This window comes from Rhinopithecus bieti, unplaced genomic scaffold (assembly GCF_001698545.2).
Source record: "Rhinopithecus bieti isolate Rb0 unplaced genomic scaffold, ASM169854v2 scaffold_69822, whole genome shotgun sequence".
Classification (NCBI taxonomy): domain Eukaryota; kingdom Metazoa; phylum Chordata; class Mammalia; order Primates; family Cercopithecidae; genus Rhinopithecus; species Rhinopithecus bieti.
The window spans coordinates 141,433-209,054 of record NW_016826966.1 but is presented as its reverse complement, the minus strand read 5'-3'; the positions used below and the strand labels follow the sequence as shown (position 1 = coordinate 209,054).

Below are 67,622 nucleotides of genomic sequence, written 5' to 3'. Positions count from 1 at the left end.
TTTTTTTTTTTTTTTTTTTTTGAGACTGGGTCTTGCTCCCCTGCCCAGGTTGGAATGCAATGGTGAGATACTGAAGCTTTGAGCTGCCTGGGCTCAGGTGATCCTCCTGCCTCAGCCTCCTGAGTAGCTGGTACCACAAGCTTGCACCACCACACCCAGCTAAATTTTATTTTTTGTAGAGACAGGGTCTCACCATGTTGCCCAGGCTGGTCTCGAACTGCTAGACTTAAACAATCCACCTGCCTCAGCCTCCCCAAGTGCTGGAATTACAGGCGTGAGCCACCACACCTGACCCAAATATGTTTTTTGATGGAACAAGACACAGATTACAAAATTCATGTAGAAAATTAAAGAATATCAACTAAATAAAGAAGTGGTGAAGAAATAGCCCTATCAGATATTTAAATCTGCTATAAAAGTATAGTAATTAAAGCAATGTGACATTAGCAGTGGAAAGATCAGTAGAATAGAGGAGTTCAGAGAGAGACCCAAAGAAGAGAGGACTTCGTATATGATAAGGCAGCATTTTACAATAGTGAAAAATTATAAAGTATTCAAGAGATAATACTGGATAACTGTTTACCTATTTGGAAAAGTGAAAACCAAGTTGTATTCCTACCTAATTCCCTAGACCATGATATATTCCAAATGTATGAAGTGTTTAATGTAAATAAATGAAAAAGTTAAAGTTTCAGATGAAAGCATGAGTGGATTTTGGTAAGGAGGCCTTTCTTGATATTCAAAACATAGAAGCCATTAAAGAGTCTAATAAATGCATTAAAATAAAACACTCCTAAACAATGACAATTATGTATATGTAAATACATATACATAATAAATGTATAAGTATAGAAATAAATAACTACATATATATGTGCATCTATTTTGTGTGTGGAGAGAGAGAGAGAAAGGAAAAAAAGCAGTAATCACTTCAGAAAGGAAACACATTGAAAACGGAGTCTGGCAAGAGCTTACTCTGAGAAAGCTTGAGCGGCTCAGGTGGCTAAATCCTGGGAAAGATAGAAAGGAAGATGGTGAAGCTCAGTCTCTCTCATTCTCTTCTGCAGAGGGGCATGTTCCACCAGGGAGCTGGAACCATCACACTGTCTGTGAGAAGCAGGTACTGGAAGAGCTCTAGTAGAGCTGAGACCCATTGAAAAGTCTCAGGCTCCAGTCCTGAATGTATAACGGCCATGCCCTTGCTGAGTGCAAATAGGAAGTGTCTTAACTTAGGATTATCAGGAAATAGCTTCTGAGATGGAGCCTTTCACAATGGATGCTTATCAAAGAAGGAATGATCTGGGAAACAACAGCCGCAGTGGTGAAGGAAATAGTATTGCACAGAAAGAGGTCATGAACTGCAGGAAACTCGTAGCAGCCAACCCTCTCAGCAGTTAAGAAATGAGTTATTTAGTCTCGAAGGGCGATCAGGGCAGTTCTCTACAGCATCTACCACAAACAGCAAGAGTGCCCCAAACAAGCCTTGGCTAAGAGCAGAGATGAACAAATGCATAAAAATTCTTTTCTAAATGCATGCATGCATGCGTGCATGTGTGTGTGTGTGTGTGTGGTTTGTCATTCACGTCTGTTTAGTGTTTGGTCTTAGACTTGTATTTTGTTTACTGCTATATTCTTGTAGATACTTACACAGAACAAACCTTTAGACTCAGTATATGACCAATTAATAGATGTTGAATGAATAAATGCATAAATAAATGACAATTAAATTTTAACTTTCTTAAAATATAAAGAATTATTTCAACTATTTGGTCAATATCTGTCAATATTTTTAATGTATAAATCCTTTGGCTTTATAATTGCATATCTAGAAATTTTGCTATAGTTGTATTCACATAGATGAGCAAAAAAGTGTGATAAAATATTGCTTGCTGCATTACTTATGATATTAAGACTATAAACAATATAAAGTCTATAAATATGGAACTAACTAAAGATTAATCCCAGATTGATACAATGGATTATCATGCAGTTGTTCAAAAGGAGGTAGTAGAATGTGCTTATAAGGAACTATCTCAAGCATATATTTTACAGTGATAAAAGGATGATACAAAACAGTGGATATAGTGTCCCCACATTTGATACAAACAAAAAGTATACATGGATAAAAATAAAAATCAAGTAAGAACATGATAAAAAACAAAGTGAGGATTTCCTGCTAAATTTTTTTGGGTTTATCAAGGATATTGTCATGTTTTTTACCTCACCTATTAAAAGGGTTTCTGACTTTTCACCCTCCCAAAAATCATAGAGCTACATCATATTTACTTCGAGTAAGCACTTGCAATAATCCTTACTGGTTTTAGGCACTCTTTTAGATATGAGGAAACTTAGGCACATAGAAATTACAGACATTGTCCAAGACATAGCTGTAGTTATACCAGAAACGTGCTAGAATGACACATATCTGACAGCAATCAGGTATTCCTTCTGGTACAAAATGATCATTTCAGATTTCATCTAGCATGAGTTTTTTGGTTAGGTGAGACAGCTGAAAATAAATTTTGACTTGTGAGAAGACAACTATTAATAACCTAGTATGAATTTATTTTCAGACACAAAGCAGCTGAAATAATCATCCACTAGGTAAAAGTTCGTTCCTTGGCTAAGTAGGGTGATTTTTTCAGTGTGAATCTGTATAGTACAAACCTCCTGAGAAAATTAAGAAAACTTTTCTAATGGAATTCTATTACATAAATCCTTATTTAAATATTTTGAACTTTTTTTCTTAAAATAGCTTATATTTCTGTTTAAAGAGGGTGTTTGAAAGTATATATCTATAAAGCTTTCTCTAAAATTTGATTGCAATCCAAAGCTTATTTTGTAGCAACAAGCTTTTGCCCTTTGCTTTTAGCACGATGATGAAGCACACAGACTGGTGTTAGACTTCCCTTGCTCAAATCTCAGTTCTTCCACTTAATATATGTGTGACCTTAGTCAATTGCATGATATTTCTGTGCCTCAGTGTCCTTATCTGTTTATTATCTCTATTAGTTGTTTTAGAAATTAAACTAGTGAATTGTAGAATATTATAATAGAACCAGTTAGATACCAAGCCTGTGTAAGAGTTATTATGCAGAGATATGGCCAAGCTCTTAAAGTTTTGCAATAATAGGAGAAATAAATGGTGGTCCAGATCCTTCCCTCCTTCTTTAGTAAAGATTTACTAACTAGTCATTTGGCCGGGCGTGGTGGCTCATGCCTGTAATCCTAGCACTTTGGGAGGCCAAGGTGGGAGGATCACCTGCAGTCAGGAGTTCAAGACCAACCTGGTCAACATGGTAAAACCCTGTCTCTACTAAAAAAGTACAAAATTAGCTGGGTGTGGTGGCGGGCACCTGTAATCCCAGCTACTGGGGAGGCTAAGGCAAGGAGAATTGCTTGAACCTGGAGGCAGAGGTTGCCATGAGTAGAGATCGTACCACTGCACTCCAGTTGGCGACTGAGAGAGACTCCATCTCAAAAAAAAAAAAAAAAGATTTACTGACACCTAGTTGGTTCAATATACTTATCACCCTTGAGACAAATGTATTTCTATGGGAAAGGACAACCCACCTTGTAATCTTTCTCATTTTCAATATATTTGTACTCTTTACCTGTACTGAGTGCCCTTAGTAGGGCATGAACTGAATTAATTTTCTAGCATCCATGATAAAATTGTTCAGGGCCACCTTGATTCCCTTTCTCAACACAACTGCGTATTTGTGAAATTGCAAACTTGAAATGGGAATGTAGTTCCCAAATAAGGAACAAAATAGTCTATGACATCTACATTTTCACCCCACCATCATAAATCTCTTTGATCCTATTACCCAAACTAAAGCCTAAAACACTGAAATTAAAATGCCACTTTAAAAGAAATCACAAAATTCGTGTGCACTGCTTTTGTTTAGTTTTAATGTGGCTTTATACTGAGGTTGACATACGATGGAGACAACAGAGTTTTACCATCAGTGTCCCCTGTGAAGACAAGAATTTAAGCTCCAGTGCCCCTTGCTTGCACTGGCTCCTTTGAAGGCATTGGGAGAAGCCCTAGCCTTGTAGAACCTGGATGTTGTCTACTCAAAAAATATTTGATGAGTCCTAGCACAAGAAAATTTGACATGGTCCAAAACCTCATCACTCATTATGAAAGAAACTTGATATTACCAAGTTTCTCTTGAGAAAATAATCTTGATTTTCTCATATTTCATAACAATTCAATCACTTCTCAGTCTTTTGACTAAAATCAATGGTAAAAAATTAGCATGATGTTGTCAATAATGAGCTGTGATGCTGAATGAAATCTTTTTAAACTATGAATTTAAAAGTAAAATAAACTGTGATAGAAAAAAAACTGGACGGTCTTTTTATTTTCTCTATAGCAAATGATATTCCAAAATCAGTGTAAGAGAAAGAAGTGGTCAAGAAGTATACAATATGCAACCAAAAACTATAGGGAAAAAAATATATATACCATGTAATTAATGAAATGTGTTCCTTTTTTCTAAGTCTTATGGTGTTGTCATCAGTGGAGGGTGTCCGGGTTCTTGGCATCTTGAACAAAGAATTGGACAAAACGCACAAACAAAGCTAGGAAGGAATAAAGGGATTTTTTGAAAATGATAGTACACTCCACAGTGTGGAATGGGCCCAAGCATAGGGGCTCAAGGGCCCCGTTACAGAATTTGGGAGAGTTTAAATACCCTCTAGAGGATTCCATTGGTTACTTGAGCACGCCCTATGTAAATGGAGAGGATGAAGTAAAGTTGCAAAGTTATTTACACGGTATGCCCTATGGAGTTTGCTGTCATAGCTGAAGTGTGAATCGACTTTATGTTCCCTGCCTCCAGACCCTATTTTCCTGCTTCAGTGTGTGTGACATTTTTTGGTATTTTTGTGTGACTCCTTTTCAAATTCTAAGTAAACCTTCTCTTTCTGTCTAATTTGATATTTTGTATTATATTTACTTAAAAGAACCATTTTCATTATATAAGCTTTAGGCACCAAAAACTTTATTGTTCAACTTTGTACAGGAGATAAACATTATACACAGTTGAGTATTTAATATATAGAGAGGAGATTTCCTATAAGAAAGTGATATGGCTTGGCTGTGAACACACCCAAATCTCATCTTGAATTGTAGCTCTCATAATCTCCACATGTTGTGGGAGGGACCCAGTAGGAGATAATTTAATTATTTGATCTGTTTTCCTATGCTGTTCTTGTGATAGCGACTAAGTCTCATGAGATCTGAGGGTTTGTAAAGGGCAGTTCCCCTGCATACACTCTCTTGCCTACTGCCATGTAACATGTGCTTCACCTTCCACTATGATTATGAGGCCTCTCCAGCCATGTAGAACTATGAGTCCGTTAAACCTCTTTCTCTTTATAAATTACCCAGTCTCAGGGATTTCTTTATAGCTGTATGAAAATGGACTAACACAGAAAGCATAATTGAGATCCTCAAACCAATCAACAAAAGGACATTAGAACACATGGGCAGAGTGTCTCATCTAGGGCTTGCATACAGAAAAGAGTAAAATAGATTTCATCTGTGCAAGGATATTGTCATGTTTTTTACCTCACCTATTAAAAGGGTTTCTGACTTTTCACCCTCCCAAAAATCATAGAGCTACATCATATTTACTTCGAGTAAGCACTTGCAATAATCCTTACTGGTTTTAGGCACTCTTTTAGATATGAGGAAACTTAGGCACATAGAAATTACAGACATTGTCCAAGACATAGCTGTAGTTATACCAGAAACGTGCTAGAATGACACATATCTGACAGCAATCAGGTATTCCTTCTGGTACAAAATGATCATTTCAGATTTCATCTAGCATGAGTTTTTTGGTTAGGTGAGACAGCTGAAAAATAAATTTTGACTTGTGAGAAGACAACTATTAATAACCTAGTATGAATTTATTTTCAGACACAAAGCAGCTGAAATAATCATCCACTAGGTAAAAGTTCGTTCCTTGGCTAAGTAGGGTGATTTTTTCAGTGTGAATCTGTATAGTACAAACCTCCTGAGAAAAATTAAGAAAACTTTTCTAATGGAATTCTATTACATAAATCCTTATTTAAATATTTTTGAACTTTTTTTCTTAAAATAGCTTATATTTCTGTTTAAAGAGGGTGTTTGAAAGTATATATCTATAAAGCTTTCTCTAAAATTTGATTGCAATCCAAAGCTTATTTTGTAGCAACAAGCTTTTGCCCTTTGCTTTTAGCACGATGATGAAGCACACAGACTGGTGTTAGACTTCCCTTGCTCAAATCTCAGTTCTTCCACTTAATATATGTGTGACCTTAGTCAATTGCATGATATTTCTGTGCCTCAGTGTCCTTATCTGTTTATTATCTCTATTAGTTGTTTTAGAAATTAAACTAGTGAATTGTAGAATATTATAATAGAACCAGTTAGATACCAAGCCTGTGTAAGAGTTATTATGCAGAGATATGGCCAAGCTCTTAAAGTTTTGCAATAATAGGAGAAATAAATGGTGGTCCAGATCCTTCCCTCCTTCTTTAGTAAAGATTTACTAACTAGTCATTTGGCCGGGCGTGGTGGCTCATGCCTGTAATCCTAGCACTTTGGGAGGCCAAGGTGGGAGGATCACCTGCAGTCAGGAGTTCAAGACCAACCTGGTCAACATGGTAAAACCCTGTCTCTACTAAAAAAGTACAAAAATTAGCTGGGTGTGGTGGCGGGCACCTGTAATCCCAGCTACTGGGGAGGCTAAGGCAAGGAGAATTGCTTGAACCTGGAGGCAGAGGTTGCCATGAGTAGAGATCGTACCACTGCACTCCAGTTGGCGACTGAGAGAGACTCCATCTCAAAAAAAAAAAAAAAAGATTTACTGACACCTAGTTGGTTCAATATACTTATCACCCTTGAGACAAATGTATTTCTATGGGAAAGGACAACCCACCTTGTAATCTTTCTCATTTTCAATATATTTGTACTCTTTACCTGTACTGAGTGCCCTTAGTAGGGCATGAACTGAATTAATTTTTCTAGCATCCATGATAAAATTGTTCAGGGCCACCTTGATTCCCTTTCTCAACACAACTGCGTATTTGTGAAATTGCAAACTTGAAATGGGAATGTAGTTCCCAAATAAGGAACAAAATAGTCTATGACATCTACATTTTTCACCCCACCATCATAAATCTCTTTGATCCTATTACCCAAACTAAAGCCTAAAACACTGAAATTAAAATGCCACTTTAAAAGAAATCACAAAAATTCGTGTGCACTGCTTTTGTTTAGTTTTAATGTGGCTTTATACTGAGGTTGACATACGATGGAGACAACAGAGTTTTACCATCAGTGTCCCCTGTGAAGACAAGAATTTAAGCTCCAGTGCCCCTTGCTTGCACTGGCTCCTTTGAAGGCATTGGGAGAAGCCCTAGCCTTGTAGAACCTGGATGTTGTCTACTCAAAAAATATTTGATGAGTCCTAGCACAAGAAAATTTGACATGGTCCAAAAACCTCATCACTCATTATGAAAGAAACTTGATATTACCAAGTTTCTCTTGAGAAAATAATCTTGATTTTCTCATATTTCATAACAATTCAATCACTTCTCAGTCTTTTGACTAAAATCAATGGTAAAAAATTAGCATGATGTTGTCAATAATGAGCTGTGATGCTGAATGAAATCTTTTAAACTATGAATTTAAAAGTAAAATAAACTGTGATAGAAAAAAAACTGGACGGTCTTTTATTTTCTCTATAGCAAATGATATTCCAAAATCAGTGTAAGAGAAAGAAGTGGTCAAGAAGTATACAATATGCAACCAAAACTATAGGGAAAAAAATATATATACCATGTAATTAATGAAATGTGTTCCTTTTTTCTAAGTCTTATGGTGTTGTCATCAGTGGAGGGTGTCCGGGTTCTTGGCATCTTGAACAAAGAATTGGACAAAACGCACAAACAAAGCTAGGAAGGAATAAAGGGATTTTTTGAAAATGATAGTACACTCCACAGTGTGGAATGGGCCCAAGCATAGGGGCTCAAGGGCCCCGTTACAGAATTTGGGAGAGTTTAAATACCCTCTAGAGGATTCCATTGGTTACTTGAGCACGCCCTATGTAAATGGAGAGGATGAAGTAAAGTTGCAAAGTTATTTACACGGTATGCCCTATGGAGTTTGCTGTCATAGCTGAAGTGTGAATCGACTTTATGTTCCCTGCCTCCAGACCCTATTTTCCTGCTTCAGTGTGTGTGACATTTTTTGGTATTTTGTGTGACTCCTTTTCAAATTCTAAGTAAACCTTCTCTTTCTGTCTAATTTGATATTTTGTATTATATTTACTTAAAAGAACCATTTTCATTATATAAGCTTTAGGCACCAAAACTTTATTGTTCAACTTTGTACAGGAGATAAACATTATACACAGTTGAGTATTTAATATATAGAGAGGAGATTTCCTATAAGAAAGTGATATGGCTTGGCTGTGAACACACCCAAATCTCATCTTGAATTGTAGCTCTCATAATCTCCACATGTTGTGGGAGGGACCCAGTAGGAGATAATTTAATTATTTGATCTGTTTTCCTATGCTGTTCTTGTGATAGCGACTAAGTCTCATGAGATCTGAGGGTTTGTAAAGGGCAGTTCCCCTGCATACACTCTCTTGCCTACTGCCATGTAACATGTGCTTCACCTTCCACTATGATTATGAGGCCTCTCCAGCCATGTAGAACTATGAGTCCGTTAAACCTCTTTCTCTTTATAAATTACCCAGTCTCAGGGATTTCTTTATAGCTGTATGAAAATGGACTAACACAGAAAGCATAATTGAGATCCTCAAACCAATCAACAAAAGGACATTAGAACACATGGGCAGAGTGTCTCATCTAGGGCTTGCATACAGAAAAGAGTAAAATAGATTTCATCTGTGATGAACATTAATAACACCTAAATATATATAAATATCAAATCACCTAAGATTCACAGAGTGTTGACTATGTACTAGGCACTATTCTAGGTGTTTCACAGGTATTATATTTTTATCCCAACTAAAGATCAGTGTAATTTAAAATGTCTTATCAACTCTGTGATCAGAAAACTAAGGGACATTGAATTAATCTTTCAATGACTAGGCAACAAGAAATCAGCAGAACCTAATCCAGAGTCCACACTCTTAACCATGCAGGGTCCCACTTCTAGGTAGCTTATTTTGTACAGTTGGGAAACAAACAAACAAACAAACAAAAGCCATGTAAATAATTAAATCTCAAATTTGTAATTAACTTGCTGTGTGGCCTTGTTCCTCTCTGAGACCCAGTGTTGTTAGTCATAGAAAAGATACTAATACGTATATCAGACCTAGCTTTATGAAGGTTAAATTACACTCTATACTATGGGTCACCTGAAATAGATATTCAATGAATGCTGTAATAGAGTAAAGGCGGTGGTTCATGCCTGTAATTCCAGCACTTTGGGAGGCCGAGGTGGACGGGTCACCTGAGGTCAGGAGTTTGAGACCAGCCTGGCCAACATGGTGAAACCCCGTCTCTGCTAAAACCTGCAATAATTAGACACGTGTGGTGGTGGGTGACTGTAATCCCAACTACTTGGGAGGCTGAGGCAGGAGAATCGCTTAAACCAGGAGGCAGAGGTTGCAGTGAGCCCAGATCATGCCATTGCACTCCAGCCTGGGCAACAGAGGGAAACTCCATCTCAAAAATAAATAAATAAATAAATAAATAAATAAAATGGCACAGTGTTCATGAAAGTATTGCAATCCTGACTTATTCCATCTAAATTATTTTAAATTTATGGAATAACAATAAATCATTTGACACTGTATAAATTGTTTCCTCTGTTAATTGATTGCGCTGTTAAGACGAAGTAACAACTCTGAAAATAATGAGTAAAGCATGGTTTTCTTTAACCAAACAATACAAAAGACAAAAAGGAATGTTGTTTTATGATATAATCTTGGCATCTTAGCTTTCTTTATCTTTTCTGTGGAACTTTTACTACAAAGCTCAAAATATTTGTATTGAAACTGCCACACGCAGTACATTTCCTTTATTTTTTTTAAACGGGGTTTTCTTTTTTTTTTTTTTTTTTTTGAGATGGAGTTTCGCTTTTGTCGCCCAGGCTGGAATGGCGCCATCTCGGCTCACTGCAACTTTCACCTCCTGGGTTCAAGTGATTCTCCTGCCTCAACCTCTCAAGTAGCTGGGATTACAGGCACCTGCCACCACGCCCAGCTAATTTTTTTTTTTTTTTTTGTATTTTTAGTAGAAACGAGGTTTCACCATGTTGGTCAGGCTGGTCTCAAACTCCTGACCTCAAGTGATGGTCCATTTATTCACAAAACACCTCATCAGAGAATGAAGGTGTGCTATCATTTTTATAAACAAATCCTCCCTGACCAACCTGTAGTTCATAATCACTGAACCTTAGTCAATGCTTTCATATAACTTACCTCAAATTTTAAATATATCCATTTTGTTCTTACTAGCTTATATTCTGCCTTCCCTTCCATAATAAAACACAGCTCTTATTTTTGATAATCAGTGATAATTGCTAGTCCTGTAATGAAAATATATGACTAAGTGAAAGTGGTTCTAAGAATACAGAAGAACAAAAACCAAACACAATCGGTCATTTCTTGAACATCTATTGAGTAATAACTAGAAGCCATGGATTTACAGCTACCCCAGTGGCAGGTTGACTTACAAAATTAGGTCTTCATTGCTTGATTGCTGTTCTGCCTCAAAGCCAAGCTCTGTATTTTGACTCAGACATAAGCTTCTATCCATAGAATACACTTAGTAAATACTTTGAGAAAATAGAGAATGAACATGTAATTAAGAATCACAAAGAATGAACATTGCATACAATGAAAAAAATATAGATTAGATATAAGATTTAGCTTAATGTATAAGGATTACTTAAATTTTGAAAGTGAGCAATAGTCTAGTAAATATTAAATGTACTCATTACATCATTTTATCATTTTTTGTTTGTTTTCCAAGTTTTTTTTTTTGAAAAAAATTGGCGAGAAACTTAAAAGAGGGGGTAGTCATCTTTAAATAAAATTTTCCCCATTTGCTTCTAAAATAAATCACATGCAGCACTTACAAGTGAAAACAGCTGATTTACAGTGTAAGGTTTTACTTAAATGTCAAATGAAAAACCTAAATTTAAAAGCAGTATTTGCAGCTCTTCAAATATCACCAGAATGGAATCAAGTTGAACCACAAAAAGAAGACATGTTCTGGACCATTGAATGTTCTATAGGCCCTATGTTCATCTCTGTAGAAGAGAAAATTTTGTGTGATAGCCAACAGCCCAAGAGTTGATTTGAAAACAGCTGAAAGTATAACATTTTAAATATATAATATAAAATTTAAAATGGAAAAGTGGAAATGAAAAGACAGGTTAAATCTCAACAGCAGAGCACAATAATGACCACGTTGCATTTGAAGTAATGGGTTTCAGGAAGCCTGAATGTATTAGGTTTAGAACTCTTCTGATAACTCAGAGGAGTCCATATATTTTATTTATCTTCATGACAAGCATGAGTAGATGAAGAAACTGAAGGATAATAAATGTATGTATTTGCCCAAGGTCGTGTGGTCAGTGCCTCAAATTACGTGCTTCTTTCATTGAACTATGTTGGCAATAATGATAGGGTCTTTGATATAAAGAGATTTACATTCTTTTTATAACAAAGAGATATAAAAAATATTTGATAAAAAGAGAGTTAATCTTTGATTAACTCTTTGATATAAAGATAATTCAAATCTCTTTATATCAAATTACATAAAATCAAGTTAGGCGATGTAAGTAAGAAATACCTGATGAAAGAAGAAAGGAAGAAAAGAATTTCATTTTATCTATGGGGAAAATGATTAATTTTTAGTAGCTAACAGAACACAATCTATTACCTCTTTTTGTTTGCTTTTTTTAGAGACAGGGTCTCACTCTATCACTTAGACTGATCATAGCTCACTGGAACTCTTGGGTTCAGGTGACACTTTTACCTCAGCCTCCTGAGTATCTGGGACTATAGGTGCATGCCACCATCGTATATTTTATGGTATTTCATTTGTAAATAAAATTTTATTAAAATATTTATTTTATATTATAAAAGTAACAAGCATTTATTTAGAAAATATAGAAATACGAATAAGCAAAAGATGAAAATAAAATTGGCTTTTGGCCCCACCAATTAGAGATAGCCGGTCCTAAAAAACATATTAAGAACCTGCTAACTGCCAGTCTGCGTCAGACTTCATCTCTCAGCATCCCCTTGATTCTCTTTCCACCAGGCATACTGGCCTTCTTGCTGTTTCTTGAACATTTCTAACAGTGACCATTTTCCCTCTGTTACGTTTATGTACTTAAAGATGTAAAAAGATGAACAGTTCTTGGCATACAGTTATAATGCAATACATACACACTCTATATAGCATTTATTTTATTATTACATTACTAATTTGTAAAACTTAATGTTCACTTGATTTTATTTGTATTCCCTTGCTTCTTAGTGAAATCTATTTTTTCATAAGAGTACTAAGCAAGTTTTTATTGAATTAGTTGATCATTGCTTTTGCCTGTTTATTTGTGTGCTTGTCATTTTCATGTGTTTTTCTTTAACTTTTATTTTAGGTTTGGGGGTATATGTGAAGGTTTCTTACATAGGCAACATATGTCATATGGGTTTGTTGTACATGTTATTTCATCATCTAGGTTTTAAGCCCAGTACCCAATAGTGATCTTTTTTGCTTCTCTCCCTCTTCCCACCTCAAGTAGACCCCAGTGTCTATTGTTTCCTTCTTTGTGTTCATAAGCTTTCATCATTTAGCTCCAACTTTTAAGTGAGAACATGCAGTATTTGGTTTTATGTTCCTGCATTACTTTGCTAAGGATAAAAGCCTCTGTCTCCATCAATGTCCCTGCAAAAGACACAATCACATTCTTTTTTATGGCTACATAGTATTCCATGGTGTATATATGCCACATTTTCTCTATCCAATCTGTCATTGATGGGCATTTAGGTTGATTCCTTATCTTTGCTATTGTGAATAGTACTGCAATGAACATTCACCTGAATGTGTCTTTCTGGTAGAATGATTTATTTTCCTCTGGGTGTATACCCAGTAATGAGATTGCTGGGTCAATTGGTAATTCTGCTTTTAGCTCTTTGAGGAATTGACATGCTACTTTCCACAATGGTTGAACTAATTTATACTCCAACCAACAGTGTATAGGTGTTCCCTTTACTCCACAACTTTACCAGCATTTGTTATTTTTTGACGTTTTAATAACAGCCATTCAAACAGGTGTGAGATGGAATCTCATTGTGATTTTGATTTGCATTTCTCTAATGATCAGTGATGATGAACTTTTCTTCATAAGCTGTTGACTGCATGTATATCTTCTTTTGAGAAGTGTCTGTTCATGTCTTTTGCCCACTTTTTAATGGGGCTTGTTTCTCTCTTGTAAATTTTTGTAAGTTTCTTAGAGATGCTGAATATTAAACTTTTGTCAGAGACATAATTTCTCAAATATTTTCTCCCATTCTGTAGGTTGTCTGTTTCCACTGTTGTTAGATTCTTTTGTGCAGAAGTTCTTAAGCTTGATCAAATCCCATTTGTCAATTTTTGCATTTGCTGCAATTGCTTTTGGTGCTTTTGTCATGAAATATTTGCCCTTTCCTATGTCCAGGATAGTATCGCCTATGTTGTCTTCCAGGGTTTTTATAGTTTGGGGTTTTGCATTTAAGTCTTTAATCCATCTTGAGTTCATTTTTGTGTATGGTGTAAGGAAGGGGTCCAGCTTCAATCTTTTGCAAATGGCTAGCCAGTTATCCCAGAACCATTTATTGAATAGGAAGTCTTTTCTCCATTGCTTTGTCAGCTTTGTCAAAAATCAAATGGTTGTAGATATGTGGCCTTATTTCTGGGCTCTGTATTCTGTTCCATTGGTCTATGTGCCTGTTTTCATACCAGTACCATGCTGTTTTGGTTACTGTAGCCTTGTAATATAATTTGAAGTCAGATAATGTGATGCCTCCAGGTTTCTTCTTTTTTGCTTAGAATTGTCTAGGTTATTCAGACTCTTTTTTGGTACCATATGAATTTTTAAATAGCTTTTTCTAGTTATTTAAAGAATGGCATTGGTAGTTTGATAGGAATAGAATTGAATCTGTAAATTGCCTGGGGCAGTATAGCCATTTTAATTATATTGATTCTTCCTATCCATGAGCCTGGGATGTTTTTCTATTTGTTTGTGTCTTCTCTGATTTCTTTGAACAGTGTTTTGTAATTCTCATTGTAGAGATGTTTCACCTCCTACATCAGCTGTATTTGTTTGCCTTTTTTATTCATTTGGATGTGTTCCTTATTTAGTAAATATTATTATTTGCCAAATTAATTTCCCTAGCATAATTTTTCTTTTAATTTTTTTATTATAAGCATTTTAAGAACACAGAAATACTGTAAGTTTTATCTAATCAATCTTTTTCGGATAACCTTTGTCTTAATCATCGCATACTCTTATTCATTTGTTCAAAAAATACTTTTGAGCACAAACCACGATTTAAGTACACATAAGAGGTATTGTTCTGGGTGTTAGAGATACACAGGTAAACTGGAGAGACAGGATCATACATCCATGATCCGTATATTTGAAAGAGGGAGCAATAAACAAGTAAGTCAATTTTTAAAATTAGATTTTAAAAAGTAAAATAAAAAAACTAAAAAAGAAAATGTAATGGAGAAAGCACCTGGGAGATATGATATTTGAACTGATATCTGAGAATAAGACAATTTCAACCATCTAGAGGAAAATGACTCTGGTTGGAGATAACAGTAAGTGGAAGTGCTTTTGGGGAAAAAAAAGAGAGAGAGAGAGAGAGAGAGATTAAGAAACATAAAAAGCCCAATATGACTAGACCATAATAAAGGAGGAAGACAATTGGGTGAGGAAAAGTTAGAGAAGTAGGTATGGCCTTGTAGGCCATAGAAAAGAGTTTAAATTTTATTTAAAGAGCAATGGGAAGCTGTTAGATTTGACCATTGAAATATGATGGGTAACATCAACTTTTAATAGTACAGTTGACCTTTGAACAATGTTAGGGGCACCAACACCCAACCCCCGCACAGCTGTAATTTTGACTCCCCCAAAACTTGACTATTAATAACCTACTATTGACCAGAAGCCTTAACAGTAACATAAACAGTAGACTAACAGTAAATAGGCTTTGTATGTGATATGTGTTATACTATATTCTTACAATGAAGTAAGCTAGAGAAAAGAAAGTTATTAAGAAAATCATAAAGAAGAGAAAATATATTTACTATTTATTAAGTGGCAATGGATCATCATGAAGGTCTTCATCCTTGTCATCTTTAACACTGAGTAGGCTGAGGAGGAGGAGGAAGAAGAGGTATTGGATCTTACTGTCTTGAGGGTGGCAGAGGCAGAAAAGGAAAAGGAGGTAAAAGGGGAGGCAGGAGAGGCAGGCACACTCAGTGTGACTCTGTGGAAATACACCACAATTTCTGTCTAACATTTTTGCTTTTTCATTTAGGTGGGAACTGAACAATGAGATCACTTGGACTCAGGAAGGGGAACATCACACACTGGGGCCTATCATGGGGAGGGGGGAGGAGGGAGGGATTGCATTGGGGAGTTATACACGATATAAATGATGAATTGATGGGTGCTGACGAGTTGATGGGTGCAGCACACCAACATGGCATAAGTATACATGTGTAACAAACCTGCACGTTATGCACATGTACCCTAGAACTTAAAGTATAATTTAAAAAAAAAATGTTTCTACATGACACCAATCTTCTCCCACAATTTGCTTTAGTTTTAGTCCCCATATCATAGAAGACTCTGTGTTGCAAAATAAGTCAAAAGCAGTCTTAAATAATCAGAACCCTTCTGCCAGATTGTCTAATGTCAATTTGTTTTCTGGCACTGATGCTTCTACATCTTCCTCTTCATCATCTGGCACTGGTTTGGAAGCACTCATCTTCATCCAGTTGTTCTGTTAATTCTTCTGGTGTAGTGTCTATTAGCTCTTGAATTTCTCCGAGATCCGTATCTTGAAACCCTTCACTTCCCACCATTTTTGCCAGACTCATGAACTTTTTTGTGATTTCTTTGATTGGCTCTATCATAAATCCTGGGAAATCATGCAAAACATCTGGACACAGTTTTCTCCAGTCAGAATTCATTGTTTTGGCCTTGATGGCTTTTATGGCTTTTTCTATAACAATGATGATAACTTCAACGGTATAATCCTTCCAGACTTTCATGTTGTTCTCTCTGTCGAGATTACCTTCCATAGCATTGACAGTCTTTTCCCTAAAGTACTATGGGTAACGAATGTTAAAAATCCTTATGACCTGCTAATCTATTAGGCTGTTAGACTGTGTTTGGAGACAAGTAGACCACTTCAACACCACAGGACCACTTCAACACCTGTGGTGTTGAACTCATGGAGTTCTGGGTGGCCAGGGGCATGATCCAATATCCAAAGAACTTTAAAAGGCAGCCCCTTACTAGCTAGGTACTTCCTGACTTCACGAACAAAGCATTGATGGAACCAATTCAGCAAAAGGGTTCTTGTATAACCGAAAGACCATAAGCTAGTGTTTTTCTTTTCCTTTCAAGAGTTAGGGGTTAACAAATTTGTAGATTAAGGTAGTTCTGATCACAAATGGAACTGCATTTGTGCAAAACAGTAGAGTTAGCCTATTCCTTCCTGTCCCAAATTCTAGAGTTTGATTTTTTTTTTTTTTTTTTTTTTAGACGGAGTCTTGCTCTGTCACCCAGGCTGGAGTGCAGTGGCATGATCTCAGCTCACTGCAACCTCTGCCTTCCAGGTTCAAGCAATTCTGCTGTCTTAGCCTCCTGAGTAGCTGGGACTACAGGCACATGCCACCACACCTGGCTAATTTTTGTATTTTTAGTAGAGACGGGGTTTCACCATGTTGACCAGGCTAGTCTCAAACTCCTGACCTCGTGGTCTGCCTACCTCAGCCTCCCAAATTGCTGGGAGATAAGTGTGAGCCACTGAACCTGGCCTGCTCCTCTTTCTTACTAATAAAAGTCCTCTGTGGCATTTTTTTTTTTTTCTAAAATAGAGCACTTTTATCTACACTAAAACCTGTTCAGGCAGATGTCTTTTCTCCTCAGTGATTTTTTAAATCGTGTCTGCTACCTCTTGGTCCACAGAAGCTGTTTCTCTCGCTGTCTCAACATTTTTTTAAGCCAGCCTTTCCAAATTTACCAAAGCATTCTATGCTGGCATTTAATTCTTCAGCTTTAGATTCTTCACTGTCGTTTTGCTTTACATTGTCATATAAGGACTTCATTTTTTACTCAAATAATACTAGAGTCTAACCATAGATATGAATTTTTATAGTAATCCTGCAAAAGCTGAATTTTCCATAAAAGATAAAATGATATTTTGCAAAAAGTGCAAGTTTCTCACACCTGCTGGCATGGCTACAGCTATGGCTTCCTGAATTTCCTTTTCTATTTTTTTTTTTTTACAGTGGTCCTTATGTTGGATTCATATATCTGGAAACCATGGACAACTGAAGCTGCAGAACTGAATCTACAGTACATATCAAGCAATTCAACTTCTTCTTGTAATGTCATGACTTTTCTCTGCTTTTTGAGACGACTTCCAGCATCATTAATGGCACTTTGTGTGGGTCCCATGGTGTTAGTCAGGGTTTACAGTATTGCACTAAACACAATGAAAAAGACACAAGAGCCATCAGAGATTACTTTTTACTGGGATATACAATTTACTGGAGAGATGAACTACTCAAGTGGAGGTGATTAGCATCACAGGGAGGTGTTTGAAGCAGGTAACCACCACACATGAGGGCACTACAATAGCAACAGGAGCTGGCTCTGAAATTATTACAATAGTACAGTATGTACTACAGTTAATTTCATGCAGCTATAGTCTAATGCTACATCTTTACATTTGTTTATATTTACTCTTCATTGCAAATGGCACCATGTATGGTCTCTGTTTTTGTCTCTAGGTTTTGATAAATCTTAATTTTTATTACAGATTTGTATACATTTTATGGTAGTAAATAATAAACTAGTATCTATGTATATTTCATGAATTGTGACATACCTAACCTTTTCTCTTTTTTTCAGTATTTCTTGGCTACATAGTTTGTGAGATTTTTCAAATTGCCAAACATGTCTTTAAAATTTTCCAATATATTTATTGCAAAACTGCGTATAAGTGGATCCATGTAGTTCAAACTGTGTTTTTCAAGGGCCATCTGTATATGTTTAAAAACTAGGAGACCTTAAAATTGACATATATTCAGCCCAACTGCTTATGTGTAGCTGTTGGGACTTATTAAACAATAAATGTATAGGTTGGGCAAGGTCTATGGGAAATTGATCAGGACTCCTTCTCAATAATATCATCAAAAACTAGGGTTCTTTTTAGCATTTTTTTTCTTATATCATGGTAAGTTGACTTGTTCCTCAGGTGCAAGATGGCTGCAACAGCTCCAGTCATCACATCAAGATGACTCCAGCAGTGTCTGCAACAACAATTGCATTTTAAAAAGAGCTTTTTTAGTCTTACTCCTTTACATCTGAAAAAAAAAAAAATTAAGGGCTTCAAAAATGCTGATGACTTTGATTTTAAAATTATATTCTTAGGAAATAGCTACATGATAAAATGAAGGTCATCTAATTTTTGAAGTTGATTTCAAAGAAGATAGAGTCACCCATTTATTCAGTAAGTAGTGAGCACTAGTGTATGCTAGTCATTCTTCTAGGTGCTTGGAATACAGCAGAAAACAAAGGAGACAAAAACTTGACCTTCATGGAATTTACATATTTGGAAGGGGAAGACAGGTAGTAAACAAAACATGAAAGTAAAATGTGTAGCACATTAGATGTTGACGAATACTAATAATAAATCTTGGTGAATTGTGAACCTGTTCATTCCTATGGAAAATATTAAAGGAAAATTACTTTTGTTAAGAGAATAAGTTGAGTTTTTAGTATGGTCATATGAAAAGATCCGGGGGACAATTTCACAAATGGTTTTGAACTTCAGGCAAGAGTAAGGGTTAGAGGTAAAGCTTTGGAAGCAAGAAAACATGAAGTGCTTGTGGAAGCTATTGGGAAAGATGTGAACCTCTGAAACAAGAGAGTAGTGATTCAAGAGAGGAAGAAAGAGGCTTCACATAAATTCCATCTTTGGAAATGAAGGGGGTGAGAGAATGAATAAAGTTTTCAGATGTTGGGAAAGCAATCCTTGTCCTTAGGGTAGAGTGAGGTTTTAGTTAAGAAAGGAAGTAAACTTTCCATGAGTACCTCAATGAGCATCTGACACTATTCAATCCACAGCATTTAACCTTGAAGCTTTTTCCCAATGATTATCAAGAATCAGCAAACAAATATGCATCGCCTTCAGCAAAACAGTCCTGTGGCTCGTGTGGTGGATGTCGTTTCCTTACGCCACTAATAATAAAATGTAATATCTATAAGAGGTAAAATTAACATGCGAAATGAGTTCATTTGAAGCCCAATTCAGATACACAGCAAAATTGAGCAGAAAGTACAGAGAGTTCCCACAGAACCCCTGTACCTTTCTTTATAAGGCAAGCTCATGTACTATCAGCATTCCTCACCAGAGTGGTACAATTATTATAATCAATGAATCTACATTGACACATCAGTATCACCCAAAGTCCCTAGTTTACATTAGGGATCATTCTTGGTGTCGTGCAAGCTATGGTTTTGAAAATCTATAATGACATGTATCCACCTTTTTTTTTTTTTTTTTTTTTTTTTGAGTAGCTGGGACTACCAGCACCCATTACCACGTCTGGTTAATTTTTTTGCATTTTTTTAGTAGAGACGGGTCTCACCGTGTTAACCAGGATGATCTTGATCTCCTGACCTCGTGATCCGCCGACCTCAGCCACCCAAAGTGCTGGGATTGCAGGTATGAGCCACCACGCCTGGCCTTATATCCACCATTACAGTATCATATAGAATAGTTTCACTGCCCTAAAAATCCTTTGTGTTCTGCCTTTTCATCCTCACCCCCAACCCCAACTTCTGGCAACCACTACTCCTTTTACTGTCTCCATAGCTTTGCCTTTTCCAGAATGTCATATTGTTAGAATCCTACAGTAGGTATCCTTTTTGGATAGGTTTCTTTCACTTAGTAGTAAATATTTAAGATTCCTCCATGTCTTTTCATGGATGGTACCTCATTTTCTTTTAGTGCTGAGTAATGCTCTACTGACTGAATATATCACAATTAATTCATTCCCCTTCTGAAGTACATCTGGATTGTTTCCAAGTTTTTGAAATTAAGAATAAAGTTGCCAAAAACATCTGCATGCAGCTTTTGTGTGGACATACTTTTCAGCTCATTTTGGTAAACACCAAGATGTGTGACTGCTGGATCATATAGTAAGAGTATATTTATTTTTGTAAGAATCTGCCAAGCCATCCTCCAAAGTGGCTATACTATTTTGCATTTCCATCAGCAATGAATGAACGTTTAGCTTGTTTCATTTCCTCACCAGTATACTGTGTGGACAATGTTCTGGATTTTGGCCATTCCAATAGATGTGTATTATCTCATTTTTGTTTAAATTTGCATTTCCCTGAAGACATGTGTCGTGGTAAATATTTTCGTATGCTTGTTTGCCATGTATTACATGTGTATTCTTTGGCACTGTGTCTATTCAGGTTTTTGACTTATTTTTTAACTGGATTGTTTGTTTTACTATTTTTGAGTTTTAAGCATCTTTGTATATTCTGGATAACAGTCTTTTATCTGAAATGTTTTTCACAAATATTTTCTCCCTGTCTGGGACTTGTCTTCCCATTCTTTTTTGACAGTGTCTTTTGTGAAGCAGATGTTTTTAATTTTACCAAAGTCCAAATTGTAAATTACTTTTTTTCATGAATTATGCCCTTGTGTATCTAAAAAAAATCATTGCCATACCCAAAGCCATCTAGATTTCCTTATATGTTATCATCTAAGACTTTTATAATTTTACATTTAGGTCTATAACCTATTTTGAGTTAACTTTTATTAAAAATGTAAGGTCTGTATCAAGAGTTTTTTTTTTTTTTTTTTTTTTTTTGCCTGTTGATGTTCAGTTTTTCTAGCACCATTTGTTGAAAACGCTATCTTTGTTTCATTGTATTGCCATGTATCCTTTGTCAAAAATTAGTTGACTATATTTATGTGGGTCTATTTCTGGACTCTATCTATTCTATTGATCTAGTTGTCGATTCTTTTGCAAATAGCATGCTGTCTTGATTATTGTAGCTTTACAGTAAGTCTTGAAGTAAGATAGTGTCACTCCTGCAACTTTGTTCTTCTCCTTCAGTATTGAGTTGGCTATTCTGGGTCTTTTGCCTCCCCACATAAATTTCCTTTTTTTGAGACAGGGTTCTCACTCTATTACCCAGGCTGAAGAGCAGTGGTGTTGATCACAGCTCATCTCAGCATCAACCTCCTGGGCTCAGGGAATCTTCCCCTCCCAGCCTCCTGAGTAGCTGGGACTATAGGCATGTATCACTAAGCCCAGCTAATTTTTTTGTAAACACAGAATTTCACTATGTTGCCCAGGCTGATCTTGAACTCTTAGGCTCAAGCAATCCTCCTGCCTCAGCCTCCCAAAGTGCTAGGATAATAGGCATAAGCCACTGTGCCCAGCCTCCATATAAACTTTAGAATAAGTTTGTCAACATCCACAACACAATGTGCTGGAATTTTTATTGAAATTATGTTGTATCTATAGATTAATTTAAGAAGAACTGAAATCTTGACAATCACGAGTCTTTCTAGCTCTGAACATGTAGTATCTCTCCATTTATTTAGTTCTTCTGATATTTTCATCAGAGTTTTGTCATTTTTCTCATACAGATCTCATACATATTTAGTTAGATTTATACCTAAATATTTAATGTTGGAGGGTGCTAATGTAAATGGTAATGTGTTTTTAATTTCAAATTCCACTTGTTGATTTCTGGTATACAGGAAAGTGATTGACTTTTGTATGTTAACCTTGTATTGCTACAATGTCGCTATAATCACTTCTTGGCTCCAGGAGTTTTTTGGTCAGGTTTTATAAATTTTCTACATAGATGGCCATATCATTTGCAAACAAAACCTGTTTTATTTCTTCCTTCATAATCTGTTTGTTTATTTATTTATTTATTTATTTATTTATTTTTGTCTTATTGCATTGGCTAGGGCGTCCAGTATGACGATGAAAGGGGGTGATGAGTCAGGCACAGTGGATCATGCCTGTCTATAATGTCAGCACTTTGGAAGGCCAAGGTGGGCAGATGGCTAGAGGTCAGGAGTTCAAGACCAGCATGGCCAACATGGTGAAATCCTACCTCTACTAAAAATACAAAAACTAGCCAGGCATGGTGGCACATGCCTGTAATCCCAGCTACTCAGTAAAATTGTTTGAACGTGGGAGAAAGAGGTTGCAGTGAGCATCACACCACTGCATTCCAGCCTGTGTGACAGAGTGAGACTCCATCTCAAAAAACAAAAAATAAATAAATAAAAAAGAAAAAGAATGGTGAGAAAGAACAAAATTTTGTCACTTCTGGTATTAGTAAGAAAGCTTGTAGTCCCCCATCATTAATTACAGTGTTAGCTATAAGTTTTTGGTAGATGTTCATCATCAACTTGAGGAAACTTCCCTCTATTTCTACTTTGTTGTTTGTTTTTATTATGATGGGTATTGGACTTTGTCAAATGCTTTTTTCTGCACTATTGATATAATTGTGTGATTTTTCTTTAGTCTGTTCATGTGATAGATTGTCAATTAAATGTTCAATGTTAAACCAGCCTTGCATACTGGGACAAATCTGACTTGGTCATGGTGCATAATTATTTGTGTATATTGTTTGATTGGATTACCAGTATTTCATTGAGTGGTTTTGCATATATGTTCATGAGAGATATTATTATGTTTTTGTATGTTCTTGTAATGCCTTTACAATCTATGAGGTAATGCTGACCTCATAGAATGAGTTAGAAAATATTCTTTCTGCTTCTATCCTCTGAAAGTGATTACAAAGAATTAGTATAATGTTTTCTTAAATGTCTAGTAGTACTCACCAGTGAACTTATATGAGCTTGATTCTTTCTGTTTTGGAAGGTTTTCAATTATTATTTCAAATTTGTAATAGAGATAGGCCAATTCAGACCGTCAATTTTTTATTGTGAGAATTTTGGCAGATCGTACCTTCTAGAAATTCATCTAGGTCATCAAATCCGTGGTCAAAAGTTGTTCATAGCATTTCTTTATTATCCTCTCAATGTCTATGGAATCTGTAGTGATGTCTCCTCTATTATTTCTAGTTTAAAAAAAAAATTAGATACAAGGTCTCCTCTGGTACCCAGGCTGGAGTGCAGTGGTGTAATCATAGTTCACCAACTTCGAACTCCGGGGTTCAGGCAATCCTCTTGCCTTGGCCTCCAAAAGTGCCAGGATTATAGGCATGAGCCATCACAGTGGAGCTCTCATTTCTGATATTAATAATTAGTGTCTTCTCTTTTTTTTCTTAGCCTGACTAGAGCAATCTACTTTATGTCTTTTAAAGAACCAGTTTTTTGGTTTTACCCATTTTCTTTTTTGATTTTCTGTTTCTGATTTGATTGATATCTATTTTATTTTTTTATTATTTCTTTTCCTCTGCTTACTTTGAATTTAATTACTTTTCTTTTTGTAGTCTCCTAAAATGGAAGCTTATATTATTGATTTTAGATCTTTCTTGTTTTCTAATACCTCTCAATGCTATACATTTCCCTCTAAGCATTGCTTTCACTGCATCCTACAATATTTCAACTCTATTGTTATTTAGCTCAAAAGAGGTTCTTAATTTCTATTGTGATTTCTCTTTGTGTTATTCAGAAGTGTTCCGTGTGATCTCCAAATATTTGGGAGTTTTTCAGCTATCTTTCTATTATTCATTTCTAGTTTAATTAAATTATGGCCTGAGAGCATATATTGTATGATTTATATTCTTGTAAACGTGTTAAGGTATGTTTTATGGCCCAGAATGTGGTTTATCTTGATGTATGTTCCTTAGAAAATAACGTATGTTCTGCTGTTATTGGATAAAGTAGCCTAAAGATGTCAGTTACATCCAGTTGATTAATGATGCTGTTGAGTTCAGCTATGTCCTAAATGATTTTCTGTCTGCTGTATCTGTCTATTTCTGACACAGGGCTGTTGAAGTCTCCAACCATAATAATGAATTAATCTATTTTTCTTTGCAGTTTTATCAGTTTTGTCTCATATATATTGATGCTCCATTGTTTGGCACATACACATTATGAATTGTTGTATCTTCTTGGAGAATCTACCTTTCCATCACATGTAACATTTCCCTTTATTCCTGATAATATTTCTTGCTCATAAATTTGCCCTGTTGGAAATTAGCAGAACTACTCTGGCTTTATTTGATTAGTGTTAGCATGCTCTCTCTTTCTCTGTTCTCACTATTTTAATCTATACTTGACTTTGTATTTAAAGCAGGGTTTTTATAGAAAACATATACTTGGTAGGGATGGCCAGGTGGGAAATAAAATAAAAAGAAATACTTGGGTATTGGTTTGATCCACTCTGACAATCTCTATCTTTTAATTGATGTATTTAGACCATTGATACTTTTTTTTTTATTCTCATCCCTGTGATTGATTTTTTTATTCTCATCCCTGGAGAGCTGCTTAAATTGATTACTGATATAGTCAAATTAATAATTAATATCTACCGTGTTTGTTACTGTTTTCTATTTTTCATTGCCCTTACTTTCAGCTCCTATTTGTTTGCTCCTTTTTCTGTTATTTTAGGTTTTATTTGAGTATTTTTTATCATTCTATTTTCTCTCCCTTCTTAGCATATGAATTATCTTTCTTTTTGACTTTTTTAGTGACTGCTCTGAAGGTTGCAATGTACATTTACAACCAGTCCAATTCTCCTTTCAAAAAACACAACACTGTTTCATGGGTAGTGCAAGCACCTAATAATAATAAGTCATTCCTAATGTTTTTCTCTCATTCTTTGTGTCTTTGCTATTATTCATTTCACTTGCATGTAAGCTGTAATCTTTCAATACATTATTGCTATTATTATTTCAAAAAATGTTATCTATTATATCAATTTAAAATAAGAAAAATAGGCCAGGTGTGGTGGCTCACTCATGTAATCCCAGCACTTTGGGAGGCTGATGAATTGCTCAAGCTCAGGAATTCGAGACCAGTCTGGGCAACATAGTGAAATCCTGTCTCAACCAAAAATACAAAAAAAAAAAAAATAGCTGGACATAGTGGCATGGACCTGTGGTCACAGCTACTCGGGAGGCTGAGGTGGGAGGATTGTTTGAGCCTGGGAGGCACAGGTTGCAGTGAACTGAAATCAAGCTACTGCACTCCAGCCGAGGTGACAGAGTGAGACCCTGTCTCAAAAAAATGAAAAGAAATATTTTATTTATCTTCACTTATTTCTTCTCTAATGCTTTTTTTTATTTAATATGTAGATCCAATTTTCTAACTCATATCATTTTTCTTATCTCAATAACTTCTTTTAACATTTCTCACAAAACAGATCAACTGGCCACAGATTGCCTCAGTTTTCTTTTGTCTGAGGAAACCTTATTTCTCCTTCACTTTTGAAAGATAATTTTGTAGGGTACAGAATTCTAGGATGGTGGGTTGTTTCCTCTCAACGTGAATTAATTCATTCCACTCTTTTCTTCTTTGTATGGTATCTGAGAAGAAGTCAGATGTAATTCTTATCATTATTACTTAAAAGATTGCTTCTGTTCCTTTCTCTCTTCTCCTTCTATTCTTTCCTTCTATGTATATTACACCTTTTATAGTTGCTCAATGTTTCTTAGAGATTATGTTTTGGTTTTGTTCAGTGTTTTTTTCTTTGATTCTCAGTTTTAGAAGTCTCTAGTTATATATCTGCAGTTGCAGGGATTCTTTCTTTCACCATGTCTGGTCTACTAATGAGCCCTTACAGGCATTCTTGACTTCTGTTCTAGTGTTTTTGATTCTAGCATTTCTCTGATTATTTCTTAGAATTGCCATCTGTCTATTTACATTACCAACCTATTCTTGTGTGTTGTCTTAGCATAGTAATTGCAGTTGTTTTAAATTCATAGGTATTGTAATTTCAACATCTCTGCCATATTTGACATTGATTCTGATGCTTGGTCTGTCTTTTCAAGCTGTGTTTTTGTCTTTTAGTGTGCCTTCTAATTTTTTGTTGAAAGCCAGCATGATGCACTGAGTGAAAGAAACTCAATAAACAGTAATGTGATGATAAGAGGTCAGGGGAAGTGAAGGATTCTATAGTCTTATATCAGTTCTCAGTCTTTTAGTGAGCCTGTGCCTTTGAACAGTGACTTCACAAGTGTTTTTCATTCCACTCCTTTCCTCTCCTTAAGTGGGACAAGATCACTGGAGGGGGCTGGAATTGGATATTTCACTTCTCTAATGCAGAAGCTAAAGAGAGGGCTGGAGTTAGGTATTTTTCTTCCCCCCGTATGGAAGCCTAGGGCCAGTTAAATTTGGGTATTTTCCTTCTTCTAGTTCAGTTAGGCTCTGACAAAATCCCAATAGTTTAGGCTCTAATATTATAAAATAGTTTCTTTTGAGTATAGGCCTTGTTCAGAACACTGTACTCTGATGGAGCTGAGGGGGAGTTTTCTCTGATATTCACGGTGAGAACCTAGTAGAGCTCCAGGAAGCAAAACTCACAAAAATGTGGGAGTCTTCCAGAGTTTTTCCTTTGCAGACTTATCTGCGCTGAACCTCCAGCAATTCATCAATTACAGTTCAGGTTTTCCTACCCAGGTACTGGTTTTCACGGAGATTTCTGCCTGTGCATTTCTGCTCCGGTAAATTGTTCTTCTTGTATGGCCTGTCTTTCAAAATTTTTAAATAGGATTTTGACCTCCTCACCTCACTTCTGTGACACTTCTAAGAGTGTTGATTTTTCAGTTTGCTCAGATTTTTACTTGTTTGTAGGAAGAAGTGACAATTTCCAAGCTCCTTCCTGACATGCCAGATCAGAAAGTGAAAGTCCTAAGCCTCATATTCTGTGGGTGAGTATGTTCACATCCTGCCTGCTCCAGTGCACCCACCTCACACTCTCTTTCCCTTCCTTGTCCCTTTGTGAGATTTCTAGGTCCAATACAAAGACTGCGTTCAACTACTTTGGCTCATTTGAGTATTACAATAAACAATCACAAAAAAAAAAAAAAAAGAAGAAGTAAAAGAAAATCCATCAAAGAATTGAGATATTTGAGAAAAAGACAGGAGATCAGTGTTCTATAAAACTTAGAAATAGATTTTTTAAGTGTTTCTTCATTGACTTCTGTGAAAGGACTTTTATTAATTTAGCAATTATATGCTTTTGTTTATAGCCTCAAAACTATCTTGTGTAGCTAAGAATGGGTAAATAATCAGGCTTTACTAAAGCACTAAAGTAGAATCCTCTATAAGTAGCATTTCTGCTACTCAAGGAAGAGATATACTTCACGGCATAACCTTGCCACAATATGTTAAGAATAACCCTGACACCAGACAACAAAGCTCTTTTTTCAGCCAACATGCCATGAAAGAAAAAAGACAAGGGGAGATCTCCACTCTCTAAGTGAACCACTAAACCTACCAAAGAAGAAGTGAGGGAAACAGAAAGAAGACCCTTGCCGGAGATAATGGATCTATCTGTCTGAGTAGTAGAACTCTGCTCAAAGTACAAGAAAGGGGAAAAAAAAGTTAGTTTGTTTGGAATTTTGGACATTAAGAGTCTTTATTGTTCATTTTCTTTTAACTCACATGAATGGCTTATTGCTTCAATTAATAAATATTTCATTTTTTTCAACGTATTCATGAAACAAATCTGAAATGAACAGTGCAATATGTGAATGTTTAGAACGTTATAAAATTAAACACAAAATCTGTCTGGCGATCTTCCCAGCATCTTAGGAAAAAAGTTGATAAAATTCAAGCAGCAGAAGGGGCAGTAAAACTCAACAGAATGCTCTGGAAGATTTTTAAGATTCTTCCTTATTTTCTCTTCATGTAGAGTATTTCCCAACAAATTTCAGAGGCTAATAGAAATTTTGTACAACAGATCCATATATTTGCCTAAAATAGACACAGAAACACTGAATATATACAAACATGAGAACTATAAGTTTCACATAATCAAACCTTTTTTTCTTTATGGTACACAATAGTCACAGTACTTTTCCATATAAAACAGGTTTAGTTGTCTTAATTTAGTTTGTCACACTTAATATACTCCCATGACCAGCATCGCAAATGTACCTATCCATTTTATTTTATTGTCTCAGAATTGTCAAAGTTACTTAATGGATTATGTCATTTTTTCCCTTATGCTCAGATTTGCACTTCTTACTAAAACTCTGCCCATCCTTAAAGTCTCAGATTCTCCTTGAATCTTTTTTTGACTTTCCAGGTACACTGAACTGTCTTCACTCTATCCTGCTATGTAAGCGACAGAATTTCCACTATGAGATAAATGGAGTTCAATTCTTTTGAGTTTAAAGTAATCTAAATATGATTATTCTTTATGCCCTGTTTTTCCCTCAGTTTTGTATTCAAAATCTCTTTTCAGACAACAGAACACACTTCTATACATACTAGGTATACAATTAATGTCTGATAAGGAAGACAGTGACAATGATCACTTCAAAATGAATTCAGGATTGTAATGTAAAATTTTAGTACACTCTCACAGTATGGATTCTAACACGACTTCTAACCCAAACTAACATTAGTAGCTCTAACTATAAACTTCAAATTTCAGTAGATGCAACCTACTCCTTTAAAATGAAACAGAAAGTTGAAATTATTAAATTATCAAAAAGAAAATGATCTATGCTCTTAGTTGAAATTTCATGTAAGATTCCATGTAATAAATGGGAGTGCCATAAACGCAATGATTAAATATGATGAGAGGAGGAGAAAGGCTTCCTAGATGAGATGGCATTTTAGTCATTTGTGTCTCATGTGGAATCAGATGTGTACATTAAGCAAAATGGTTAAAAAAAAAAAAACCCAAGTGAGTCTCTTCTTTATTTTTTTCTTATAAGACTTCTATGAATTGAGGTATCTGGTGTAGTTTTATTTCAGGTTTTATGCTGTCCTTTTCCTGAAATGCTAAGGATTTAGGACATAACTGAATTTTCCATTTTCCACTTCTTTTCTGGTATATATATTAGTATATCACCCTCACATACTCCTCCCTGAGCACTACCCATGATAGATGTTAAACAAAAGCAAAGATGAAATTCCAACTGTCAAAATCTCCCATCCCTCTAATTAATTCCTCATCCAACTATGTTCCAAAATGAGAATAGAAAATTAGCCCAGGCAACTGAAAAGTAAATGCTATGTTGTACTTTGATCCATGGTCACAACTCATAATCTTGGAAAAGTGGACAGAAAAGACAAAAGAGTGAACTTTAAAACTCAAATTTATTTTACCGGTATCTCCTATGAAGGGCTAGTAACCAAAATAATCCACGCATCAGTGAGAGAAATGCTTTAAGGCAGACGTTTTGGACATTTAGCGCCCCTGCAAATTCTGGCCATTGCCTCTTCCTTTGTCCATCAGAAGGCAGGAAATTTTATATCGGTGACCCATGGAGCTCACATTTTACAGGGTAACTGCTTAGGAGCCAGCTATTATGAAGAGTATTTAGCGGCCCGCCCCGCCCCCCCGCGCGCCTTCCAAGAAACAAGGAGGGGGGTGAAGGTGCGGAGAACAATATTTCTTCTGTTAAAAGCAACTTAGCTACAAAGATAAATTACAGCTATGTACACTGAGGGTAGCTATTTCATTCCACAAAATAAGAGTTTTTTAAAAAGCTATGTATGTATGTGCTGCATATACAGCAGATATACAGCCGATTAAGCGTCGCCACTAAAACGTAAAACACTTCAGCCTTTCTTAACCTTATTCGCTCCAGTCTCTGCCGACATGACTTCCTCGACCCCCTAAAGACGTACAGACCAGACACAGCGGCGGCTGCGGGCGAGGGGATTCCCTGCGCCTCCGGACCTCAGGGCCGCTCGGATTCCTGGAGAGGAAGCCAAGTGTCCTTCTGCCCTCCCCCGATATCCCATCCAAGGCGATCAGTCCAGCACTGGCTCTCAGAGGCGCTCGGGCAAAGACTGGGAGGAAGAAAAGACATCTGGCGGAAACCTGTGCGCCTGGGGCGGTGGAACTCGGGGAGGAGAGGGAGGGATCAGAGAGGAGATGGGGACTACCCTCTCTGCTCCCAAATTGGGGCAGCTTCCTGGGTTTCCGATTTTCTCATTTGCGTGGGTAAAAAACCCTGCCCCCACCCGGGCTTACGCAATTGTTTTAAGGGGAGAGGAGGGAAAATTTTGTGGGGGGGTACGAAAAGGCGGAAAGAAACAGTCATTTCGTCACATGGGCTTGGTTTTCAGCTTAATAAAAGGAAGGTTCTCTCTGTTGGCGACCAGTTGTCAAACGACTTGCAGTGAGCGTCAGGAGCACGCCCAGGAACTCCTCAGCAGCGCCTCCTTCAGCTCCACAGCCAGACGCCCTCAGACAGCAAAGCCCACGCCCGCGCCGTGCCCTGCCCACCGCCGCAATGCTCGCCCGCGCCGTGCTGCTGTGCGCAGTCCTGGCGCTCGGCCACGCAGGTGAGTACCTGGCGCCGCGCACCGGGACTCAGGGTTCCACGCACCCGGGCAGAGTTTCCGCTCTGACCTCCTGGGTCTATCCCAGTACTTCAACTTCTCTCCGAATAGAGAAGCTACGTGACTTGGGAAAGAGCTTGGACCGCTAGAGTCCGAAAGAACTCGGTGGATATTCCAGCTTTCCCGAAAGCCCTGATCATTATAAGCCAGCTACTTAACCGATCTGAGACACTCTCACCTCCTAAATAGGGATAGACGATGCTAATTTGCAGGTTGTCATTGTAAGATAGGATCTGAACAATATATGTGAATTGTTTTTATTTGGACCTCTTTTTATTGAGTGTAAGAAGTTGTTTCAAATACTCTAGTCAGTTCTTTCCTGCCCCCAGGAAAGCCCGGATTCTGTTTTAGGATAAGCAAAAGTAAGTAAGCTGTTTTACTTTGAATTTTTCTCTAAATGTTGATTAGTGTACTAGATCCATTTTAATTTGGAAAGCGAAGTGTTACTTGAACTTCCTAAAAATGCTAATTTTAATATCTAAAGAGTTAACTAAGAAAAGCTTAGTAACATGATGTACCAAGTTGAATATGCTGTTATCCTTATTTAGAATAGAAAATTGGTATTTCTACGTTTTATCCATCTAAGTCAGGTTAAAAAATTGTATTTTCATGACTACCTATATATTTCTTGAATTTATTATTGTAAAGTTGATTCATAGTAAAACAATTAAATGTTTAAATTAAGATTAAGACACTAGAGAATTATTTATTTGCTGTTCTTTAATTATAGCAAATCCTTGCTGTTCCTACCCATGTCAAAACCGAGGTGTATGTATGAGTGTGGGATTTGACCAATATAAGTGCGATTGTACCCGGACAGGATTCTATGGTGAAAACTGCTCAACACGTAAGTTTGTCCTTTGGTTGCCTCATTAGTAGTGGGACTGGATACAGTTATCATTGTATAGATTTGCGTCTTATAATGAGTCCCATTAATTTCTCCCTCCCTTTCTTCCTCTTCTTAAAGCGGAATTTCTGACAAGAATAAAATTATTTCTGAAACCCACTCCAAACACAGTGCACTACATACTTACCCACTTCAAGGGATTTTGGAACATTGTGAATAACATTCCCTTCCTTCGAAATGCAATTATGAGTTATGTGTTGACATGTAAGTACAAGTGTCTTTCTAAGGTTTTAGTTTTCTCAAAGAAAAATATGCTTTATAATACTGTAAACCTAATCTAAAAACATATTTCCTAGTTTATCAAAATGAGTTTTAAGATGACTTTTAAGTTTGCCTTCCATCTTAATGGCCAAAACTATTGACATTTAGTCCCATCCAGTTTATACAGTCTACTCACAGCTTTGTATACGTCTTCCAACTTTTACTATTTGGTCAGTTTGTGGAGGTAGCACAGTCCAGCTGTTTACTGAATGCCCATGGGTCACAGAATTGTTCTGAACACGTAGCACCCATTAAAATAAATTTGGATTTGGATCAGCAAGAAAATAACTTTCCATGATTCTAAAGCTGGTGCCATGCTCAGCCATTCCCCTTCATAGGCCTCTTGGATAGGGAGCAGATGGCTACCTGAAAAATCAATATTGCCAGATTATAATGTGCAGAGTATATGTATTTTATTAAAGATGCATTTCAAATGGCCATTAGATTTTAAAGTGTAGTTGTTTTAAAATAGATTATTTTTTATTTTTGGAGTTAAATTCAACATCTAGTGCCACTTTCCACATTTTACATTAAAAATAATGGTTGATTTACTTAGCAAATGAGAATAAATACAACTTTTTTTCTTTGAAAATTTCAGCCAGATCACATTTGATTGACAGTCCACCAACTTACAATGTTGACTATGGCTACAAAAGCTGGGAAGCCTTCTCTAACCTCTCCTATTATACCAGAGCCCTTCCTCCTGTGCCTGATGACTGCCCGACTCCTTTGGGTGTGAAAGGTGACTAATAAGAATCCATAGAGATGTATTAACTATAAGACGGGCTGCATTGCTGCCAAAAAAAATTTTGACCTTAGACTACCATTTATTTATTAAGAAAAGCAGTTTTTACTTTTATCATGGATATCTATGGGTATTTTTTAAAGTATGAGTCTATGTAAACTATTCTGTAAAAGCAAATGAGCATCTTGGTATAATGTCTTAATATTTTCAAATTATTTCATTAGAAATTAAATAATTCTAATTAAAATAGATAAAATCATTCAGTAAGAAGTTGTTCCCCCATATCTTAGAACTGTTGTTTATATTACGATCCTATTCACAATTGTAATTCTCTTATAAATGAAGAATTCCTGGTAGATTGACAGTCACTACCTGCTTTCTTGAATACATAGATGTATTCTTATCTTAGCTTTCTCATTTTTCAGGTAAGAAGCAGCTTCCTGATTCAAATGAGATTGTGGAAAAATTTCTTCTAAGAAGAAAGTTCATCCCTGATCCCCAGGGCACAAACATGATGTTCGCATTCTTTGCCCAGCACTTCACGCATCAGTTTTTCAAGACAGATCATAAGCGAGGGCCAGCTTTCACCAAAGGGCTGGGCCATGGGGTAAGATAGAGTTAATATCCTAGAGTTAGTAAAATTATACCAAATCATAGTCAAGGGCTAACATTAAAGGAGATATACAGATAGATAGATCCAAATAACTTACCCACTTTTTTAAAAAAAAAGTCTTATCTATAAAATTCTTAAGGGAATTTTCCATTTACTTCTCTGGTCTAGTAAAATTATACACACACACAGACATGCACACACATATAGAAACATTCACACACATACATATGTACGGGTATTATTATTCATAATTTGACCCTTGTATTTTTTAGTTTAAAATGTTAGTACTGCAAAATGTTATGTCCTCAAAAACACATTGTACCCTGATTATGCTGCTTTCAATATTGTAAAGTGAGGTTTCTGCCTCATTATTCTCTTTTGGATTTCAATAGCATAGCTTCAAGTTATTCATAAGAATTTTTTATAAGTAATACATTTTTATACTTTTTTAGAATTACCATATCATCATAGTGAAGTATGTAATATATATGATATAAGCTCCTTATAGTATGTTAAGTCCATTAAACACAAAGACATATCAGTTTGTAGCTTTGGTGGATAAACAAATTAATTTAGCAATTTGTGGCTACGAAAAAAATGTCTATTTTATTTAAAAATGTTAAAGAAAGCTAAATCATCAAATTATTCAATGATGAATTATATGATAGACACTCTAAGAAAAACTTCAACAGCAACAAATTAAGTTTTTTCATCATTTTATAGGTGGACTTAAATCATATTTATGGTGAAACTCTGGATAGACAGCACAAACTGCGCCTTTTCAAGGATGGAAAAATGAAATATCAGGTATGCTTCCTTTGACCATTAAGACTTAGTTATTACTTATCGCTTACACCCATATTTTAAAATCCCTAAAAATGTGTTCCTTAACTTTTTAACTAATGTTTATTTATTACTGTTGTTTTTTAGATAATTGATGGAGAGATGTATCCTCCCACAGTCAAAGATACTCAGGCAGAGATGATCTACCCTCCTCAAGTCCCTGAGCATCTGCGGTTTGCTGTGGGGCAGGAGGTCTTTGGTCTGGTGCCTGGTCTGATGATGTATGCCACAATCTGGCTGCGGGAACACAACAGAGTGTGCGATGTGCTTAAACAGGAGCATCCGGAATGGGGTGATGAGCAGTTGTTCCAGACAAGCAGGCTAATACTGATAGGTAAACAACAAAATGATTTTTATAAAACCCTCTTCCCCAGGGAAAACTAATATGTTACCTTTGTTATGTTTTGAGTAACTGACAAGATGTGGTAAAAGAAAACTTACACACTCTATATTCATTAAATATGTAAGCATGACTGATCATATAACTATCTTTTGATATTGACAAGGAAGAAAACAGAAATGAAGGAATAGCAAATTTTAAAAATTGCATTCCAATTGCTTGAAAGCTTGTGATCAGAAAATAAATGTTTTATTCTTTATTTTATGCAAATAGGAGAGACTATTAAGATTGTGATTGAAGATTATGTACAGCACTTGAGTGGCTATCACTTCAAACTGAAATTTGACCCAGAACTACTTTTCAACAAACAATTCCAGTACCAAAATCGTATTGCTGCTGAGTTTAATACCCTCTATCACTGGCATCCCCTTCTGCCTGACACCTTTCAAATTCATGACCAGAAATACAACTATCAACAGTTTATCTACAACAACTCTATATTACTGGAACATGGAATTGCCCAGTTTGTTGAATCATTCACCAAGCAAATTGCTGGCAGGGTAAGCATTATTATTGAAAACCAAAACAAAAGACTAGTCAGTAAATTTAGAATTTCTGCCACAGAAATTATTTTTCTTAAACTTACTAAAAGAGTAGTTAGTTATATTGTAATAAAATTATTTTATTGATATAAGAAGCCTAACTTTGTTTGAAAAGTCTAAATTTTTAGTCTACAGTTGTCAAACAAATAGCAAATTGTACCCCTACCTTAAAATAGATATTTTCAAAAGTATCTGTAATCTTACATGAATAAATATTTTAGGCTTGAATACTAGTTTCATTTTGAAATTTAAAAGGCAAATTCGTTCTGGACTGATGTCCCAATGAATTTTAAGCAGAGCTCCTATTGAAATGTATGTAAGCATCTTTCCAGCAAATAAAAATTGTCTCAGCTGGGAGTTTCAGTCTTTCCTGATTTATACCTAAGGCAAGCTGAATACAAACAGCAAATACGCCTAAAATTCTTGTTTTACAACTAATTTTACTTTCCACAGGTTGCTGGTGGTAGGAATGTTCCACCCGCAGTACAAAAAGTATCACAGGCTTCCATTGACCAGAGCAGGCAGATGAAATACCAGTCTTTTAATGAGTACCGCAAACGCTTTATGCTGAAGCCCTATGAATCATTTGAAGAACTTACAGGTAAGAAACAGTTTCCAAACTTCTTCGTTTTTTTGTTTGTTTGTTTTTTGTTTTCTGTTGTTGTTGTTGTTGTTTTTGAGATGGAGCCGTGCTCTGTCACCCAGGCTGTAGTGCAGTGGTGCCATCTCCGCTAACTGTAACCTCCGCCTCCTGGGTTCAAGCAATTTTCTTGCCTCAGCCTCCCGAATAGCTGGGACTATAGGTGCACGCCGCACGCCTGAATGATTTTTTTGTATTTTTATTATAGACGGGGTTTCACTGTGTTAGCCAGGCTGGTCTCAAACTCCTGACCTAGTGACCCGCCCGCCTCGGCCTCCCAGTGCTGGGATTATAGGTGTGAGCCACCATGCCTGGCCCCTAAACTTCTTAAAAGAATCAGGGGTCAAATGGAAACAGAGAAGTTGGCAGCAAATTGAGCAAAAGAATCAAACTGTGTTTTATTTTGTGAAGTTTGACATTGGTTATATCTCTGTCTTCATCGCCTTAACAGGAGAAAAGGAAATGTCTGCAGAGTTGGAAGCACTCTACGGTGACATCGATGCTGTGGAGCTGTATCCTGCCCTTCTGGTAGAAAAGCCTCGTCCAGATGCCATCTTTGGTGAGACCATGGTAGAAGTTGGAGCACCGTTCTCCTTGAAAGGACTTATGGGTAATGTTATATGTTCTCCTGCCTACTGGAAGCCAAGTACTTTTGGTGGAGAAGTGGGTTTTCAAATCATCAACACTGCCTCAATTCAGTCTCTCATCTGCAATAACGTGAAGGGCTGTCCCTTTACTTCATTCAGTGTTCCAGATCCAGAGCTCATCAAAACAGTCACCATCAATGCAAGTTCTTCCCGCTCCAGACTAGATGATATCAATCCCACAGTACTACTAAAAGAACGTTCGACTGAACTGTAGAAGTCTAATGATCATATTTATTTATTTATATGAACCATGTCTATTAATTTAATTATTTAATAATATTTATATTAAACTCCTTATGTTACTTAACATCTTCTGTAACAGAAGTCAGTACTCCTGTTGCGGAGAAAGGAGTCATACTTGTGAAGACTTTTATGTCACTACTCTAAAGATTTTGCTGTTGTTGTTAAGTTTGGAAAACAGTTTTCATTCTCTTTTATAAACCAGAGAGAAATGAGTTTTGATGCCTTTTTACTTGAATTTCAACTTATATTATAAGAACAAAAGTAAAGATGTTTGAATACTTAAACGCTGTCACAAGATGGCAACATGCTGAAAGTTTTTACACTGTCGATGTTTCCAATGCATCTTCTATGATGCATTAGAAGCAACTAATGTCTGAAATTTTAAAGTACTTTTCGACATTTTTCTGTCATCAAACTAACAAAAACAGGTACCAGTGCATTACTAGATGAATGCTTAAATTAGACATTACCAGTAATTTCATGTCGCCTTTTTTAAATCAGTAATGAAACAATAATTTGAAATTTCTAAATTCATAGGGTAGAATCACCTGTAAAGGCTTGTTTTATTTCTTAACTTAACGTTATTAAATTTGTACATATACCAAAAAGAAGCTGTCTTGGATTTAAATCTGTAAAATCAGTAGAAATTATACTAGAATTGCTTGTTAAAATATTGTATAAGTGATATTCCTTTTTCACCAAGAGTGTAAATCTTTTTAATGTGACTGTTACAACTTCCTTTTAAATCAAAATGCCAAATGTGTTAAGGTGGTGGAGCCACTGCAGTGTTATCTTAAAATAAGAATATTTGTTGAGATATTCCAGAATTTGTTTATATGGCTGGTAACATGTAAAATCTGTAGCAGCCAAACAGTCTACCTTTAAAATAAGCAATAACAAGAAAACCAAATTATAGTTCAACTTTAGGTTTAAACTTTTGAAGGAAACTTTTTCTTATCCTTGTGTACTGCAGGCCTGGTACTCAGACTTTGCTGTGAGGTTAATAAAGTACCAAGTTGTGCTTGGATAATGATACGTTTCTCAGATTTTCTGTTGCACAGTTTCATTTAGCAGTCCATATCACATTGCAAAAGGTAGCAATGACCTCATAAAATACCTCTTCAAAATGCTTAAATTCACTTCACACATTAATTTTTTCTCAGTCTTGAAGCCAGTTCAGTAGGTGCATTGGAATCAAGCCTGGCTACCTGCATGCCGTTCCTTTTCTTTTCTTCTTTTAGCCATTTTGCCAAGAGACACTGTCTTCTCATTACTTTATTTCTCCTCTTTTGCTTCACTGGTTTTAAGATCAGAGTTCACTTTCTTTGGACTCTGCCTATATTTTCTTACCTGAACTTTTGCAAGTTTTCAGGGAAACCTCAGATCAGGACTGTATTTCGCTCCTCTTAAGAAGATTAAAAGAAAAACAAAAGGACCCTTTTAAAAATAGTAAACACTTATTTTAAGTGAAAAGCAGAGAATTTTATTTATAGCTAATTTTAGCTATCTGTAATCAAGATGCCTGCAAAGAGGTTAGTGCCTCAGAGAGAACTGTACAGGGTTTGTGACTGGAAAAATGTTACATTCCCATTCTAATTAATGCCCTTTCTTATTTAAAAACCAAACCAAACAATATCTAAGTAGTTTTCAGCAATAATAGTAATGATGATAATACTTCTTTTCCACATCTCATTGTTACTGACATTTAATGGTACTGTATATTACTTAATTTATTGAAGATTATTATTTATGTCTTATTAGGACACTAGTGTTATAAACTGTGTTTAAGCCTACAATCATTGATTTTTTTTTCGTTATGTCACAATCAGTATATTTTCTTTGGGGTTACCTCTCTGAATTATCATGTAAACAATCCAAAGAAATGATTGTATTAAAATTTGTGAATAAATTTTTAGAAATCTGATTGGTGTATTGAGATATTTAAGGTTGAATGTTTGTCCTTAGGATAGGCCTATGTGCTAGCCCACAAAGAATATTGTCTCATTAGCCTGAAGGTGCCATAAGACTGACCTTTTAAAATGTTTTGAGGCATCTGTGGATGTTCATTAATTTGTTCAGCCACAATTTATTGAGAAAATATTCTGGGTCAAGCACTGTGGGTTTTAATATTTTTAAATCAAACACTGATTATAGATAATGTTAGTATTTACATAAATGATTGAAAAAATTTGTCTTTTAGGAAGAGGGAGAAAATGAAATAAATATCATTAAAGATAAATAACTCAGGAGAATCTTCTTTACAATTTTATGTTTAGAAGGTTTAAGGTTAAGAAAGAAATAGTCAATATGCTTGTATAAAACACTGTTCACTGATTTTTTTTTAAACTTGATTTGTTATTAATATTGATCTGCTGACCAAACCTGGGAATTTGGGTTGTGTATGTGAATGTTTCAGTGTCTCAGACAAATGTGTATTTAACTTATGTAAAAGATAAGTCTGGAAACAAATGTCTGTTTATTTTGTACTATTTAAAATTGACAGATCTTTTCTGAAAATAAACTTTGATTGTTTCTATATATCTTTGTCATATGACATATGATTTCTCTGAAGCATTATTCTTAAACCATTATCTTGCGTTCTCCTACCTATTCAAAACTAGGGCTGACCCTTCATGAAATAATTTTGTCCTCAGTTATATAGAGGCTTTCTAGAGTCACTATTTAAATCTCATAATCTCTTATTCACTGTGACATTGTGTTGGAAAATGTCTAGTTTGTGTATCTTTATAGAAGATGGCACACAAGCTTATTTTCATTGCCTAGTCTAGAAGAAGAAGAAGAAAATACACAGTAAGACAAAGAATAAGACAAATATTATGAAGGAGGCACAAAATAACGAAGTTCAAAGAGGAGTAAATTATACAAAGTTGGGCAAATCATTAATACAAAAGCTCGTAGGCTTTTGTTGTACCTCTATCCTTGACATCTTGGCAATTTCAATAACTACATGGACCACATATTTAGCATCTTCCCTGGCCTCTCCTCTTTGGCCTTCTCCATTCCAAGGATGCCTTCCTCCACCACATTTTCCCAAATCATACATATCTTGATATCATTATGATTAATTACAGTACCACTTCCAAAATCTTGATTCCAAGCATCTTCCAGCTCACCTATTTTAGTGCTTACACTCTAACATCTAACTCTCAGTCTCACTGAGCCTACTGATCTACCAACCTCATCACTTCACTATTTATTACCTCTTTTATCTTTCCATTTACTTCCATATGCATCTAGCTCAGATTTTATCATCCATCATTCTAATCACTCCCTTCCACTCTGTATACTCTCCCTCTACTGTGCTGAATTGGCACAACTTGATTAAATCCAGCCATTCTCCTAATCTGTTTTTTATTTGGCTTCCCAGTAGCATTCAATACAAATAGCTATAGTCTCTTTACTGAATGTATCCCTGCCCCCACCTTGGCTTCATGGTTTGATACTCTCCTGGTCTTTCTCTACATTTCTCAGAGCACTACAACTCAGTCTTCTCTTTCTCTTTATTTAAGCTCTTTCTCTTCTACTGTATCTATAAGTTGAAGTGTCTTGATATCTTTTCTGTCTACATTCCTCCAGATTAATCACATTCAAGCTCATTATTTGAAATAATAAGCACTCGCAAATTTATGTCTCCAGGACCAACGTCTAATTGTCAATTAACAACCTCTCCACTCAAAGTCATCAATTTAATTGCTTCTTTTACATTATTCCCTCCCAGCACCATACATCCCAAATAATAATTGTCCAATGTTAAAGACACCACCATACTCTTTTCTTCACTTGCATAGCCAATCCAACAGCAATCCTGTTGACTACAACCCACAAATGAATCTTAAATCTGTCACCTTTTTTCCAACTTCACTACTACCAACCTAGCAGTGTAATAGTCTATTAATTGGTGTTCTCTTGTCTATTCTTTCCTCAGCCCAAACCATTCTCCTTATGGTAGTGGCAGTAATTATATAAATATATAGAGAGACACACATACACATACACACACACATACACACACATATAATACTTTAAGTTCTGGGATACATGTGCAGAACGTGCAGGTTTGTTACATAGGTATACATGTGCCATGGTGGTTTGCTGCACCCATCAACTCGTCATCTACATTAGGTATTTCTCCTAATGCTATTCCTCCCCTAGTCCCCACCTTCTGACAAACCCCAGTGTATGATGTCCCCTCCCTGTGTCCGTGTGGTCTCATTGCTCAACTCCCACTTATGAGAGAACATTCAGTGTTTGGTTTTCTTTTCCTGTGTTAGTTTGCTGAGAATGATGGTTTCTAGCTTCAACCATGTCCCTACAAAGTTCATGAATTCATCCTTTTTTAATGACTGCATAGTATTCCATGGTGTATATGTTCCACATTTTCTTTATTTAGTCTATCATTGATGGGCATTTGGGTTGGTTCCAAGTCTTTGCTATTGTGAACAGTGCCACAATGAACATATGTGTGCATGTGTCTTTATAGTAGAACGATGTATANGCCCAAACCATTCTCCTTATGGTAGTGGCAGTAATTATATAAATATATAGAGAGACACACATACACATACACACACACATACACACACATATAATACTTTAAGTTCTGGGATACATGTGCAGAACGTGCAGGTTTGTTACATAGGTATACATGTGCCATGGTGGTTTGCTGCACCCATCAACTCGTCATCTACATTAGGTATTTCTCCTAATGCTATTCCTCCCCTAGTCCCCCACCTTCTGACAAACCCCAGTGTATGATGTCCCCCTCCCTGTGTCCGTGTGGTCTCATTGCTCAACTCCCACTTATGAGAGAACATTCAGTGTTTGGTTTTCTTTTCCTGTGTTAGTTTGCTGAGAATGATGGTTTCTAGCTTCAACCATGTCCCTACAAAGTACATGAATTCATCCTTTTTTAATGACTGCATAGTATTCCATGGTGTATATGTTCCACATTTTCTTTATTTAGTCTATCATTGATGGGCATTTGGGTTGGTTCCAAGTCTTTGCTATTGTGAACAGTGCCACAATGAACATATGTGTGCATGTGTCTTTATAGTAGAACGATGTATAATCATTTGGGTATATACCCAGTAAAGAGATTGCTGGGTCAAATGGTATCTCTGGTTCTAGATCTTTGAGGAATCTCCACACTATTTTCCACAATGATTGAACTAATTTACAATCCCATCAACAGTGTAAAAGCGTTCTTATTTCTCCACATCCTCTCCAGCATCTGTTGTTTTCTGACTTTTCAATGATCGCCATTCTAACTGCCATGAGATGGTATCTCATTGTGGTTTTGATTTGCATTTCTCTAATGACCAGTGATGATGAGCTTTTTTTCTTGTGTTTTGGCTGCATAAATATCTTCTTTTGAGAAATGTCTGTTCATAACCTTCTTCCACTTTTTGATGGGGTTGTTTGATTTTTTCTTGTAAAAGTGTTTAAGTTCTTCGTAGATTCTGGATATTAGCCCTTTGTCAGATGCATAGATAGCAAAAATTTTCTCCCGTTCTGTAGGTTGCCTTTTCACTCTGATGATGGTTTCTTTTGCTGTGCAGAAGCTCTTTAGTTTAATTAGATTTCATTTGTCAATTTTGGCTTTTATTGCCATTACTTTTGGTGTTTTAGTCTTGAAGTCTTTGCCCAATGTCTGTCCTGAATGGTATTGCCTAGGTTTTCTCCTAGAGTTTTTACGGTTTTAGGTATTACATTTAAGTCTTTAATTCTTCAGTGCAGAAAAGGCCTTCATTAAACACCCCTTCATGCTAAAAAACTCTCAATAAACTAGGTATTGATGGAATATACCTCAAAATAATAAGAGTTATTTATGACAAACACACAGCCAATGTCATACCGAATGGGCAAAAGGTGGAAGCATTACCTTTGAAAACTGACACATGACAAGGATGCCCTCTCTCACCACTCCTATTCAACATAGTATTGGAAGTTATGACCAGGGCAATCAGGCAAGAGAAAGAAGTAAAACGTATTCAAATAGGAAGAGAAGAAGTCAAATTTTCTCTCTTTTGCAGATGACATGATTGTATATTTAGAAAACCCCATCATTTGAGCCCAAAATCTCCTTAAGCTGATAAGCAACTTCAACAAAGCCTCAGGATACAAAATCAATGTGCAAAAGTCACAATCATTCCTATACACCTACTTGGGAGGCTGAGATACGAGCATCGCTTAAAACTGGGAAGTGAAAGTGGAGGCTGCAGTGAGCCAAGATTTATCACTGCACTCCAGCCTGGGCAACAGAGTGAGACCCTGTTTAAAAAAGAAGAAAGGCTATATCAGGAAAATAAATATACAAACCACAGACATATAGAAAATAATTGCAGTATGCATATAGAACAAAGGATTTGAATATAGAACATATAAATACCTTCTTCAACTCAATAGCAAAAAAGGCAAATAATAAAAATAAACAAAAGACTTAAGAAGGAACTTTACAAAGGAAAACATAAGAATGCTCAATAAGTAAATGAAAATGTTCAGCACCATCAGTCACCAGTACAATGTAAATTAAAACAACAGTAAGATACTACTACACACCCACTAGAGTCATTAAAGTTTAAAAGACTTACCGTGATAGTCAATTTTGTGTGTAAATTTAACTAGGCTTTGATATCTATTTGTGTGGTAAAACACCAGTCTAGATGTTGCTGTGAAGGTATTTTTTAAATATATAATTAACATTTACATCTGTAGACTTTGAGTAAAACTTATTTCTTTACATAATATGATGAGCCTTGCCCAATCAGTTGAAGCCCTTAAAAGCAAAGAGTAAGGTTCCCCAAAGGAGAAGAAATTCTCCTTAAGACTGTGCTCTGGTTTAAATGATGGTGCCCTCTCCAAAATTCATGTTGAAACTCAATGCCCAGTGCAACAAACAGTATTAAGAGCTGTGTTCTTTGGGAGGTGATTAAGTCATGAGGGCTCTATGCTCATGAATAGGATTAGCACTCTTATAAAAGGGCTTGTGGGAGTGGGTTCCCATCTGCTCTTCTGCCATGTTAGCATGCAGCAAGAACACTCTCACAAGACATGTAATCTGCCAGCACTTGATTTTAGAATATGAGCCTTTAGAATTGTGAGAAATAAATAACTGATGTTTATAAATTACCCAGGCTGTGGTATTTTGTTATAGCAGCTTATATGGACTAAGACTGACTGGAACATAAAAACCCTACCTGAGGGCTGGGCACAGTGCCTCATGTTTGTAATCCCAGCACTTTGGGAGGCCAAGGCAGATGGATCACAAGGTCAGGAGTTTGAGACCAACCTGGCCAATATGGTGAAACCCCATCTCTACTAAAAATATAAAAATTAGCCAGGTGTGGTGGCAGGCATCTGTAATCCCAGCTACTTGGGAGGCTGAGGCAGGAGAATTGTTTGAACCCAGGTGGTAGAGGTGATCTCATCAGTGAACTGAGATCACATCACTACATTCACGCCTGGGTGACAGAGCAAGACTCTGTCAAAAAAAGAAAAGAAAAAAAAAATCCCTGCCTGAGTTTCCAACCTGCTGCCCTACAGAATTCTGACTCAAAACTATATTAACTCCTACTTGAAGTGTCAGTCTGCTGGCCTGCCCTACAGATTTCAGACAATCCAACAACCTACAATCCCATAAGCCAATTCTTTAAAGTCTCTCTTTTATCTCTCTTTTTCTTCGCACAAACACACACACACAAACTCACATCTATACACACACACACACACACACAAATATCCCATTGTCAAAATCCTGCCCCAGAGTGGTACATTGGTTACAATTGATGAATCTATGCTGATACAGCATAATTATCCAAAAGCCATAGTTTACATTAGAGTTCACTGTTGGAGTTGTACATTCTATAGGTTTGGACAAATGCATAATGACATGTATACATCATTATAACAGTGTACAAAGTGTTTTCACTTTCTTAAAAATTCTCTTTACTCTACCTCTCCAACCTTCCTACTGCCACCCACCAACTCCTGGCAAACACTAATCTTTTTATTAACACTATAGCCACAATTTTGCCTTTTCCAGCATATTAGATAGTCAAAATTCTGCAGTATGTAGTCTTTTCAGATGACTTCTTTCACTTAGTAATATGCATTTATGATTTCTCCTTGTCTTTTCATGGATTGATACCTTATTTCTTTTAGTGCTGAATGGTATTTCATTGCCTAGGTATACCACAATTTATCATCCACTCACCTACTGAAGGACATATTGTCTGTCCTTCAAGTTTTGGCAATTATTAATAAATGTGTTAGAAACATCTGTGTGCAGGTTTTTGTATGAACCTAACTTTTCAGCTCCTTTGGAAAAATACCATCTGTTACAGGACCACCAGTTGTGTATGGGTGCTGTGCAGTAATAGACCAATACACTGAGATAGCAGTGTTTGCAGCAGAGAATGAGTTTATTACAGGATAGCTGAGTGAGAAAATGGAAGAAACCCTCAAATCTGTCTCCCTGAGCTGTTCTGGGCTGAGATTTTTAAGGGGATCATAGAGAGCTAAAGGTTGGAATATTAGGGATGTTGTTTGATCAGAGCAAGGGAGATAAATTAATCAGAACATAGAAAGTGCATTATTTGGTGAGTATGCTTCTTGTGGGGTCCTTTAGACCAGCTGATGTCAGTGGGGCCCTTCAAACCAGCGGGTATCAGCAGTTTCACCAGCATGCAGGACCTGAAAGAATATCTCAAATGGAAAACTTAATGTTTCACAATGTTTAAATTGCTATCTATAAGAGCAGTTAAGACAGCTACACTCTTGTGACAGGGTTTATGTGATTCAAGGGCAATAGACAAACAACTATTAGGAAGCAGGTCAGAGAGCAAGCTAATCTAAAGATTACTGCTGAGTGTACTGCAAGCTTGTTTTATTTTTGTTTCTCCCCCTTCCTTGATCAATTTTATAAAGTTTATAGAAATGGTTTCACAAGGAATACAATTGCTGAACTACATGGTAAGAGTATGTTCAGGCTATAGTAACCAAAACAGCATTGTACTGGTACAAGAGCAGACACACAGACCAATGGAACAGAATAGAGAACTCAGAAATAGGACTGCACACCCACAACCATCTGATCTTTGACAAATCTGATGAAAACAAGCAATGGGTAAAGGATTCCCTATTTAATAAATGCTGCTGGAAGAACTGCTTAGCCATACACAGAAAATTGAAACTGGACCCCTTTCTTACACCTTATACAAAAATTAACTCAAGATAGATTAAAAACTTAAATGTAAAACCCAAAACTATGAAAACCTTAAAAGAAAATCTAGGCAATACCATTCAGGACATAGGCATGGACAAAGATTTCATAACAAAAACACCAAAAGCAATGTCAGCAAAAGCAAAAGTTGACAAATGGGATCTAATTAAATTAATGAGCTTTTGCACAGCAAAAGAAACTATCATCAGAGTGAACTGACAATCTACAGAATGGGAGAAAATGTTTGCAATCTATTCATCTGACAAAGGTCTAATACCTAGAGTCTACAAGAAACTTAAACAAATTTACAAGAGAAAAACAAACAACCCCATTAAAAAGTGGGGAAAGGACATGAAGAGACACTTCTCAAAAGAAGACATACTTGCAACCAACAAACATATGAAAAAAAGCTCATCATCACTGATCATTAGAGAAATGCAAATCAAAACCACAGTGAGATACCATCTCATGCCAGTCTGAATGGCTGTTACTAAAACGTCAAGAAGCAATAGATGCTGGCGATGTTGCAGAGAAAAAGGAACGCTTTTACATTGTTATTAAGAGTGTAAATTAGTTCAACCATTGTGGAAGACAGTGTGGCAATTCCTCAAAGATGTAGCAGCAGAAGTACCATTGACCCAGCAATCCCAATACTGAGTATATACCCAAAGGAGTTTAAATCATTCTATTATAAAGATACATCCATACTTATGTTCATTACAGCACTATTCACAATAGCAATGACATGGAATCAACCCAAATGTCCATCAACGATAGACTGGATAAAGAAAATGTGGTACATATACACCATGGAATATGAAGCCATAAAAAGGAACAAGATCATGTTTTTTGCAGGTACATGGATGAAGTTGGAAGCCATTATCCTCAGCAAACTAACGCAGGAACAGAAAACCAAACAATTGCACATTGCACATTGCATGACCAAACACTGCATATTCTCACGTCTAAGTAGGAGCTGAATAATGAGAACACATGGACACATTGAGGGAAACAACACACACGGGGACTTGTTGGGAGGGACGGGGGAAGGAGAGAATCAGGAAGAATAGTTAACAGACGTTGGCTTAATACCTAGGTGATGGGCTGATTGCACAGCAAACCACCATGGCACACATATACCTATGTAACAAACCTGCACATCCTGCACATGTACCCCAGAACTTAAAATAAACGTTGAATAAAAAAAAAAAAAAAAAAAGAACAAAGATCAAAGTTCCCTGAAGGAGAAGAAATTCTTCTTAAGACTATAACACAAAAACCATGTCTATGTTTTCTGCCTGTTGCCCTAGTTCACCTTTTTACTTATTGTGAGGGTAAAGTTATGATTTCTAAGCTTCACATATGTGAAACCAGAAACTGGAAGTCCGATAATAATATTTTATCCAATTAATATTACAAACTTTAGAGACTCCGAACTGCTTCTTTTCCTTAATTTTCAGCAAAGCTGAGCCTTAAATATAAGATTTAAAAATCACAATTGTTCCTCAACTCCACCTTCAATTTGTTTGTTTGTTTGTTCATTTATTCATTTGTTTGTTTTAGAGACAAGGTCTCACTCTATCACCTAGGCTGGGCAAGGTGGCTCACATCTGTAATCTTGGTGCTCTAGGAAAACCAAGGCAGGAGGATTGCTTGAGCCCAGGAGTTCAAGACCAACCTAGGCTTCAAGACCAACACCAGCTGGTATGATCATGGTTCGCCGCAGTTTCAAACCCCTGGGATCAATAGTCCTTCCACCTCAGCTTCCTAAAGAACTGGAACTACAGGTGGATGCCATCACACCCAGCTAATTTTTGTATTTTTTGTAGAGATGGGGTGCTGCCATGTTGCCTAGGCTGGTCTTGAGCTCCTAAGCTCAAGCAATCTGCCCACCCCGGCCTCTCAAAGTGCTGAGATTATAAGCGTGAGTCAACGCATCCAGTATCCTTTTTTAATTTTTATTTTTAGTACAGACAAGGTCTCTCTATGTTGCCCAGGTTGGTGGCAAACTTTTGGGCTCAAGCAATCCTGCTGCCTCAGTCTCCTGCGTAGCTAGGAAGGACAACAGGCATGCACCACTGTACCCAGCTAATTTTCCTTTTCTTTTTTTTTTTTTTTTTTTTTTTGGTAGAAACAAGGTCCCACTATGTTGCCTAGGTTGGTCTTGAACTCTTGGTCTCAAGAATCCTCCCGCCTTGGCCTCCTAAGGCACTGAGATTACAGGCATAAGACACCTTGCTCAGCCTTTCACTAAGTTTTTATAACTGAATCATGGTATTCATTTTTCTAATAATAGCATGAAACTCAGTACTAGAAACATCCAGAATACTCTTCATTGGTTTTTGATTGAGTGGATAAACCACATTTAGCATAAAAAAAGAGTTGTGAGTGAAAAGACTGTCACTCTGGTAGTATGTAGAAAGTTACTGCTTAGTGGATGGACTCTTTTGCTATTATAGACTACCTTAAGAATCTGATAAAAGCTATAAACCTAAAGAAGAAAACAAGCAACAGGAACACCAAAAATACCACAAAACTTCTAATAGCTCTTTTAAAACCTTAAAAATGATCCAATTTAAGAACCTAGGGTTGTGCATTCTCTTGCAATGAAAGGAAATCAGTAACTTGGAAAAGACAAGTGAACTCTACAAGGAGAGAAGATAGTAATGTAATAGAAAGAGCTTTTAGCTTTGAATCAAGTAACTAAGAGTTCCAGTTTTGCCATGAATTCTCTTTATCAAGTTATTTAAAAGATTTTAGGAAAACCAAGAGATGTTAGGTCTCTTTTAATCCTGAATTTCTGTCATTCTGACTGATCTATTTCTACTTCATAAAGTTATGATATTGGTGCTATGGACTGAATGTTTGTGTCCTAATATTCATATGGTGAATCTCTAATCACCAGTGCACCTATACTGAGATATGCAGCATCTAAGGAAATAATTAAGCTTAAATGAAGTAATAAGTTTCAGGCCCTGATTCAATAGGTTTCGGTCTTTAAGAAGAAACACTGAAGAGCTTGCTCTCTCTCACATGCGCTCTCTCCCTCTCTCTCTCTCTCTCTATCCCTAAATGTGCTATGGTTTGAATGTATCCCCCAAAATTCATGTATTAGAAACTTGATCCCCAATGCAGCAATGTTGAGAGGTATCATCTTTGGGAGGTGATTGGGTTATGAGGGCTTTGCCCTCATGAATGGATTAATCTATCCATGGATTAAAGGGTTAATGGATTATTAAGGGAGTAGGTTAGTGAACACGACAGTGGGTTTGTTATAAGGCCAGTTTGGCTGCCTCTCATGAGCACTTTCCCTGTGTGATACCCTGCACTGCTTCAGAACTCTGCAGAGAGTCCCTACTAGCAAAAAGGCCCTCACCATATGTAGCACGTAGACCTTGGACTTCCCAGTCTCCACAACTGTAAAAAATAAACTTATTTTCTTTATAAATTATCCTCTCTCTGATATTCAGTTATAACAACAGAAAACAAACTAAGACACACAAAGAAGAGATCATGTGAGCACACAGTGAGAAGGCAGCCTTATACAAGCTAGGAAAGAAGTCTTCACTAGAAACTAAATTTGCTGGCACCTTGATCTTGAACTTCTCTGCCTCTAGGACTGCAAGAAATAAATTTGTGTTGTTTAAGCCACCCAACATGTATTATTTTGTTGTGGCAGCCCTAGCTGGTAGCTAGATTAAATAATCGCTATGGTTCTACTACCATTTCTATTTACATAATGTCATGAATCTATAATTAATCCTATTTGGGGGCAAGGCATTAGAAAAACCAACTGTAGACAGGCATCCTTTGCATCTTTTGTAAAATGATTCCTTGGTGTATTGCACATTAGTTTGTCTGTATTTGGTAGACTTTACTATCTCTTAATGTGCTCTTACCAATGAGAAAATAGTATGTGCTAGATTAATTAAAGATAATAATTTAAGGGAGAAAGATTCATCATTTAAAACGCCTTTCAACATGTTGCTATTACACATTGTTCTAAATATAACAGTATAAATCACTGTAACTCCTTGGTATTTGTGAACTAAAGGCTGAAGAGCAGAAGAGAAGTATTCTTGTGTGAGTAGTTAGGGCTAGATTAAGATATTCTAATGCCCTAAATCAAGTCAAATATGATAGACTGGTATAAAGATTATTTTACAGAAATGCACCAATAAAATGAACAAGCTTTAACAGACATTGTTTTTTGAGGGTTTTCTTTTTTTAGACAGTCTGGGAGGCATCTTAAATTTTTTTAATTTTCACATTATAAGGTATTACATCTAAAAATAAAAGATTTTTTAAATTATAAAACCAACTTAAAACACATCCTTGAACTACGACAACAACTTTAGTCCAAAATGTCTTTAAAAATTCATATATTTTCTCTACTGTAATATTTTTTTTAAAATTCTAGATAAGAAACTTTTCTTCGGCCGGGCAGCGGTGGCTCCAAGCCTGTAATCCCAAGCCTTTGGGAGGCCGAGACGGGGTGGATCGCGAGGTCAGGAGATCGAGACCATCCTGGCTAACACGGGAAACCCCGTCTCAACTAAAAAATACAAAAAACTAGCCGGGCGAGTTGGCGGGTGCCTGTAGTCCCCAGCTAACTTGGGAGGCTGAGGCAGGAGAATGGCGTAACCCGGGAGGCGGAGCTTGCAGTGAGCTGAGATCCGGCCACTGCCTCCAGCCTGGCGAAGAGCGAGACTCCGTTCAAAAAAAAAAAAAAAAAAAAAGAAACCTTTTCTTTAAAATGTCCAATCCAATAATAAAAACTATCCAGCTTCCCCCAAAAAAGCAGCAAACCTGAAATATATGTCAATGAAAAGAGTCAAACTCTGTAAAATATTTGAAGAGATTTATTCTGAACCAAATATGAGTGACCAATGGCCTGTGATACAGCCCCAAGCGATCCTGAGAATATATGGCCACGGTGGTCAGACTACAACTTGGTTTTACACATTTTAGGGAGACATAAAGCATCAATCAACGCATGTAAGATATAAGATGTATGATATACACTTGTTCAGTCTGGAAAGGCAGGACAACTCCAAGTGGGGGGTGCCAGGTCATGGGTAGATTCAAAGATATTCTGATTGGCAATTGGTTGAAAGAGTTAAGTTATTGTCTAAAAACCTAGAATCAATAGAAGGTAATGTCTAGACTAAGATAAGGGGTTCTGGAGACCAAAGTTCTCATTATGAAGAAGAAGAGGCTTCCAGATAAAAGGCTTCAGAGAAAATCCATTGTAAATGTTTCTTACCAGGGTAGATTCTCTGCTGGATCAGGGAAATGTATATTTCCTGTAAAATGTAAATATTTTATTTACATTTACTCAATGTACATTTCCCTGATCCAGGAGAGAATATACATTTCCTGAATGTAGATTCAGAATGAAGATTTTCCCCATAAGAGATAGTTTTGCACAACTATTTCACGATATGGCAAAGAAATATAATTTGGGGTAAAATGCTTTGATTCCTTTCAGGACCTGCTACCTGTCACATGATGCTATGTTAGAGTCAGGTGGAATTTGGTATCTCATTGCTACAAAGAGTCTACTTTGTCAGTCTAAAGATCTGTTTTAATGTTAATGGTGGTCAGTTGTGCCTGAACTCCAAAAGAGAAGAGGGAATAATGAGGCATTTTCACCCCCGCTGCCTTCCCATCATGGCTTGAATTAGTTTTTCAGGTTAACTTTGGAATGCCCTTAGCCAACGTCCATCAGTTGGTTGGGGCTTAGAATTTTATTTTTGGTTTACCTATGTCTATATGCCTGGGTATTCACTATATCGCTCAAAATAAAACATTTTGTTTATCATTACCTTATAGGGTAAGACACTGATAATTTTATAGTGTCTTTTGTCTTACATGAATATAAGAAAAGAACATAATTTCTACACTAATTATAAAATCAGATTTATAAGAATGAATATAAAATTATGCCAAATATTCCATTACTTAACAGTTGTAACTAACTACGCACAAAATAATTTTGAAAAAAGTAAAAGGGACACATAGCACTTATGGTCTAGTGGCAGAAAACACACATTAAGTTTGTTGGTAAGGTTGACAAAATGTTAACTGTGTTCACATATGCAATTTTATTCATAAGTATTCATTATAATTTACTTTTCTTAAGAAAAATCAGTTTAGACTTTGTCTTGTACTACTACAATAGTTCCATTACACATTATGTGATATATAAATTTATATTTGCTGTATCCAGACTTTTTAATAGTCTATGTTGATTTAAACCCAATTATTAGAGATAGAAAAGAAACAGGTATTTTTCTACTCTCACACACCACTTAACACATTTCTGAGACTAGATTCTTCTGCAGACACCAATGAGTATCCTATAATTTAATTCGATTCTAATAGTATCTACCTGCAGATAGTGTCAGATACCAAATGCTAAGGGCTCAGTCTCAAAAGACTGTTTCCCAATTCAGACACCAATTGCAAGCCTCATATTGTGAATCTGTTCTCCTGACCAACCAGCTATAAATTGGGGTTCCCACAACCTCCTCCTTAGGTTTAACTAATTTGCTAGAACATCTCATGGAACTCAAGGAAAGATTTTATTTACATTCACTCATTCATTACAAAGGATAATTTAAAGGATACAAATAAAGAGGCAGATGAAGAAATCCATAGGGCAAGATTTGAAAGGGTCCCAAGTGCAGGAGCTTCTGACCCCATGGGGCTGGGATGTGCCACTCTCCTGGTAACTGGATATGTTCTTGTTTACCAACCTAGAAGTTCTCCAAACCCTATCCTTTGGAGTTTTTATGGAGGCCTCACATCGTAGACATGATGCCATCATTGGCCATTGGTGATCAACTCAAACTTTAGCCTCTTTTTCCTACCTGGAGGTTGGAAAGTGGAGCTGAAAATCCCAATCCTCTAATCATGTCTTGGTCTTTCTAGAGTCCAGCCCCTATCCTAAAGTTATCTAGCAGCCCCCAAACCCCAGTCATCTCATTAGCATACTAAAGACTTTTCTCATTCCCAGTATTCCAAGGGTTTTAGGAGCTATATGCTAAGAACCAGGAACTGAGACTGAATATATATTTCTTATTATATCACAATATCACACCCAACAAGCTCCCAAAGATAATTTTATATTGATTACAACAGTTAGAATGGATTACATTTTTTCAGAAACAATAAACAAATAAACACCAAATAAAACAAGTCTAAAAAGAACCAAGAAAAGAAAAAAGAGAAAAGGAAAAAAAAAGTTGAGCTAACCCTAATGTTTGACAGGCATTTTCCAGAATATTATCCATTAAGGTATCTTGAACAAACTAATTTGTGTTGGCCTGGAGAACAGTTTGACAAAATACAGAGATTTTCCAGAGATGGTTGTTTCTTACAAAAGTTCTGAATGAAAATCATCCACACACTATTCAATATATTTCTGTTAAGACATGTCTACCCAGAGCTAGTGTTGTATGATTCAGACATATAGATAAATCTCCAAGAATAAATATGTCTAACAATGTCCGTCTTTCTTAATAAAATGGGAAAGGACTCACACTAGAAAAGGATTCTGAATGCCTTTAATGACATATGAAGTTTCTATAACATATAAACATTTAACAAATAAAGATGCCTACAATTCTTGGTGAGAGATACCAATGGCCTTACTCCTATGAAGCAATGATACGGGCTGGGCGCGGTGGCTCATGCCTGTAATCCCAGCACCTTGGGAGGCCTAGGTGGGTGGATCACCTGAGGTTGGGAGTTTGAGACCTGCCTGACCAATAAGGAGAAACTCCGTCTCTACTAAAAATACAAAATTAGCCATGTGTGGTGGCACATGCCCATAATCCCAGCTACTAGGGAGGCTGAGGCAGGAGAATCACTTGAAACTGGGAGGCAGAGGTTGCAGTGAGCCAAGATCGCAATGTTGCACTCCTGCCTGGGCAACAAGATCCAAACTCTGTCTCAAAAAAAAAAAAAAAAAAAAAAAAAAAAAAAGCAGTGATACGGTTTGGCTATGTTCCACCCAAATGTCACCTTGAATTGCAATAATCCCCATATGTCAAGGGAGGGGCCAAGTAGAAATTACTGAATTATGGGGGCAGTTTCTCCCATACTGTTCTCATGGCATTGAATAAGTCTCATGAGATCTAATGGTTTTATAAGTGGGAGTTCCCCTGCACAAGCTCTCTTGCTTGCCACCATGTAAGATATGCCTTTGCTTCTCCTTTGCCTTCCACCATGATTGTGAGGCCTCCCCAGCCACATGGAATTGTGAGTTCATTAAACCTATTTTCTTTCATAAATTATCCAGTCTTGGGTATGTCTTTATTGGCATCATGGGAACAGACTTATAAAAGCAGCAAGCATATAACAACAATTAAGTATAATCCAAAGTTTGTTTTTTTGTTTTATTTTGTTTATTTTTTTGAGATGGAGTTTTCCTCTTGTTGCCCAGGCTGGAGTGCAAGGGCATGATCTCCACTTACTGCAACCTCCACCTCCCTGGTTAAAGTGATCCCCCTGCCTCAGCCTCCCAAGTAGCTGGGATTACAGGCATGTGTCACCATACCCAGCTAATTTTGTATTTTTAGTAGAGACAGAGTTTCTCTACTAAAGTTGGTCAGGCTGGTCTCAAACTCCCGACCTCAGGTGATCCACCTACTTCGGTCTTCCAAAATGCTGGGATTACAGGCATGAGCCACTGCAACCAGCTCAATCCAAGGTTTTATAAGTGAAATTTATATCCTTTCTAATGCCCTAACAATTTTAAGAACAAGGGTACTGAAAAGATATCCAAGTACTAGTAATAAAAGCTATCTTCTAAAAACTACCATATTTCATAAAACCTATGATGCTATTGATTCTAAGATACACCATTGTTTTATGTACAACTAAGAAAATGAAAACAAATTAGTTAATTGTAAGATGACATCAAGCATAAGATACATATAGTTTATTTTATGTTAAAATGTAAACATAAAATGTGCATCTAAGAATCTATGAAATACTGCTATAAAGTTAATATTTATTGTTTAAAATTCATGACCTGCAGAAATCAGTTAAAATACAAGAAAGCAAGGGCCTAGAATCTCATAAAATATTACTAAATGTGAAAGAAACCTATGACCTAATTGATGATTCTAAATTACTGAAGAGACTATGTTAACTGAAGAAACATATTCTGTCATCCCGAAAGAGGTGACATAACAAAATTATGTCCATGTGTCTGCAATATTGTTGGCACGGTTTTAGGATAAAATAGAACTATGTCCCACTGGAATATTAGATTCCCAAAGCACCAGGTTCATATAAGTAAATTCCCCTGAAATGGTGAATCCATTAAGAAACTCAAATCTGTATATTATCAAGGAAAAAAATGAAGTTACAATATTGAAAGGATACCAGAAGACTATTAAGTCTAATTTGCAGACACTAAAAATTACCCTTAAAAAAGGTACATGGTGTGTGTGCATGCATGTGTATTACATACAAAAGTCAGTCTGAGTCTTCATTCATTTACGGAAATAGATGTCAGCAGAAATGAAAGAGTTCTGGTAGCAAAAGGTCTCCCCTGGATGTTTTCTTAGCTTCAAGTAGTTAATTCAACTCTCTCAAACCATATGGCTTCCTGGATTCTATGAAGGAGAATCCAATATTTACAAAATATTATAGGACTATGGAGTCAGAAGAAGAAATAAATTTTGGGATCAAGAGAGTTTTATATTAGCAGGATTGTTTTTATTATTTTCACTGCAAGTTTTGAAAGGAAAAAAAATAGTCCTAGAATCTGCGCTAATCACTGACACTGATCATAAACATAGGACCACCCACGAAGAGCCAGAATATGTTTATTTTTATTATAATTGTTTTTTTGTGTGCTGGGGGGAGGAGGAAGGAGTGTGAATGGTTTAGGTAAAGGGTGGGAGTGGAAATGTTTATTAAAAAACAAATAAATTTTGTTCTTAAGTAACTTCCTCTGAATGAATCTGACTAATCTTGCCAGTGTTTTCTTGGCTTCCAAGCAATCTTTATCAAACCAGGAAGTAGGTCAGCCAGACCTGGGGCAAGACAAGACAATTGGTTGGTATGTAAATAGCTGAAAGCTTTCTCCTATAAATCAGTAAGGGATTTATAAAATTTCTATACTTAAAATGTTGCTAGTCATCTCAGAGGCTCTCCCCACCTTTTCATCTTCCTTCACCCTAAATTCACTGACACAATTATGTATGCACACAAATTAAGAGGTAGAAATATTCAGAAAAGTCAATTTAATAAGAAAGTAGACATTTTTAACACCACAGAACATGTCTACTACGTAGATAAAGCTAAACAGAGGAGAAACACCGTTACATTAAATACAACTCAACGATTCTTTGTTAAAAATACGATTCCTCCTAGATTGATCCTAAGAGCTATCATTTATGAATAGAAAGTTGTAGTTACAGGAGAATATGATTGCATATGTCTCAGAATGAAGTAGCAACTCTTAGAGGTGTGGTCTACAGACTCCTTAGTCCATACTATCCTTGGACAATCTATAATTAGACATTGAGGGTTTTGACACCTAGCTCAGAGTCTTGCACCTTTCCATAACTCTTGCCCACCTTTTAGAAGGTTTCAAGGGCTGTGTAGATAACCCATTCAGTGGTCTATGATTTTCAATTCTACTCCTTTCAGCCACCATCCACCCCTTTCCAAGTCCACCCCTTATCATCATTCAGCACCATCCCATCTCCTAAAGTTTAACCCACAGTCTTTCACCTGACTTTCCGATCAACAATTCTCTCCTATCTTAGCTTATGCCACATTACACTCTCACTTCATGTAGGCCTAGTCCCATATCCCTCTATTTTATTTTACTTAACTAGTCTTCTTTTCAGTTTTCTTTTTCTCCATCATATATTCTCCTTGTCTAGTGATAATTATTCCTAATATTTTGAAAAATAAGAACATTAAAATGTTCTAACCTGAATAGAAATCTTACTTTTATATAGTTATAACTATATATAAAACTACTATATATATATAAACTTTTTTCTAGCTTTATTGAGATATAATTGACAAAAACTGTATATATTATGGTGTGCAATATGTTTTGATGTATGTATACATTGTGAAATGCTTGCCACAATAAAACTAATTAACATGTCTATCATCTCACATAGTTTTATGTGTGTGTAGTGAGAACATTTAAAATCTACTTTTAGCAATGTTCAAGTATACAGTACTTTATCATTAGCTGTAATCACCATGCTGTACAATAGACTTACAGAATTTATTCATCCTGTCTAACTGAAACTTTTATTTTTGTAATTTTAAAATCTTGTTAAAATACCACTTACTTTAAGGTCTACATTGTATTCTACTAATTTTATAGTTTTAAGTTTCACAGTTGAGCTTTAATCCATCAGGAGTTCACCTTTGTAAAAGTGGAGTAGGAGTGAAAACTCGAGGAGCTCAGATCCGAGAAGCATCAGGGAGTGCCGATGGTGTGGATTATGCAGGTGAGCTAAGAACATGAGACTTCCCTACTATCTGCAGCCGGGCACTATACACCCAGCCCTTACTTCCCAGGCAGGAAACCATAGGCCTACTCTCAGGAGAAGTTACACTAGATGGATTTTGGACTCCAGACAGCAGAGGAAAGGGGTAAAGAGCTGCAGGAAGAGGTAAAAGAATTTGTCAAAATAGAAGGAATAAGTGAATATATACTAAATAGTAAGATTCCCAGCTAATCCCCTTTTTCAGAACAAATATACACCCTCTAAACAAGAGATTGGGACCTTGTTTCCTCAAGACAATAGACTGTACTAGGGAGAAGTTTTCCAGATACAATGAAGTAGTGGTAAATACTATAAAGAAAATAACTTTGAGAGGCCAAGGCAGGCGGATCACCTGAGGTCGGGAGTTTGAAACCAGTCTGATCAACATGGAAAAACACCGTCTCTACCAAAAATACAAAAAAAAAAGTGGCAGGGTATGGTGACACATGCCTGTAATCCCAGCTACTCAGGAGGCTGAGGCAGGAGAATCGCTTGAACCTGGGAGGTGGAGGTTGCAGTGAGCTGAGATCTCATCAATCCACTCCAGCCTGGGCAACAAGAGCAAAACTCCATCTCGAAAAAAAAAGAAAAAGAAAAAGAAATCAGCATATGAATTGGGGTAGATTATTTTATTTGGAAAGGCCAGTGGTGGCCTTAATGATTAGGTGACATCTGAGCAGATACTTGAAACAAGTGAGAAAACCATGAGGGTGATATGGTTTGGATCTGTTTCTCTGCCCAAATCTCATATCAAATTGTAATCCCCAATGTTGGAGATGGGTCCTGGTGGGAGGTGATTGGACCTTGGGGGCGGTTTCTCATGAGTAGTTTTTTTTTACATGTCTTTGATTTTATTTTGAGAGAGCTAATATTAATATGCCTTACATAATTATAAGCAAAAGTACATGCATTCCCTCTTTCCATCCCTGCTCTGAGTTTTATTGCAAAGCTTTCCTGAGTTGACTGACAACAAAGAGTGCTATGCTCAAACTGTTTTTTTTATGATTGTGGACTGGTTTCCCCATGTGGAAAGAAAGATGATTGATGGAATTTCCTGATAATATACTTCCATCTCCAAGACCCAAAAGAGAAATCCTCTTCTCTAGTTTCAATAAAACTCCAAAAAGAAAGCTTCTGGTTGGCCTAGCTGTGATCACATGTTCATCCTTGGCTTAATTACTGTGGCTAGAGGAATGAATGAGTCACTCTGACAGGCCAGGTCCAGCTCAGGTGCCCTTCCCAGCCCTGAGGAGAAGGTGCTATGATGGATAGCTTAGCAGGAAGAGGAGGAGAGACAAGGCATACAAAAAAATACAAGCATCTAATATAAATGACATACAAAACCTTTGACAATCTGATGACCACCTACTTCTCCAGCCCTTATCTTGTTCCACTCATTAATTTGAACTTTGTGTTCCAGAAATGACCAGAGTAGTTCAGAGTATGACCTTTGAGGTTAGCATATCTAGGTTTGCATTAGAAATTTACAATTTACTTATTACATTACCTTGAGTGGTTTTTTAACCTCTCTAGTGCTTGTTTCTTAATTTTTTAAATATGATAAATAATAGAACTAAAGGGAATGATGCAAGTAAAACATGTGGCATAGGGTGGCAAGTGTGAGATTTTAGGAAGTTTATAAACAGCACCCCTCTTTTCCTCCTCCATGTTTGTTTATTTAGAGATACACCCAGCAATCAGGAGAATGAAAATACCTTTAAAACCTGTCATATCATGCCTTTCTGCTCAAAACTGTGCAGGGGTTTCTCATCTCACACAGGAAAAAAGGTCAAAGTCATTATAGGCCCACAAGGCCCTGAAATCATCTTCACCACTCCCCAAATCTCAGTTACCTTTTACCCTCATCCCCTGTGACTTTCTCCTTCATGACATTACACAGCCACACTAGCCTCATTACCTTGCATCAAACATTTAGAAAAGCTCTCACCTCAGGTCCTTTGCCCTTGCTTTTCCCACTGCCAAAAAGACTCTAGGCTCATGCATGTACCTGGCTACTCCCCACTTACGGAAGGAAATAGACATAATCTTTGCCCTCATTGAGCTGACAGTCTAGAGGGGAGATGGGCGTTAAATGCATAAACAAACAAGACTGATACGACTATAATACGAAATGTCTGCACTCTCGGGGAAAATAATAGGATGGAAGTACTGAATTCTGAATGGTGGACAAGGGCAGGGCCTCATAAGGAAACATCATGAAAGTAAGAGTGGCACAAAAATAACATAGGCAGCTCACGTCTGTAATCCCAGCACTTTGGGAGGTTGAGGTGGGTAGATCACAAGGTCAGAAGGTCGAGACCATCCTGGCTAACATGGTGAAACCCCGTCTCTACTAGAAACACAAAAAAATTAGCTGGGTGTGGTGGCATATGCCTGTTGTCCCAGCTACTTGGGAGGCTGAGGCAGGAGAATTGCTTGAACCGGGGAGGTTGAGGTTGCAGTGAGCCAGGATCACACCAATGCACTCCAGCCTGGATGACAGAGTGAGACTCTGTCCAAAAAAAGAAAAAAAGAAAAAAAGAAAAGAAAAGAAAAAGGGAAATAACATAATTGGAAATTATAGACCATGTCCAAGACCCATTATCTAACCTATCAGAGATAGAATGATAATGAACAGTCACCTGAGAGTCAGGCAGAGAAGAAGTCAGCCTCTGGAATGTTCGGACCCACCCAGTCACTGGTAGAATGGAGGTCAAGAACAGGAAATTCAGTGTATGTGGGAATCCAATTAAAAGGGAACTAGTCTAATAAGATCAGAGCATAACCAAGGATGAGACTGATTCAGTGCTTTATTGAGAACTAATCGGCGGGCCTTCTTATAAACAATCTTTCTTAGAGAAAATTGTTCTTCGAACAAAATGGGGCTCTTTCTTTACCTCTCCACTAAAATGCAAATAAGTAAGGATAACATTATTTGAGGGGTAATCTTGGCTATTTTCAAAATAATTTTTTATTTTAAATAATTGTACACTCTGAGAAAGTCGCAAAAAAACAGTATATAGAGTCCTCTGTGCCCTTTGCCTAACTCCTCCTAATATTAATACTGACATTGTGTGTAAATGTCATACGATATCAAAACCAGGAAACGGGCATTGGCACAATATTGCTAACTAGACCACAGACCTCATCCAGTTTTCACATGCAGTCATTTGTGTGCGTCTGTGCGTGTGTGTGTGTGTATGTGTATACTCCAATGCAATTTGATAGCATATTCAGATTCATGTAGCCACCATCACAATCAAGGTACAAAACTGTTTCATCATCATAAAGAAACTCCTCACACTCCTCTTACGTAGTCAGTCACCCTCCCACCCCAATCCTGATCACTGGCAACCACTAATCTGTTCCTTACATTTACAGTTTTGTCATTTTTAAGAATCCTATACTAGGAAACTTTTTGAGATTGCCTTTTTTTTTTTTTTTTTTTTTTGGTGCAGAGATTCATCCAAGTTATTAATGTATCGATAATTCATTCTTTTTAAATTGTTGAGTGGTGTTCCATTATATGGATGTACCAATGTTGGCATAACTATGCACACATTGAAAGACATTTCAGTTGTTTCCACTCCATTTTTACCTTTAAAATTTGCAAACTTCAGGTCTTTCACGTTTACAAATAACTTTTAATCTACCTCAGTAGTGATTGGTATGGACGGAGAGTTGTGGAGCAAGGTGAATGCAGTTGGAGATGACAGCAGGTAGACCATGAAAGCTGCTACCATTTATAATGAGTATCACATAGGCTGGCACTCTGTGTAAACATGACTTTGTAAGGGTGACTTTTCAAATTACCTGAACACGAATTAACTGATAGCTTAATTCTAAATTGGGTCAAGTCTTAGGTGGCTGTCAGGGGAGGGAACCAGAGATGGTAAGCATGAGGCAAAGAGGGTTGGTCTACTGGAAATGTTACATAAGCATAAAGAGGACGGATGACAGGGGGAAATGGTGTGGGAATGAGTAGAATACACCTCTTTCCTGTGGTTCTGAAACAGGAAAGATGAGCACATATGCATCACTTCCACTTCCCATTTCCCTCAAATCATCACTGGCTGGGCTGCCACTCTCATCTCAGTACCACGCCCCTTTGTGCCTGCACTTTATGCCTCATAATAAATATTCGATTACCGATTTTACAAAGCTATATATAGAAAGAAGACAAAAAAAATGGCAATGTTCTGTGTTAGAACAAATTCAGAAGAGTTTGTTTGTTTGTTTGTTTGTTTGGAGACAAAGTCTCGTTCTGTGGCCCAGGCTGGAATGCAGTGGCAGGATCTCAGCTCATGCAACCTTTGGCTCACTGCAAACTCCGCCTCCTGGATTCAAGGGATTCTCCTGCCTCAGCCTCCAGCCCAGCCTGAATGTGCTCTTTTTTAAATCAACTAAGTTTGTATGTATTTGAAGTTAACTTTAGTCCACTTTGGGTAAATAATTTACCCTATCTTAACATCAGTTACTATACCTGTCAAGCAGAAGAATCACTTTCTCTTCCTGAAGACAATAAAACAGGTAGAAATAAAACTCCTTGAACTGCTACTTTTCTTATTTCATTAAAATAGTATTCTGCTGAAATATTCTATGAGAAAGAGAAAGTCCCTAGGTGAACAAATATAAATTTTAGATACAGTCTCTGCTCTCAGTGGGCTCACAATTTAACTGTAGAAAGCCAGAGTTGAATGTATAAAAGTATATGCAAATGGAATTATTCTAGCAATTAAAAATAAATATTTCTGCCGGAAACAGTGGCTCACTCCTGTAATCCCAACACTTTAGGAGGTCAAGCTGGGCTGATCACCTGAGTTCAGGAATTTGAGAGCAGCCTGGAGAACATGGTGAAACCCTGTCTCTACTAAAATGCAAAAAAAATAGCTGAGCATGATGGCACTCGCCTGTAATCCCAGCTACTTGGGGAGCCGAGGCAGGGAAATTGCTTAAACTTGAGATCATGCCACTGCACTCCAGCCTGGGTGACAGAGTGAGACCCTGTCTCAAAAAAAAAGGAAGAAAATAAAATAAATAAATAAATATTTCTTGGTTCCTTGACATCCTCTTCCTCATTCTACCTTAGTTGGCCATTCTCACGGTCATCACTAAAACAGAGCCATCACACTATTAAATCACACATCCTGCTCTGTGACCACTTCCTCTTATCCTTCCATACTGCTTGCTGAAACTCCTTGTGGGATCATGCCTGGGCCTCCTTGGGCTCTCCAGTCCTTTACGTGTCTGCTGTGTCTCTCTTCTTTCTTTCTTTCTTTTTTTTTTTTTTGAGATGGAGTTTCACTCTGTCGCCAGGCTGAAGTGCAGTGGCACATTCTCAGCTCACTGTAACGTCCACCTCCTGGGTTCAAGCGATTCTTCTGCCTCAGCCTCCTGAGTAGCTGGGACTACAGGTGCACGCCACCACACCCAGCTGATTTTTGTATTTTTAGTACAGACAAGGTTTCACCATGTTCAGGATGGTCTCAATCTCTTGACCTTGTGATCCGCCTACCTCAGCCTCCCAAAGTGCTGGAATTACAGGCACGAGCCACCGTGCCCAGCCTGTGTCTCTCTTTTCTTTAGCTCCCTTCAGTCATTTGTTCTCTTCCTTTCCAGAATAAATACAATGGTCTATCCCCTCAATAGTTCTTTTGCCAAAACCTTCAAGTCCCTTGTCACTCTCCTTATCTCTTTTTTTATGGTAAAATCTCTGGAAGAAACTATCCACTTTCTCAACACTTTCTTCACATTTTCTCCACAATTTCTTCATACTTTCTCTATACTCATGCACCAGAATTTAAGTGAAAAAGTCACACAAGAGAGAAAGCTGGTACTTTTTTTTTTTTTTTAAATATTTTTGTTTGGTTTTGTTTTTTAGAGATGAAATTTCACTATGTTGCCCAAGCTGGCCTCAAACTCCTGGCCTCAAGCAATTCTCCTGCCTTGGCCTCCCAGAGTATTGGGATTGCAGTCAAGGGTCACTGTGCCTGGCTTGGTACCCTTATGATTACTAAGTTCAAATATGCCTTCAGTACTCCTAGTAATCCCACTCTGCTTCTCTGGGCAACTCCTCCTCTCCTTTCCAAGAAGGCTTTTTCACACCTTGTCTCTCCTCACACTTCTGCCCTTGCCCCATTCTTAACTCTTGCTCCCTGAAAATGACTTATCTGTAACTTCATAGAGAAAATGGAAGCAGCAGAGATGGACTCCAGCATGTTCCTTCTGTCATACCTAGAAAATGTTCCTGCTCCTGGACCCATGACAACCACCTTCCCTCCAATGCCATCCATTGTACCTTCTTTCTCTAGTCTCTTTACTACTTCCCCTCTAATCAGTCCTTCCCATCAGCACTTAAACATGCATGTTTATCTCAGAACGCAGAGTTCCTCCCTTAATCTCACTTTCTCCTTCAGTTACCATTATCCCTCCTTCCTTCCGTAGTTTACCATGAAAAAATAAAAAGCTGTTTACTACAATGACTATAGTTTATGCCCCATAGCTATCCACTAGTGCCATTCTCCCTGCCTATCCCTTTTCTAGAGAATGACCACACCCTCTACTACAGAAATGAACACATGCCCCAAGCCTAAGCAGTCATAGTCATTCTCTGACCTCAGAAATTGGTGATTGGTCCTGCAACCTGTATAACTCCACAGAAATCTCTCGGAGTTTTTCAAAGAGAGGAATTAATCCAGAGAGGTTTTTCTACAAGTTTGGAAGGTCAAAAGAGCAAAAAGGAAATTAACAACTGCAGAAAGCAGTCATGATTCCCTAGAGTTGGAGACAGCAAAGAAAAAGGGTGAGGGTAGTGATGTAGGAACTCACTGGAGAGGGTCCTGTAGACCTGGTGCTCCAAGCTGTAGCAGGAAGCTCTCCACATGTGGTTTATGGATAACTGAGAAGACTTGGCCAAGCAGATGTTTGGACAGCCCAGGAGCTGCAGCCAAGCAACTACACTTCCAACTGTATAGAGGTTGAAACCTGGCAGTTGCTGGTTCCTCTAAGGAGCATAGTAGAGGAGATGCTCATGAAGCAGTCTTACTGTCTGGGGTCAATACCTGAGGTTCACAGTCTGGCGCCAAGAAGATTAAGGACGTGGACATACACAAGGAGTGAGTTTAGGAGCAGAGATTTAATAGGCAAAAGAGAGAGAAAGGAGGCCAGGTATGGTGGCTCACGCCTATAATCCCAGAACTTTGAGAGACTGAGGCAGACCAGCCTGCACAACATGGTGAAACTCTGTCTCTACTAAAAATACAAAAATTAGCCAGGTGTATGGCATGCATCTGTAATCTTAGCTACTCGGGAGACTGAGGCACGATAATCACTTGAACTCGGGAGGTGGAGGTTGCAGTGAGCCGAGAGCACACCACTTCACTTCAGCCTGGGCAACAGAGTGAGTCAAAAAAAAGAAAAGAAAAAGAAAAAAACAGAGAAAGAGAGAGAGAAAGAGAGAAAGACAGAGGGAGGGAGGGAGGGAGAAAGGAGAACAGCTCTCTCTCTTGCGACAGAGAGGTGTGCCTGAAAGGGAATTCTGCTCAAGGTGGAGTGCACCAGATTTTACAGACAGATTTGAGGAGGGGGTGTCTGCTTTACATAGGGGCCAAAGATTGGTTGGATCAGGTGTGACATTTACATAGCACACAGGGAAGCTAGCGGCCCCACCCTAATTTTATTATGCAAATGAGGTCTTTGCCTGGCACGCATGATGTTGCCTGCTCCTTACTGCACACGTGGCTGGCAAAGAGAAGGGAAGATGGAGCCGCCATTTTGAACATGCCTAATCCCAGCTAGCCTTCTCCTGTCGGCACAATTGCCGGCATTCATCAGTGCAAGCTTCCAGCTTGCTTATCTGTGTTTGCAGCTCGATTTTACAGGCTGCTCTTTGTTAGAAAAGAAAATGATTTGGGGGTTGGTTTTCATTAAAACGAAACCCTTACGGGGGACTCCCCTACCCTCATTATCTGCCTAAGTAACTTTTTCTTAATCGTATATTACTAAGAGTTCAGAAAGAAGATGGAAACTAGAGCTACATTTATCTTGCTGCTGGAGTAATAAGGTAGGAACTGAAAAATGAGGAAGGAATTCCTTCCTGCCCACCTCTTCCCTGCTAATCCTCCGCTACTGCTTCCCATTGATAAAACCTAATAAGAAACTAAATTACAAAGGAGTCTGAGAAATATTAGCTGAGTCCCAACCCCAGCATCACACAGCAGAGTATAAAAGTTGAAACTTACAAATGGGTCAATAGGTAAAATCCTGGTATATGATCCAAGCTGGATTTCACTTGGAAATCCAGATCAATAGGAATCTTTTTCTCCTCTCAACCCATACTGTTGTGAGGATTGATCAAAGTCCAGGCAACCATGTCCCAAGCACAAGAAAAACACTGACCAAAGACAACACCAGAAATAAACAGGAGTAAGAGTTCTAGCACTATCATTGCCCAGCTTCTAAGACTCTGACATTCCAAGGAAAAAGGAATGGGATCTCCAACAATATCTGCCCAGGGGTAGAGGAATTTTTTTTTTTTTTTTTTTTGAGATGTAGTCTAGCTCTGTTGCCCAGGCTGGAGTGCAGTGTTGCCATCACTGCTCACTTCAAGCTCTGCCTCCCAGGTTCAGACCATTCTCCCGCCTCAGCCTCCCTAGTAGCTGGAACCACAGGCGCCCACCCCCATGCCCGGCTAATTTTTTGTATTTTTAGTAGAGGCTGGGTTTCACCGTGTTAGCCAGAATGGTCTCAATCTCCTGACTTCGTGAACCGCCTGCCTCGGCCTCTCAAAGTGCTGGGATTACAGGCGTGAGTTACCGCACCCGGCCAGGGGAGAGGGATTTTAAAGGATTTTTTTCTTTAACTGGCTCAGGTTTGAGCATTGAAAGTAGGATCTTTTCATGACAAATGTTATGTTTTGTCAATAAGTACATGTTCAGTGTAACGGTTACTCCAACATTTTTGAAGAGGAGTTTGGAGAAGGAAAAACCAGGGGAAGAGGCAGAGAAGCTTTTGCCAGAGAGTCAAAGATCAGAACAATGTCCCAGAAGTCAAAGGCAGAGAGGGTTTCAAGAACTGTGCAGTAATGTTCAATGCCATCAAATGAATTACCCAGAGTGACTGATTAGGATGATGACTTGTTAGTCGCCCCAGGTTAAACGTTTGTAAGTAATGATTCATTTTATAAATACCCCCACACCCAAGAAATCCTTTCAATAATTTATTTCTAAATTCCTGATTAAGATTGAGGGCAAGATTCCTGATTTATAGTTCACAGAATTTACTTTATTCTTCTTTATAAAAAAATCAAGTAATTAAAGCAGGAGTATCTAATAGATGACAGTCTCATGCTAATGCCCAGAAAATGCACAGAAAACAATAATATGGCTTAGCTCCTTTTCTGAAGGAACCTATGGGTCAGTCAGGGAGAACCTTCTGATTTAAATTGAGGAACTCTGGATCTTCTGCCAACTTCAGGAGAAAGTCATGACTTTTATAATCTACCGCAGATGTATTGGAACAATTCTTTTAAATATCAGAAAACACTAGGTCATATTTCATACCTGTGTATTACTTTTATATTGCTACCATAACAAAATACAACAAAGTTTGGTGTCTTAAATACAATTTTTTTTTTTTTTTAACAGTTCTGGAAGTCAGAATTTCAAGATCAAAGTGTTGGCAGGTTTGGTGTTTTCTGAGGCCCCTCTTCTTGGCTTGTGGCTGGCTGCCTCCTCACTGTGTGCTCCGTGTTGTTGTTGTTGTTGTTGTTGTTGTTGTTGTTTGACAGGGAGTCTCGCCCTGTTGCTCAGACTGGAGTGCAGTGGTTCAACCTCAGCTCACTGCAACCTCCACCCCGCAGGTTCAAGCGACTCCCCTGCCTCAGTGTCCTGAGTAGCTGTGATTACAGGTGCCCGCCACCACACCCAGCTAATTTTTGTACTTTTAGTAGAGACGGAGTTTCACCATATTGGTCAGGCTGGTTTCAAACTCCTGACCTCAAGTGATCCACTCACAGGGGCCTCATGTGGTTTTCCTCTGTGCTCATATGTGTCAGCGTCGTAATCGCCTCTTTTTATAAGGACCCCAACCGTATTGGATTAGGGCCCACCCTAATGACTTTATTTATCTTCATTACTTCTTTAAAGACTCAATCTCTGTTTTGTTGTTTTTGTTTTC

General features: G+C 37.1%; 1 protein-coding gene across 2 annotated transcripts; it reads left to right on the top strand.

Annotated features, from left to right (window-relative positions):
- Positions 1 to 30,185: 30,185 nt before the first annotated feature.
- Positions 30,186 to 39,199, top strand: PTGS2 (prostaglandin-endoperoxide synthase 2). 2 transcript variants are annotated; one of them, XM_017863704.1, is made up of 11 exons: positions 30,186 to 30,302; positions 30,585 to 30,767; positions 31,555 to 31,671; positions 31,792 to 31,935; positions 32,591 to 32,734; positions 33,163 to 33,344; positions 34,074 to 34,157; positions 34,281 to 34,527; positions 34,807 to 35,093; positions 35,589 to 35,736; positions 36,227 to 39,199. In XM_017863704.1, the coding sequence occupies exons 2-11, from the start codon at positions 30,716 to 30,718 to the stop codon at positions 36,634 to 36,636; spliced, it is 1,815 nt and encodes a 604-aa protein (XP_017719193.1). In that variant the 5' UTR covers positions 30,186 to 30,302; positions 30,585 to 30,715; the 3' UTR covers positions 36,637 to 39,199. The 2 variants fall into 2 exon arrangements, with proteins under 2 accessions (XP_017719193.1, XP_017719192.1); XM_017863703.1 differs by having other exon boundaries at positions 30,210 to 30,302; positions 30,549 to 30,767.
- The last annotated feature ends 28,423 nt before the right edge of the window (positions 39,200 to 67,622 follow it).

Bases quoted from the DNA above. Each gene is read 5' to 3' on its own strand.
- PTGS2 (XM_017863704.1), top strand. From the start codon at position 30,716: ATGCTCGCCCGCGCCGTGCTGCTGTGCGCAGTCCTGGCGCTCGGCCAC. The intron at 31,672-31,791 runs GTAAGTTTGTCC...CTCTTCTTAAAG, and splicing joins TGGTGAAAACTGCTCAACAC to CGGAATTTCTGACAAGAATA. The intron at 34,158-34,280 runs GTATGCTTCCTT...GTTGTTTTTTAG, and splicing joins ATGGAAAAATGAAATATCAG to ATAATTGATGGAGAGATGTA.